A 72,089-nucleotide genomic window follows, 5' to 3' on the forward strand; every position below is an offset into this window, starting at 1 on the left:
CTTCATCCGGACGAGAGCCAATTAATTTGGGCTTTTCTCTCGGCCCCTAATTAACCCCTTCAGGACTGAGATGATGGCTAATGCCACTGATTGAGGCCAAGCCTGAAATTACCCGGAATTACCCGACTGCTGTGAGCAAGAAGGGAGATTACCGCACGCCCATTGTTCACAGGGCTGCCATTCATTAGCTCGCTTACCCATAATTCATTAGGATGGAAAGGAACAAAATGGAGTCGATAACATAGCGAGCGCATTACGTACATTTCTCTTACTTGCTCCTGGCCTCCTTTTCCATCCTCTCTCTTTGTTTGACTCGAAGCTTTGGCAGACACGAGAGCCTGATGTTGTAATCAATATATGTGAGCTGACGTGAGTCTGGACATGCGTGTTAATTAAGCAGCTTGTGGGTGGAAATAATTTGAGTGTGATAATGAGTTTTGAGAGGGGACTCGAACAAGATAACTGTCTTTGGAGTCCAGCCACTGACATGTGGCACTGTCTAACAAACCCCGCCCGCAATTGTCGGCCCACGCTGACAGGCAGGTAGCAATCAACCAATCACGAAGGAGATTCATGTTAACTTGCCTTCAGCTTTTGGGCGGGGATTTAGCTGCGCACCTGTTAGCTAATATAATGTGCATATGATCAAGTCAAATGTCATCTTTGTGAAAATTCACACCTGGAAGGGGCAAGTTTCACATTTGCAGTCCGCATAAGTGTAAAATATTGAGATTATTCATGAATAATTTCATTAAAATATATAATAAATAAACATATAAAATGAAATAATACAGATTTTTGAATACAGTTAACTATGCTATTCTTTTGCAACATGTATTATGATTATGTCATTTTATTAACTAACTGTTTCATCATGCATCCATACATATAAAATAATATACATAAAAATACAACTCAAAGTATTCATGCATATTCATGCATTGTGTTTTGCTCAAGCTACTGGACAAAAGATAATGATGAGAGGGAAAAACAGCCCCGGGCTCATCACAGCCCTGCCATTTCACAAAATAAGACATTCGCTATAGTTTGGTCATGCTGACCTCTTAATTCTGTTATTCTATTAGAGATGGGTGTAAAATTGAATTTGTGTGTGTATGTGTGGGTGTTTGTGTAGCAGAGTGAGGGGTGTTCAGGTTAAATGGTGCTAAGCACTTTCCCTTATCACCCCCCTTTAGAAGATTCACCTCTGACCTTTCTGAGAGGTCTTCTTCAGTCTGAGCCCTAGGGCAACAAACCCTACGACATCAGCAAACCAAACAGACACAATCAGCACACATCACTTCTCTGACTGCCCTCGAGCGACAATCACAGAGGGATCCTTTCCTTTCCTTTCCTTTCCTTTCCTTTCCTTTCCTTTCCTTTCCTTTCCTTTCCTTTCCTTTCCTTTCCTTTCCTTTCCTTTCTGAACCTTTCCTTTCCTTTCCAAACCTAACCTATCCGAACTGAACTGAGCAGCGGTTGTTCATGAAGTCATCTGTAGTCTTTCTTTTCTGAACTGAACTGAACCAAACCAAACTTAAGAACACTGGATATATCTATTTAAAGCTGGATGTAAAGGGGGGAAATCTGAGGATAAATGAACAAATAATATGAAGTGTCAAGTAACTGTTACAGTGAGAAAAAGAAAAAAAAGAAGATAAAAGCAATGCATGGGTGTTGACAGGCTAAGAGGAAACTAATGCTTCTGCACATACATAGTGGCCATCATCCAACAACCATGTGGCACTAATGGAAACTGTATGGTGAATGCAGTGCAGGCAAGGAGATGGTTTGCACATAGCACATTGGTTGTCATACTTTTTGTTCAGCTAGACATGTTAAATGAAGTAAGATAACCCTACTGGGATGCAATGAAAGTGTATATACATGTTAAGTGTAACAAAATAGTGCGTGACACAATATTTCCTAAATGTTGTAAATGTATCACTATTTTTAATTATGTTTAAATTATGTAATTATATCAACCAACCAACAAAAGACAATCTGAAAAAAACAAAAAGCACGTAAAACTATTGTTCACTCTTTATATTACATCAAAAATAGTGTACTTATTATGTTCATACTGTATTGCAAAACATCTTTTTTCTGTTATTGAGGTGGGATAGGAGAAAGGTTACAGACAGGTTTGGTGGTATGTGTACATTTAAGGGTTAATCTATAAAGGATGCGTCAACAGTCTCATTTAAAATTACAGAAATTCATTACATATGTAATTACATAGTTAATTTTAGAAATAAGAGTACAATGTATGTAAACAATAAGCGCATTGTACCAGATAATTAATGTAAATGTAAGTACACCTAATATAAAGTGGGGCCACATTATTTTTATACTAATTCACATCTCTGTTACTTTTTCTATATTTATTCTTTATTTTAGTGAACTATTTTCTGCCCTGGCTTACTGGGGGGGCACAAAATTCAGCTTCTGTAGCCTGCCTTTCACCCCCGTGATCAGGTCAAAGGTCAGAGGTGAGTGACAGGACAAGAGGGCCATGTCAGGGCCATGTTTATTTAACTCTTCAGCCAATGAAAGGGTAAAAAAAAGACCAACACAATAATGACAATGAGACACAAACAGGCGCAAAAACTGGCCATTTGAATAAAGGATAGATAGAAAGACAGACAGACAGATAGATAATTTTGTCTGAGCAAAACTAATTTAATTTCATTCTAATTCTAACAAGTGTATAATCTCATATATATCATTTAAAATCTGTGAAACTTTCTGATTGACACTTTTAACCAACTAACAGCTATGTGGCAGCTACTGTATCGAGCATGCAGACTTTTAACATGCGTAATTTTAGTTTATCTCTAGGGCATAGGTGCAGTGCAAACAGAAGTAATGCTGTTTTGAAGGCAAATTAAAATGAATTAGTATATAAATGAAGTCATGGTGCAGGCATCAGCAACTCCCAACCATCTCAGACAGATTTTATTGTGTTACAAGCACTAAAAGATTCACCCTCAGTGTCTTTTATATGCATTTTATAGTGGCTTTTTTCATTCATCTGTGTTGGTGGGCTTTAATGTCTGCCGTTTGTGATGAATACTGAGGCGTATGTGTGCATCTGTATTGTAGCAACTAACTGCTTTTGCACTGTAGATAATTCTTCCCTCCGGTATGTTTGTCTCATAGACACGCAGGCCCACGTGGGAATGTGAGCGGGTTGGGAGGGAGCGAGTGCGCGCTCACCGAGACCTTATTACCTCTTCCTGCGTGGAGTGTGTTGTGTCTCGAGTGATTGGTGATCACATTTGTAATGGCACACTGCTGCACAACGCCATTATGCCCTTTGTCATCTTACTGAGCCACTGACAGCCAACCGGCTCTCGGAGACAAGAGGTATGAATGACAAACACACACACACACACACAAGACCACGTATGTGTGATGATCTTGAGACTACAGGTGTGCATTTAGAGCTTTTAAGTGAGCTCTAACTCCTAGTTCCCTAAGATGTGTGGCGTATTGATTACTTGTTGTCCAAAGAACCGTTCAAGCCCCATTTAAGATTTCTATCCGGCACGTAGCCGGGAGCACACCAAGGCCCCGTAAATTAGGGAAATCACACATTCATCACACGCATTATTTTAAGATACTTTGGGAACCTGACAGCTTGGAGATCTATTGCAGTGCATTACAAAACGCTACAGCGCCTCCCATTCTATCTCTCCATTCCTCTTTGGGGTAATGTTGGGGTCATTGGGACACGCCCATGATTTAAAGGAGTTTTTTTTTTTTTTTTCTTTTCTGCTTATATCCGTTTTTTTCTCATCCGTGTGTGTGTGTGTGTGTGTAGATTGCCCATGCACGAGCGAGTGATTGAGAGAATTTATAAGGTGCTCTAAATTAGCATTTGTAATGGGAGTGCTTCCAAGGTGAGCCTGCAGATGGTGAGTGAATTACAGTGCATGTAAATTACACAGGTTAAGAGAGACAGCTCGCCTCAAAGGCGTCCGCAGACAAAGTGAAGCCTTGGGTCAGCGCAGCAGTGAATCAATCAGGGCCGATTGTTGAGGAGCGGATGCGCGTCGCCGGCATCATCGTAATTTGCTATGGCGGCGCCCGCTTATTGTAAAGGCCTACTGAAAACGCTCTGCGCGTGTTTGTTTGCGATAGCGCAAACACAGATACATTTCCGTCGCAGGCGTGCGTAATCCGCAATTTCGTTTATCTGGAAAGTCCAGCAATACATAAAGTCCCTCAGTAGCTCAATAGCATTACAACACAGCATTCATTTGTGCTGGAGAGGGCTGCTTCGAGAGTTTCACTGAGCTTTAGACACTCTGGTCTTTTGTAACAGCGCAACGGAGATAAAGCCTCCAATGTGCGCTTCGTTCCCGCACACGTAAACCTCTCATTCTGAGCAGATTATGTGTACAGACCAATTACGCTCCTCACATCCTGGGAAATATACTCATTGTTGGGGTATTTAGACACAAAGCAATTATGTAGGCCTTTTCTACACAAACATACCTTTGGCTGTGCATGTGTGCGTCTGTTTACAATTTGTTTACTCCCCGTCGTGAAGTGGGTCAAATTCTAACGCAACACAGATACGGCACACGCCGTGTCCTGTACACAGCTCGGGTTGCTTTAAAAAGACGCCATTAGCATCGGGGAGGAGTGGGATATTGTTTATTTGCATGTGTGGGAGTGTGTAGGCATTTCTTGATGGTTAAATGTCTCCATGTATAGTTGTTTTCAACCTTAATAACCCCTAGTTTTGTGGCTTACCAGGCTGGGAGAGAGAAGAGAAAATGGCTTTCTTACACTTCAATTTCACGCACATTTTCTTTGCGACTAATGAGCACCTTAAATATGGCGCCAGACTTCAGGGAAGCCTGTGAAGGCTGACATTTTCACACACAGCAGCACCTTGTCACCACACATGATGTCCCCTCTACCTGGCTCCTGACGTCTTTGAGTGTGTGTGTGTGTGTGTGTGCGCGCATGCTGAATGCTCTCTGACAGATCTGACGAGGAACATATTCGGTAACTAAACACAGTAAACCATTTTTGAGAAAGTGTCCCACCATTATGAGATATATCTTATACGTGCCCCTAGCTCCACTGATCTGTTCACAAAGGTTCTCTCTCTCTCTCCTTCTCGCTCACGTACACAAACACCAAGCTGGGAATCAGCATATACAGTATGTCATTTACATTTTCTTTGAGTGCAGTCTATGCCAAAGCAGAATTTTGTAGTCATACTCTAAATGCGATTCTGTTGTCATCCTGGATGAGGCCCAAACAAATTTGTCCCTGCAAAATGGGAACCTGAGCTAATTACAACAGTGAAAATGGTGAAAAAGAGACAGTTAATGCCAGAGCAATTATCTGTTACATTCCTTTGTAGAGAGGGAAAGGCGCATCGCTCTTCGCGCCGCCTGATGCTTCCCTAGTTAAACCATATTAGGAGACGTTGTGAGTCGATGTGTCACCAGGCAGGGAATTAGATGAGAGGAGTGATGGGATAGATCTGCCAAAAATATATGACACCACTAAAGTCTGCCGCATAAGAGATAAACACTTAATATTTGTGAGACCAGTAGCAGAGGCCTATGCTTGTGCGCGCACACACACATTTTAATACGCTCGTACCTGTCAGAGGTCCGGTGGTCTACCCCTACTGCCACATAAACGTCTTTTCACACACTTGTCAGCTGCTATTTAACTGACAGCAGTTCTCTTTAATCTGCTCATTTCTTATCCCCCCGGCGCCCGACAGAATTGTGAGCCACGACACATCAAGTTATTGCAAAAAACCAAAACAATTTCAATTTAATGCTGCAGTAGAAAAAAGGTTATATGAAGTCATATAATGAGTGCTTCATTGTCAACAACAACAAAAAAAGAAACACGGCACAGAATGCATAACAGTGCCTGTGCTGTTAACATGCCAATATTTTACACATAAGATTTCCATTCACTGGCAGCTGTCAGTTACTTCAGTAAATTAACTGCCAAAACGTAGCAGAACTGTCAATTGGAGGTAAGGTAACCATGGTTACCTTTCATATCCCCAAAAATGATGAAGCTGCAGTGTGGTTTTATGGAGGAATAATTAGACAGAACAACAAAATAAAAGATACCAATCAAGAAGGCATTCTACAATATGAAACAACAACCAAGAGTGTTTATAAATAAAAAGGTTACATCGTGGAATTCCTCCTTACATTATAAAGTAGCATCTTTTTATACAACCATTTAAGTGAAATGATGGAACAAGTACTGTCTTGTACAAGAAGTTTTAACCCTTTGAGCACGAGGTGGAAATAAAACTTTAGGGTGATTTTTTTTTTCTTCTCATTTTCATATCTTCTGATTAAATAACATATTTATAAAACTATTGTGCAAAACAATTTCATTAATGTCTTCATATATTGTGCACCAGTAGATAGTCATACTCATCTTAAATTAAAAAATATAAAATGATGCATAATTTAGACAGAAATTAGTTTATGTTTTTATGTACACATTTTTACACTGACCTGAATTCATAAAGGCCCCTGATTTGAGCAAACTAAAAAACTGCTATTTTGGATTCACATATATTTCTGCACTGCAAGCTGTGTAAGAGGTGATCTATCAGAAAAGGTGAGTTTTAGTGGATTTTCAAAATACCCTTGAATTTACCCACTCAAATACATATAAACTCGGTGATTTCCAATCTCTTAATTTCTCTCTTTTTATACATATATTTTTTTTTTGTTTAGTTTTGGGGGGGTTGTAAATATAGAAGTATTTAGGCGTACTCAGAGGGTTAAATTTTTCTGCTGACACCAGCATACTTAGGTCACATTAAAAAAAAAGAAAGAGGGAAAAAAGGAAAAAAAAAATAAGAGAGAATTAAAGCGAGAGATAAAGAAAAGCCCAGATTTAGTTATCAAATATTGAACTAAACCATTTCATTAATGCATGCAGCTTACTGCATCTCAAGGATGCCAAAAAAATTCAATTTACACAACTTTCAAATACATACAACTTCATTTTTAAGTCTTTTTTATTTACCTTCATATTTTACCAGTGACCTCTTCACTCAGCACTGCACAGTTAGAAAATCATTTGTCATCATTTTCTCTGTTTTCCATTGTGAACTAAAAATGCAGAAAATTAATGTCTCTAGGGCCAAATGAGTGTTCCCCAGAGGAAAACTCCAAATGATGTGCCAAAACTAAACAGTAGTTTTCTGGCATCTATGTGCAGTTAGTTCTTCGTTAATTACTTTCAGTTCTTTTATATTTTTTTCCTTAAGAAATGTTAGTCAGAAGGCTTGAAAAAGGACAGGAAATAAAGAGATGAGAGACAGTTTTTGTCCTTGGCCATCGCTAAGGTTTCTCAAGTTCACTAACATACATAAGATGGTCCTCGGGGGATTTACCATGAGTCTTACTCAGATGGAGCTTGACAGCGTGCTTGCTGGCAAAAGTCCGGTTACACAGTTTACACTGATATGAGGTGCCATTTGCCTCCTCATCTGGGGAAGGGGAGGGGGAAAGTGAGTGAGGACTGGGGTTGGGGATTGAATGGGCCAAAGAATGCGCTTGCGTTGAAAGCAGTTTCTCAGAAAGCCCCTTGCTATGGCGTGAGATCTGGCTAACGAGATGCTCTCCAGACAACTTGGCCAGGTCCCTGAGCCGGAAGCCCAGATGTGACTCAAGATGGCTGACATAGGTAGAGGGGGAACGGATCTGTGATGCACAGTCACTGCAGAAGAAGACAGGGTGGCCAGAGTCTAGATTTTTCAAGAACTTTGTGCCACCTGTCCGCCTCAGCTGGTATTTGACGTTGGCCAGCCAGTGGCTGATGGTGGTCATTGAGAGGCCAGTGAAGCGGGAAATATGCATGCGCTCCTGTGGACTCAGGTCCGACATAATGTACTTGCCGTCACCCGTTTGTCGCAAACTGGAGGCAAATTGAGCCTGCAAGATAAGTAGATGCTGAGGATTCCAGTTGGACTGCCGCCCCTTTCGTTTCTGAGCCGGAGAGATCTCCTCTGCTTCCTCTGCCGTCGATCCGTCTATATCTGAGCGCTCTGAAAGACTCGTTGGTGTGGAGGACTTGGATGCATGGCTTTCTGTGAGGTTACGTAGCATATCGGAGATGTCGGACAGGGCATTTTCGCGCAGAGGTGAGTTGGACATGAAGGAAGCCACAGCAGATGAGGCTTTTGCCATGGTGATGGTCGATGATGGTGAAATCGAGGTGGGAGTGGAGGTGGAGGAGGACAGGGCAGCAGATCCTAGGGAGTTGCTCTTATCGCTCTTGCCTTTGGTCAGGTCAATAGGCTGGTCATTGTTGATGTGGTAGAAGTAGCGGTCTAGATGCTCGTTGGTTTTTTTGGTCTGAGATGGAGTGGAGGCAGCTACAGCTGCCTTCTCCGCCAGGCTGTTGCTCATCTTGAAGAGCATGCTCATGGGGTCAAGGGACGGCAGGGCAGGTTTGGCAGCTTTTCCTAGGTGAACATTCATGACAGACTGAAGCGCACTTAAAGGGTTGACAAACGGCTGCTCTGGAGGATGGTCAGTTATAATAGCAGTGCTGCTGCATAAGGTAGACACAGGGGCTTTGACAACATGGTCAGTACCATTCTCCAGAGACTCTTTTGTAAGAGCATCACCATTTGAGTCTTTATGAGTGTTTCCGCCCCCATTAGTCTCAGGGGTTTTGGCTCCTCTTCTTTCCTTGTGGGACTCCCCTCTGGCAGATTCCCCTGCATCGCTACTGCAAGGGGAGGGTGTGGTCCGTCTAAGTGGGGAAGATCTAGCGCCGGGATCCCTCATCTTCTCCTCTACTTTGGCCACTTTTTCTGTGACTTTTTTGACCAGCTCTTCCATGGCATGGAAGTTGTTTTTGGGCAAAGGGGATGTTTGGCAACTAGCTGGAGAAATTAGAGGTTGGCTTTTGGTAGGAGACATGATCTCTTCTCCAGAAAACATGTACTTCAGAGGAGAACTTTTCCCTGAGTTGCGCAGGGAGAGTTTCATGATGTTGGGAAGCTGGTAGGCAGCATGAATACTGGGGTAGCCTCCCCAGCTGGGTGTGCCATTCTGTGCTTTGTTGATGGCAGATGTTACTGTATTCTCGAGAGACTTCAGAATGTCAAACCCCCCCTTAGGGCTTTCTTCAAGATCCTCCTCTGTCAAATATGGATATTTGGATGAGACTTCAAACTTCTCGTCGGTCTCACTGTCTGTTGCCTTTTTGTCTTTGCCATTATTTGTCTCCTTGGTACACTCTACTTCCTTCTCCTCCTTTTTAATCTCCATTGGTGTGATGGCAGGGGAGATACTAGGGGGAGGAGGTGCTGGTGGCGGTGGGGAAAATGCAGTGGCAGCCAGCGGCACTGACTGTACCTTGTCTTCATTAGTAGGTATGGTGTTAGGAGTCGTCGTGGACATCGACTCCATGATAGGTTTGCCTTTCTTGATGGCGGAGTTAGTGACCTTGATGAAGTGTCCTGTGACCATCATATGGGCAGTCAGCTCCTGAAGTGTGTCATGGGAACTTCCACACTCCATGCACTTTAGGATCTGGGATTTCCGTGACTCAAACTGCCATGCATAACTAGCACCATTCTGGTGGCCATACCGATTGTTGGGTGTGATGTAGGGATTAGGGGTCTTTTGAAGAAGGTCGTTGGGGTCAGACAAAGAAGGCTTTGGGGTGCCACCATTGGAATCTGGTGAGCTGGGGAGTTCTAGCTCAATGGGGGCTCTTTTACGAGCTGAGGAGATAATCTTGGCTGCCACAGGAGTTACTGGTTCCTTAAGAGGCACTTTCTGGTAGTGTTTTGTCTTGATCATGTGAACACTAAGGTCCTGCAGTGACTCGAAGGAATGGCCACAGTACATGCACTTAAGAACTTTCTGGGCATCCTCTTTTCCTTCCATCTCCAGTAGTGAACGCTTGCGAGGCTTCGACCAGCGTTTGGCACCTTCACTGTCTGTCTCATGGTTATCATCTCGGTAGTGGCCCGTCTCATTCATGTGCACGGTGAGCTCGACCAAAGTGTCATAGGCAGCACTGCAGTCTTTGCAGCGAAACTTGCTTGCACCAGTGAAGATTGAACCATAGAGCTTGGTGCTCTGCCGATAAAGCTGCACAGTACTGAAGAGGTTTGGCTCGGATGCTGGGTGCAGCAGTCTACTCTGGTTTTGTGAAACATTCTGCAAGGTCTTAGCCACTGCTGTCTGGTGCCAGTCGTAACCGCCACTTCCACAGCTACTGCTGCTGCTACTACTGCTGCTGCTACTACTGTGACTACGTGGGGGTTTTTCTGCTGTTTGCTGAGACATATTCAAGTTCAGCGATGACCAGTAGGAGTTGGTCAGGAAGCTAGTGTAGATAGCTTTCATCTGCTCCAGGCTGTCTGGGCCCAATTGTGTCACCTCCTCACTGCTTGGCGTGGCTGTTGTTGTCATCATCACTGATGAAGTAGAAGAAAGAGATGTGAGGGGCTCCTTAGCTGAAATATCTTCCTCGTTCTTCACTGAGGCACTCTCAAAGTCTGACATGCGGTCACTGGACTCACTCAGGTGTGACTCGCTGTCCATCTCATGGCTGGAGAAATCCGCCGGCGGAGAGTCATGAAAGCCTTGCCTGTCTTTAAGGAGTAAGTCCTTGTCCTGGCACACATACTTCATGGCAGGTTCCTCCTCCACAGCTGAATCCTCTCCTTCAACATCCTCATCCAGTAAGGCAGCCTCCTTTAGCTCCTCTGGCACATATGCTGCAGGTAAAAAGGAGATAAAAGAAACAGAAAGAAAAAAACATGTTATCACATTGTCCAATGATGAAGATTTGACACATTGCATTCCTACAATGCCTTGTACGGTGGATAGACAGCTGATAGAAATGTCAGGCATCAGTGTGTTTTCTCCAGCAGTGAAAAACAAAACAATCAGTCAGACTTTTTTATATTATAAAGTGTTGCAGTAATTCCTTCTCTGCTTTCCAATTGCATTACATTGCCACATGGAATGAAGTTATGTTTCTCTCCTCCTTTGTTCAGAAAAGAGAGTGCGGCAGGGGGTTGGGGGTAAAAGAACGGAAAAAAATGACTCTTCAAACCGAAGTTGCCACCTTATTCTTCTCAAGGGGCAACAGCTTGAAATTAAAACTAAATTTGAAATTAATGAAGCACATTCTGGAGGTGGCATTCGTTTCTGAAGTAATAAATTACTTGTATCAACCTCAGAGACAGCAGTTCCTGTCTGTCAATTAATATGTCTTACGCTTCTTCAGCAGCCCCTAATGCATTCCCAAACAGACACACTCGCCATTTAAATTAAGAAAGCATTCTCACTCATTACCCAGCAAAGGCTTGCCTGCTTGTAAATAAAAATGATTGTATGTACATTTCCGACATAAAAATCCCTGCACCAAACACATTTGTGTCAATTACGAAAGATTAGAAAGTTGAAAGTTATTATTTACAGTTTAGCCTGGAGAACACAAAAGCTCATGAAAAAACATGGTCATGTTTGTGCAAGCCTGAAGAAATAAGCAACCAAAATATATTCTTTTTAACTTCCAGTGGAAGTCGTGCAAAAGGAGAAAGAGAGAAAGAGACAGAGAGAAATGTAATGCATTGAAATAATTCCATGCATTCCTGACTGTGTCAGTTAATCACGCTTTTGACCAGGTATGTAAACGGTGGAGAGAGAGGACACTCCATTGGACACACTGGTTTTCTGTGAACACATTCTATCATGTCTAAATACCACAAATGTCAAACTACTCATGCTACGACTTCAACACACAGCACATACATTTAATTCTAAATACAATATGTCAGTTTGTATATAAGAAACATTCCAGTATTTCCTTAAGAAAGACTACATAGAAATACAATTTTAGATTTAAACTTTTTTTAATATAGAATTTAAGTTCGACAAAGGAACAGTGCTGTGATGCAGATATGATGGCTGTGAAACAACACCAATAATCATAAAGTAAAAAGTATGCCATTAACAAGAGGACAGTCAATTTGTAGCCCTTGACAGAATGATGCCAAGAAACTGGCAAAGGCATGTACAGACCCCTTTTTAGTTGGCAGTTATAATGTTTTTTTATTTTTATTTATTTTTTAAATGACTAAATAATTATCAATTTTGTTTGCATTATCTTTATTTATTAACATAATGAGTATGCACTGATTTACAAACAAAAATCGGTACAACAGAAATGATATCCTTCCCGTTTCAAATTGTAAATTTCTTAGTTTGCTATGAAGTGTGTGTGTTCAGTTTGTTTCAAACTGAAATTAAGGGGACAAAATTAAGCAACTACTGAAGTCTCAGAACAAAGAAAAAAGACCATTCAATAGTGATTTTTTTACAGCATTATTATTAGGATCCATCTTCTCACACACATCACAGCCAGTCTGTGAAATCGAATCGCCCCCTACACAAATCACAACCAACTGTGATCGTGCAGCACACACAAACTCGCATGCACACGCTCACACACAGCCATCTGTTCTGAATCAGCCAAAACGACAGCTGTTTAAGAGAACAATGCCTTCGTTCAGGAAGCAAGAGAAGCCGAGCTTTACATCAAGGCCAAATAGCAATGTAAAAACCTGGTTCCTTCAAATTCATGCACTTTAAACCTATTCACAATGATTACAACACACACACACAAGGTGGAGGTTTAGCATGAAATTTTTAGCTGCTGCTAAATCTCTACATGTAAAATGTAAGGTCAACCTTGAACATAATTACACAAAATGATTAGCTGGTAATTAAAGTTAAAAAGGAGGGTGAGGGTGCCAATGGGCAAAAAAAGCATGAGGGAGGGAGAGAGAGAGAGAGAGAGAGAGAGAGAGAGAGACATTGGCTCATCACTTCAAGTACAAGCAAACCTGTCTCACTGTAACCTTGACCTGAACTTGACTGTATGTAGAGCACAAAGTTTTGTCAGTGAGTAGGCGTACGCCCTACAGCAAATTTGAGGAAGATGTGTGTACATGTTTCTGTGTACGTGTGTGTTTTGTTCAAAATTCATTTTCCGACACCAAACACAGAATTAGCACTGCTTGACAACACAACAATCGGTCATAAGCCCCAAGGTAACCTGAGAGGGGTGGACGAGAAAAAGCAGAGGCAGGGGCTAACGAGAGAGCCGACAATCTGTGACACACACACGCACCGAGTGTTGGTGCATGTCCTGGCTGTATTCCAGGTTCCCAAGCCCCCAGTGTACCTAGAGTCTGTGTGTTCTGGCTGGGAACAATATTGAGATTTCATCCCTGGACCTTCTGAAGCCAGTGCTCCGGTCCAGGCCTGCCCACACCACACAGGTGCTGTTTTAATTAGAAAACAGGATGCTTGGATCCAAGAGTGGTAGGGTGGGGGCAAAATGAGAATGACCTCCCAATGATTTGGCATCAGATTGGAAGAAGAGCTTGATCTAATTTACACTCGGACATCCAGGGAGACGACCAGCAGAGAATGCTGTTTTCTAAGGCAGTGGAAAGCGTAACCTTGCAAACTTAGAGGGCTGTCTGGGTCCGGACTATTAGTCTTCAAACGTATCAGAGTAAATAAAAACCTTAATACATATCACAGGGATGGATCTAATACACAAGCCCTTTCATCAAGGGAACACAATGAATGTTAACTAAGTTATGCAAATACGACTCAAGCATTTATGATTATATTGTTAAAATGATTGCAAGAACTAAGACTGTTTTTTAATTAAAATAAAGCAGCTACTGTCAACCATCTGTCAAATTTATTGAATATTTACACTGCCCTCCAAAAGTTTGGAAACGCCCTAGAAAAGTGGGTTTTTAACAATACCGGCATGAATCCTTTTTAATTCGTGCACTGATAAGGGACGACACAAACTACAAAAACCTATTGTACCACATAAATGATTTACACATAGAAAATACGATTCATCAAAATATCTGTCGGTTTATTCAAACATTGACTTATTGCTATATTACTATATTACTCCAAGCCTCTTGAGGAATTGCCCAAAGGTGATTCACACTGGTTGGACACTTCGTAAAGGACATCGATCCAGCTCCTCCCATATTAGCTCAACTATAGCATGTATATATTGCCATTATTATGAAATCAAAATGAAAATTATTACTGCTGGTCTTCAACGATAATGTCAAGTTACTTTAATGTACAGTATTTGCACCAAAAAAATATAAGGATTTATTCTGATATAATCAAAAACCACACTTATATAATACATAAACATAAATAAATATTTCTATTAACAAAGTTAAAAACAGTTCTGTTTCTTAATATTTCTTGTAGACATTATGACACTTAAGGATTTAGCATATATATATATATATATATATATATATATATATATATATATATATATATATATATATATATATATATATATATATATATATCAGCAGAAAAAATCTCAACCTTCCCTTTTCTTTTTGTTTTGTGTTTCGTCCTATACGTGGACAACGTAGAACTCTATACAGTACATGTGAACCAAGTAAACACCCCCCAAGCTGCTGCCATTTGTTCTTGTTTGCAATCGGCCTCACTTATAGAGACAGCCGTTGAAGTCGGCAGCCCGGTCCAATACTTCTGGGTGTACGGATGAGCTGAAGAGAGCGAAAGAGTAAGTAGTTGGTAATTAAAGCTGCTATATATAGCCCCTAAAGCCCACATTTATAATGGGAGGTATCTCTCTCTAATATGCCACTATCTGCAATGTGATATCATTAGGAGGAAAATGGTTTGTAGCCTTAAGCAGACAGGCTGTCTGTGTGCGGCTGGAGAATATGAGATAGCACCAATCCACTTCTCTTCTCCTCTTTCCTCTCATCCTATGCCCTCACTACTTTCCTCACCTCCCCTCCATCTCTCCTCGGCTATCATGACCCGCGTTAATGAAGTTAATTGAATTTGAGATCAATAATGCTTAATTATTGCAATTTGACATGCACAGACAAATTGGTGGGGAGGCCAGACGTGTATGTACGCATGTGTACGTTAGATGTGTCTGTGTGTGTGTGTGTGTGTGTGTCCAGCACCGGGGTGGGCGAGAGGGCACGGCTGGACAGCAAAGGCATAGGGAGAAGGATGGACGAAGCAGACAGGCGTGCCATCGATTCCAGAGAGACGCCCCATCGACCAGGCCTACTGACTGATGGAGGCCCTGCTCCAAGGCTAGCTGGAGAGAAAGAGAGAGCTCACTGAAACCACTTTCGCCAGCCCGGCCTGCCCTGCCTACAAACGGCACATTGAGATGGATTGGATGGACAGAGGAGCGTAACACAGAGAGAAAACAAGAAAGAAAGCGACAGGCCTCTACCTATGGAATCATTTGTGTTTTGTTTATAGAATGCGTGGCTGTTACTAAGTGATGGTTACCATGGCTATAACTGTAACAAGTTTTGTTTCCCTACATTGTCTCTGCGACCAGATGAAAACCAGAGGTGTTTTATTTATGAAAACATTAAAGAAATATTCTGGGTTATTTACAACTTAAATGTTTATGGACAGCGTCTGATAGCTGCGTATTTTAAATGTTTATTTGTGATGCTTCACACTTATACCGCCGCATTACCATCACGTGTTGTATTCGTCATAATTACTGTTACAGCAGGCCACAGATTTCATTTAAATTATAAATAACGTTCTTAAAATATTCCTATAATATTAACCGAAAGTGAACTGCCATTTGCAACCACTTTTACATCAATATTTCCTGAAAAAAAAAAAAAAAAAAAAAAAGAAGTTGTGACTTCATTTTACACCAAGTGTGCAATAACATTCCCAATAAGACCAGGGATATTAAGAAATTAAATTCACTTTAAAAAATAATCGCACCTATTGTGCGATAAAAACCTTGAGGGGGAAAAAAAAACCTGTTAAAAAGAATCAGGTATTTAAAATCTTAAAAAATGCTCTCATCTTTTGTTATAATAATGTGAAAATGTGAGCTGGTGGAAGAGTGTGAGAGAGAGAGAGAGAGAGAGAGAGAGAGAGAGAGAGAGAGAGAGAGAAAGAGCAAGCTGGTGTGGATTAAAGAAAAGAAACAGGGCTGGAGGTGCATCGGCGCTGGCAGAACTGAGAGAGAGAGCTGGTAAACACAGACGCTAGCACGGCTAATCGCCCGCTCATGCCACTCAGCGGGAGAGCCCCTGACAGTGTGTGTATGTGTGTGTATGTTTACACACCCCCGCTCTCCCCCCCCTGCATGTGCACAGCAACCGGTAACCACGCTGGAGAACAGAACTTCCCCCTGCTGCCATAGCACCTCCACTGGAGTTAACACTCCTACACGGCATCAAGATTCGACAGCCTCGAACACACACGTGAGCGCTCAGTCATACAAATGATCCTGTGTGCAACACAATAACGTACAAACAAAAAGTTGATTTATATTCAAAAGCGGGCTCGGTGCTGATGCAGGCATTTAGGAAGCCCTTGCTAGGGAAACGTGGAGGGGGTCTTTAACCTCTGATGAGAGCATTTTAGCGCGGATTATTAACAGTAACCGCTCAACTGAAATAGCGTTTACTCATCGACTTCGGAGATGTATCGCTCAATGGCCGAATACAGTTCTGTTGACAAAATCGTTCTGGAGCCGCATCCTCACGAGACGCCTCCAATAAAAACCTTACATGTGCTTTTTGGATCTACTCCTTCAGATGTTTGAACTGAGAGGTTAAAACAGCACAGCATGGACGTTCTCAGGAGTAAAAACACGCTCCACCTCTTCCAAAATGCTATTAGTCACTAATGAGTGCCAGCGTCTGCCCTGAATGTCCCCAACGATTCTGGTCAACACTTCTTCTGAAAGTCTGCCCCACTGTCTGCCCCAAGAAAGGTCGCATCACCAGGCCATCTGTCCAATCAGACGAGCATTTCACATACTCCAAAAGAAAAAATAATCAAGTTATAGTTATAGTTTTTCATTTAAATAAATAAATAGTAAAAATTCACCCTTCATTTTGGACATTGGCACCGATCGTTAAATAATCATATTTTAATACTTCTAAGCACAATATGCTGCAACAAATTGCAGTGAGTACCACGCTCTATTAAAAAGGACGGTCTCTTTATTAAAGCAATACTTAGATAAGATTTTAATGCTAATATTTTAATACCTCAGCTTTTTCATATGAGACTATCCGTAGAGCTAAAAGGGTGTGGATTGAAAGCACCATCATTCCTACGTATTACAGTGTGTTTTGTGATATTTTTAGGTCTTAAATCTTTTTATGTTTAGTGCACTAAAGCATCACTGTTCTACCACCGAGGTGAAGAAACAGTCTGTGACTTTTACAAAAAAAAATACCAGATGAATTTTGGGCAAAATTTATATAATTCTGTCAAATTCATTTGAATTAATTTATAAAAATCGTATTTAATTCTTCGATTCTTCCGTTTATATAAGGTAGTCCTTTTCGTTCAGTCATATTAAATTACTTTTTATATATACTTTTTAAATGTTAATTTTAATGTTAATGCATGAAGGACATTTTTAAGTGACTTGGTAGCTGAAAGAATAAACAAAATAATTAAAATATTTCATAAGGTAAGCAAAGGAAATGGAATACAATGCCATTTAAGTTTGGGGTAATTTTTTCCCGATTTTGTAAATATTTTCAAAAGACGTCTGCAACACTCACCGACACTGCGTTTAATTTTCTAAAACCCAATAAAAACAATCATATTCTGAAATATTTTTTTTTACAACTTAAAATGTCCATTTTAATATGTCTGTTATCTGTTTTATTAATATACTTTAAAGTGTTATTTATTCCTGTGTTAGTAAATATTTATTTTCAGCAGCTTTTACAAAAACAAAACCAAATAATATAACCAAGCCAAACTGGAAATCAGCGAGTGACTGAGGCTGTTGTCTGAACGATGAGCAAATGTTCTCAAGGACAGACAGAAATCTGTGACTGCAGCAGGTGTTTCCTGTACTGAACAGACGCTGAATGAACTTACAGCTCACCTGTGCAGATACAATCAGACAGCAATGAGGAAAAAAATCTAGATTTGTACATATCCTGTGTGTACAAATACAAATATTCCTTAATGATTAATTAATTTATTACATTTTTTTCACTTTTGACTTCTGAATAGTCAAATGTATTCTAAAAATGGGCCCAGATAAAACCTCTAGTGTGTGTGTGTGTGTGTGTGTGTGTGTGTGTGTGTGGTTCTGTTGTCTGAAGCAGCTCTCAAACAGACACCACAAACAATTATAAAGCAGGAGGAAGATGATCTCCAGCAAATGATCCACCCGCCTGCCTTTGTTATTCAGATGTGCTCCACTTGAAGAAGTCACATTCCTAAAGCACGGGGCAACCGGAGGTCAGACACATCTACACAAACACTGGGAACTCCCAAGAGGCCGAAAGAGAGCGGGAGAGAGGGAGGGGCGATTGTCTTTGAATGAGTTTACATGTGTGTCTTACTGAGAATCTCTCGGTTTTGCTCAGTGACTCGCGCTGTTCCTCTTCCTCTTTTAGTAATCCCTCCCATAACGTGTCATTCCCTCCCTCTCTCTCTTCCCTCTGTCCCACTCAGAATCACAGGAGTGTGTCAGTCTCCCATTAGAGAGGGTTGCTGGGTAATGGGAGAGAACAGATCTGCCTTGCTGTGATCCCCAGGGCCTCACTCGGCTCGGCTACCACACGCACACACACAAAACACATATTAACACCACAATATAAACACGCTTATGTTTGTGCACAAGAAGAAAAATATATGTATAGAAAGAAGATGAATTTGAAAAAACAATGCATTTTCAAAAGGCTATGACTAGTTGGCTAATCAGTCTGAAAAGGATAGCTCAGTTAATACATACTAAAATGTATTTGAAATACATTTATTTTTTGTGCTATATATATATATATATATATATATATATATATATATATATATATATATATATATATATATATATATATATATCAGTAAGTCTGTAAACGTCAGTAAACATGTTAATAGATTTTAAATACCTTACTTTTTTTTACTAGAGTCTTCATGTTCAACAAAAGAGCAAAAGTCTCAGGCTTGGAACAACATGAGAGTGAGCAATTAAAACATTTTCATTTTTGATTGAACTGTCCCTTTAAGGAGCATGTTTTCAGAGGGCGTTTACATAATACATGTTCTTGCATTTTTAATAGTTTGACTACTTTTAATTTGACATGCCATGACGGGACGCTCAGCGCAAGTCGTGACGCAACGGCCAAAGACCATTCCATCTGAATGCGTAACCGCAGCGGCGCTGCTTTAATGTGTCCGCTAAAACGTGTTCCTGGCACGCTAATTAAAGCGCCGCGTTTAAAACATCAAAATAATAATAAATAATAAAAATAAAAAAATATCTCGACCACGGACAAGTCGTCCGCCAAGCGCCGAACGTGACCCATCCCTCCCACAAACGCACAAAGACAGAAAATAGACAAGATCTCTGATTTGAAACGAAAAAAGTGGCTGTGTCTCTCCCACGTACACAAGCCCTGAACTTGGCAGATACGTTAGGCAGCAAAATAATAGGCATTTTCCAACCCATAATGCAGAGTGTTAGCCGGTGGCAGTCCACTGATTTAGGTACTACGTCGAGACGTCAATCTGAAGGCCTTGGAAGAGAGAGAAAGAGAGAGAGAGAGAGAGAGGAAGAAGGAGGGGGTGATAGACACAGAGAGAGTGGGCCTGCAAAGCAAAGACAAGCCAGATAGAGAGAGCGAGATGCTCCTAATGGGAGACATGCAGTCATCTAGTTGCTGGCTCTCTCCATTCAGCGTGTCACTGGGTATCCATTACCTGCCACTCTCCTCTGATCTCTTTGGACAGCTCTGATCAAAAGATGTCATTTGACCTACTCGCCTGCTCATGCCGGCCCGCCGGGGTACGTGGTCCGTGAGCGCGGGCCGGGGAAGGGGGCTGCCTCGCCCGTAAATAAAACGACATCATCGCTTCAGCGTCCCGTCATGTTCTCGGGCCGATTATGATAATAGTGGATCTGTCAGCACGTAAACGGACAGGGCAGCCGCGGCGCTAATGCGCAGGATATAGCCTCTCTGCCTTCGCCGCCTTAGTTCCTGCTCGGCTCTTTATTGGGTCGACTTTTCCCCCTCTCTCTCATTGGATGGCACCTGAGAAGCAAGCCCCGCTTGTTGAGGATGTCAGGGTTAATCTGTTAGCATCGAGCCGGGCCGCGGAGGCAAACAGAAAGAGATTTGCCTTATTCTGATTTGGAGGCAGACAGGGCAGAGGGTGTAGATGAGCTGGGAGGGGACTGATTGGCTATGATATCGTTCGAGAGTCCGCCGACGGGCTGCGGGGCAGACGTGAAAACAGACACATAATCTAAACAAAACCAGACGTAGAAACAACACGCCGGCGCACGGACACATCATAAAAGATGAAGAAAATTACACACAACGCCGCACGAGGAGAGACGCGAGCACACACACACACACACACAAACGCACATGCCTAGCCTTGGTGGAGGCAGTACGGCAAAAGGCAGGCAAACGTGCAGGGTTTTAGAGCCGAGAAAAACGGCGCACAATAAAGCGAGAAAACAACACTGCTCCGAGGCAATTTAGACTGCAAAACACAAACCATTAAGTTTGTGCATTATCTTTTAATTTAATCTGGAATGATTTATAATCCATCACGCAAGGCTTCAACCATATCCAATTATTCTCTGTGCCTTGATTGACAACAAAGGTGATTTATTAAGCTAATAAAAAGTGATGTGCACCCAGCCCCCTCCTCCCCTTGACACCCCCACCCCTGTGAAAATAGCCAGTGAGAAAGACACTCTGCTTACAGCCGTGTAACCGTTCGCCGCCCTTGGCCGCGGGGGCCGGGGTCAGGTTTATCGTTCTGGAGGTGTAGTTAGAAAACGGCTCTGAGATCAGACGCGGCAAAACAGACCAGCGTTTTCTGAATGACTTCATTTTATCTCCACGCAAAGAAACACGCAAGCGTAGCACCGCTATCCAACTACCGAGACATGACAGGAAATTAGCAGTTGCCTGATTCTTGTGAAGTTAACACACTATTTGTTTATCCCCGTTGACCAGAAAATTACAGAAATGCATATTCAGAGGGAGGAAAAAGATGCTCTCTGGGTTTTGGCAGAGAAAAATGACATTATGTCTTGGATTCGTTCATTTTGAGTATGCATGTGTCATCTTGTCGCAGCTGCTATGGGCTAATGCTCTGCTCTGGATATTATTTGTGATTATTAATGAAAAGCCGAGGACAGGAATGATGCTTTTCTTCAGGAGCCTCGTAAATAATATTAAAACTGTGCCAACAACAGGCCCGGGCCACATAATGAGCCTTTAACCCTACGCCTCGTGTTCATTTTAGGCCCGTAGCTCTGTTTGTGGAAGTGGAGCGATGAAACCCACACAACGCAGTCCACCGCTTTTTACCGAAAATAAAAAACTGGGGCTTTAGGGTACGGGATAGTTCGTTCGTAGATTCTTTCGACGGTACTGTATATCGTCACGTGAGCTGTCGATTGCACATATGTGTGTGTGTGTGTGTGTGTGTGTGTGTGTGTGTGTGTGTGTGGGTGCACGTGTTCTGAATGGCTCATAAACCACAGGAGGACACATTAATGTCCACAATGTTCAGCCTGCCCTGGTAAACACACAACCCCCTCAACTAATGATGCAATAAGAAAACAAGCCATCACAGCCCCTCCGCAGAGAGACGCACACATACACACACCCGCTGTAGCCGACAACAGATTTAAGATCTTAATATCACATACTTAATAAGGGTGGGGAAATATGTTGGTGGTCTACCAGAGAAGTATTTACTTTTTTTTTTCCCCTCTCTCTCTACGAAATTCTCAGAAATCCCAGGGAACAGCCAGAGAGCAACAACTGAAACACAGAGATATAATACTGAAAGAGGTAAAGAGTCACTGAATGGACAACTTATAATGTTGTAAATAGCGCATTTAGCTCGGCGTGTGTGTGTGAAAGTGAGGCTCGAAACTGGCTTCTTTTTGTCCCGATAAGCAGACACACGGCTCTGGCAGTACATTCTCTCAGCTCATAAAACTGAGGCCCAGGGCAGAGGACCCTGTTCGCTCTCTTTACAGGCTTCCACTGTTAACGAGAGAACGGCTCTCGTTATAGTTGTCCCGGCACTGCCGCGGACCTTTGCTTTGAGACGTTTAAAAATGTCGCCCGGCTACGCCAGGTCACAGTGATGCTACAGAGCCATTATTTCACCGTCTTTATCTCCTGCCCGTCTCTCTCTTATGTTTGTGGCAATTCTATTTATGTACGGATCTACAAAAAATCTATATTATACTCGTGTGGATGAAAGTGCAGGGTGGAGGAAACTCGCTTGTGTGCTACGTGCCGAAATGAAACACAATAGGATGTAAACAGGATGTGCAATTAAGACACTACCAATCCAGACGGTCGGGCTGCTGCATAATACACACACACAGACAGATAAACACGCACAATGAAATACAGAATGTTATTCTATATAGTGCTAACTAAATCATCAAACTAAATAAGAAGGTTTTTATCATTTTCCTCCTGTTCTAGAGGAAGTATAATTATGTGTGTTTTCCTCAAAGCAGAAAGTCGTCTCATGCTTTTAAAGGGTAATAAAATAATTTCTTATAATAAAGTCGTTGCACTACGATTGCATTTAAATCAGCTGATTATTGCTTTTCATTAATAAATAATCATGGCATTCCTCTCTCTGGATTTTACTTTTAAATCAATGAGGGGATAAATACTGTATATCTATATTTAATAATAAAATATCTGAATTTTCAAATAAGTGATTGAAAATTATTTAATTCATTTATATGCATTACATATTTATTATAATAAAGTAAAATATAATAATTGTTCTTACTTAAAAAAGGTTTTAAAATTGCAACAAATTCTGGGTTTTATTTAAATGACGAGAAACCAAGGTGCTGCATATCAATCAATTTTCAGAACTCTTCGACGAGGTTTGTTTCCCTCAGTGTCATATTACATCCTGCAAATTTTCTGCTTAATTTGATATTTCAAAACCTGAGCTCTTATTTGGAATAAAACTTTGATTATTCTGTTTGTCTTTCTATGATTTATTGCACAGCTGAAATTAAAATGCAACTCTAGAACTTTTAAAATGGCATTCGTTCTAAAAGGGCATTCGTTTTCTTTGATATTGCATTACAGACAAGTTATTCCTAAAATCACAGTGAATGATGGATAGCTAGTGCTCCATAGCCATCAACACCTCTTAGTGGGGGCCGTGCTCTGATTGGTCGAATGCCGCAGGGCCCTCTCTTCCCCTCCCCGTTGAGTCCTAAGGGCCGCAGGGCCACTGATCTGGGCTGGGAACTGATAGAGTATCCATTTCAAAGGCCTGGCCTGTTCCGTGCCTCCAAAAGTGGGGGGAATGAAATATAGCAGGAAGAGGGACGCCACATTTAATTATCTCATTATCACACAACGACAAACTAACATAAATGAAACAGGCCAAAGAGTGATCCCTGAAACTCGGAGCGTTAAAACCACCCTCTTTGTGTGTGTGTGTGTGTGTGTGTGTTTGAGAAAGTGTGTCAAAGCTCAAAGAACTAAAGGCTTGTATTTAGATGTTTAGATGTACAAGCTCTTTTAAACTGCCATTTAAACACACACACACACACACACACACACCCTCAGGGCTTATGCTTGGGAAGATCATTAACCTCTCCATACCCAATTAAAGTGAGTCTGTGCGAGTGTGTGTGTGTGTGTACATATAAGAGTAAATGTTTGCTTCCATATGTGTGTGTGAAATATTGCATCTTTTCCTCTGTGTGCTCTTGATGTGAATGTTTTGTAAATTAATCACACTGTGGATAAAAATGCGCGCACACACACACACATACACACGCACACAAAAGCTAATCAGCGTGTCTGTTGTGAATGCAGTAAGGATGAGGAAGAGTTACCACCTAGCATTGTGTTTGCAGGATGGAACTCCACAGGGGAGCTCGGAGAACCGCGCCATGGCCATGAACCTTACAATAACTCCACAATACAATCAATACCACACACACAAAAAAAAACCACACACACGCACTCTGCACACAACTCACGGCTACTAACAAAAACCACGGTTCCTGCAATAACCTGCAGCACGCTACAAAAGTACCACAGTGTCGCCTTATAAAAAACAATCAGAAATTCTGCGAATGCGGCACATGTACGGTCGAGCTATTCTCAAGAATCTAAAGCACACGCCGCTTTCCTCGCTTACAGATGTTCTGAAACACCTGCTTTGGAAGCCGAACTTAGTCCAAACAGGCTTAAGGCCAGTTTTAACAATTAAGAGGTTTTAAGTCATTTTTATTAATTTTAATTTTGCTGCTTTATTACGTATATGTGACTGCAGAGGGAGGACAGGAAGTGCCGGATATGAAACACGCCGGAATTGAACCGGGGTCGCCTGTACATAAACGCCACAGCTTGATATTCTTTGATGTTTGGATTAACTGTGTTAATTTAAATTTCACATTTTATCCTAGTAATTCCAGTGGTCAGCATCGCATATCATTATCGCGGTAACTTTCAAAACACGTCACCACCCTTCGCTCCGTTGCAATGAAAAACCTGCGAGACAAAGACAGACAGCATGAACACTCCCTTCTTCCTGAACAAATCTTTGTGTGAGTATGTGTGTGTATCAGGGAAGATAAAAAAAAAAAGACTCTAAAGTTTGCCAATTTTTACTTGATACCATCTTCTCCCTAGTCTCATGTTTTTTTTTCCACTACCACTTCTACACTCTCTCTTTTCTTGCAGCACCTCCAAACAATAAATAAAGCATGTGTGTGTGTGTGTGTGTGTGTGTGTGTGTGAGCGCGGGCTCTGTTGATAATCCTCCAGAGCTGAAGCTTATCTGCATTGTAGAGAGGTGCGAGGCAGACAGTCCCTATCGCAGGTATTAATGTAGCGCAGTTCCCTGTGTCACGATGGAGAGATAAGCAAACACACAGCCACAGCAGTCCCCAACACTCCAAACACACACACACATAAACACAAAACATAGCCAGAGGTATAACAGATTGTTTTCCCCCTCAGCCTACAATAAAAAAAATGAGAGCAGCTTTTATACTGAATCCAAATGTGTTCTCTATAAAACATAATAATATTAGTGCACACACAGCATTCTATATATATATATATATATATATATATATATATATATATATATATATATATATATAATACAGGAATAAAGCAGTGTATGTGTTATTATGGTGAAAGAGTGATTTGTAATGGTTGCCGGGAATGGGACAGCTGTACGTCCAGATCTCTGACCCAACTGCTACACTCATGTGCAGCACGCATGCAATTCAATTACATAGCCAAAAATTAATTTGAGTCATTCAAAGCCTTCGTTTCGCCTCCACTCGCACACACACAGTCGAATACCTCCTGCTCAGACATGCATATGTGTACTTAACGTGCTACGGTAAAGATAAGCGGGCAGGATCGTCAGCGTCATAACATTTGTGGTTTTATACGCACAGCTGGGAGCACAGAGACGTACTCTGGCACACAAACTTTTCCCCCACTGAATTCCAGGGTTGGGTGACTGGATCGAGCCAGAGGAATTCATAAACAGTGGGGGCCTTATCAGCCGGGAGAGGGACATCCTCTCAAGCGCACAGCAGACGTGATGTGGACCGTGTCATCAAAAAGCGCCACAGACAGCCGCGGGAGAGGGGAGGAGTGAACGATTGCACTCGTTAGTTTCTTCGTTTTTTTTCTTAAATGAAAATACGAGAAACAGGTTAAGGAACAGCAAGAATGAAAATGTCTCAAAAAGCGAAAATAAATTCAATTGGAAACAGCTACATGAAATGCGCATTAATGCGTGCAACAAAGTAGCTTAATAATGAAACGAATTTTACTGCTTTCTATAATTGTAAAACGCTTTTTTTAAAAACCGTTTAAAAACAAGTATTGCGTTTTAGTGTTGCTTAAGTGTTTTCTTTCCATCTGTAGATCGCAGATGTGATGGCAAGGGAATCTAAATGTATGCAAGTCAATAAGACTAAAAGAGTCACGGCAGCCATTTTTTTTTTAAGGAAACGCTATATTAACAATCCAGATGTACACGGCTTACCGCACTGGGGCCATTTTAACCATTTGGTTCCAGAAGCTTTTTTTTTTTTTTTTATATTTATGGGCCTCTGTCAAATTAGATTCTCTGTATTGGAGCGGACAAAATTTGCATCGGCAATCAGTCGCGAGAGTTAGTGTAATGTTTGACTTCAATGCGTAACTAGCAGCTATAGGGACTGACCCAGGACCAGGTCAATATATAACCTCACAGCGACTCAATAAATCACTTAAACCCATGTTTGACACAAGTGCAACTGCGAAGAGAGATTACGCTGATAAGCCATTTAGCTACACATTTACTGAGAGCCAGTGACTGAACTTACGATTGATTATGTACCGAGAGCAGAGCAGGGAGGCTAGGAAAACATTTTAAACATTCTGAAGTGCCCTAACATAAACTAGCATTTCATCAAATTACGTTCTGCGGACAAAAAACACAAAAAAAATTACACGTATTACAAATATCAGCTTTTTTTAACATTGAATGAGTAGTTTTATATCACAATGTTATATAACACAATATGGTTTTTATTTATTTTAGTCAGGTAATGGCTGTTTTGGATAATGCGTTGTATCCAATAATTTACTGAAAGGTGCTTAAAATAATCTTTTAAGATGAATCGAAACGTAATATATCCAACGGACGACATCTACAAATACCTGGTATATACAATTCTGTACCATTTCAAAAAAAAAAAAAACACGTTTTGTGCCGCTTAAATCTGTATTAATTAAACATTTTTGGGACGTATCCACCTCTATTTTTGTGTCGCTTTTTACGTAAATACTGTGAATCGCCACCTAAAACATACTTCAGTATAAACCATACGACAAAATATCTAGCGGTTGGCACATTTTCATAATACCAAAAGCAAGGCTCATCATATTAGTCTGCAGACTAATAGTTTCATGTCAAACATATCAAACGCTAATCGGATATAGCCTGAACAACACCTTTTTTAGCAACCATCTTGTGAATAAAAAAAACAACTCTAACACTCTCACAGACACTGAGTTAAGAGCCTTGACATTTCCATCTCTATAATTTTATCAGAAAGGTATGTTGAGGAGGTGTGAGAGTAGTCGTGTCTATCTGAGGCATATTTGTGGTACGGGCCGGCGCAGCAAAGCTATTTTTTCTCCATTTACACAAAGGGCAAACCGTGTCAGTGTGACGTCTATGAGAGCGTTTTACAGTGTTTTGACTGGACTTTCAGTCTGCACCTGTGTGAGAAAATAAGAGAGACTCTTTTATCTGATAATGACTAACCAAACACTGCTTACTTACAACATACAGCACAGACGCTCCCTCGTGTTTCACCTAGCATGCGGGAAGAGATGTCGCATTGATGTTTTAAAAATCTTTATTACCATTCTGAGCCAAAACACTGCAGTGGCATGCGCGCCGATTGCTGTGTGAATTCTGAAATTTACAATAAACTTTGATGTGAACGTAACATTTGGGAGAACGCTTTGGTTTAGGAGGTGAGCGCATTGTTCTGGGTCTTATCTATGTACGTGGAGTGAAATGATGGAGAAAGCAAGCGAGGGAGAGACAGACAGAGACAAAAAGACAGGCCCATGGGAGAGCTGCTGCTAGAGGCAACATGACCTCACATTACCTCAGAGACATGTAGGTGCAGGAGACACTGCTGTCTAACCAAGTGAACAGAGACACAGGCACAAACACTCCACACGCCGTGTTACTGCAAATTATTACATGGCCCTCCCGAATGCTTGATTCGGATCGGTCAATGCAGGCATTCTGTGGTCAGAGGTTTTTTGGGATAATGACAGCTAAACTGTGTAATTGTCCGTCTGACTTTACGTTATGCCGGCTTACACCACACAAACAGACATTTACGCACAATGCTGTGCCAGTAATAAAATCGAAAATAGATGAATTACTAAACTTAACAACTACCTTACTAATTATTGATTAATTGATGAGTTTATTGAGGCCAAATTCATAGTTAATGGTTTGTTGATAGATAGATAGATAGATAGATAGATAGATAGATAGATAGATAGATAGATAGATAGATAAAACATAGCATCATGTCACTGACCCGAACTTCCTGCTTTATACAAGTGACTGACCCTGCATAGGTGTCAATAAAGCAGTCCTGAGCTATCCAACACGCGGCCACTCATTATTCTGAACTGCAGGCCTGTCTGTCTCTCACTGTATCTGAATAACATTAGCTGCCTATAAGTGTGTGTGTGTGTGTGTGTGTGTGCACGCGCATTTCAACAGAGACATCTTAAGCTAGAGTTAAAGAAGGCACACCGTGTAGGCCTGAGGCTTTGTGGGAAAGTCGCAGCGCGTACACACACACAGACACACACTCAGAGGCACACAGGAGAGCGAGCGACATGGATTTGAAGAGGAACACTTTTAAGTACGCGTTTGTAGCATTTGCTCGTATCAGAGCGAGGTACTCAACCCTTTCATGTGGTTCCCCTCTCTCTCTCTCTCTCTCACTCTCTCTCTCCCCTCACTCACTCTCATCTCCTCCGCCAGCCCTTTTATTATTTCTCTCCCCTCTCTCTTTCTCCTCCGATCTCTTTTTAATTAATTACAACCTGGTCTAGTGACGGAGAGAGTAAGCTTTATCTTCCTCTGCTCCACTCCCTTACTGTGTCGAGCGAGTGAGACTGAGTTAGAGGGAGAGAGGGAGAGAGAGAGAGAGAGAGAGAGAGAGGACATGCCACACGCCAGTGCTTTCCTCCTGCTCCACTCTCTTCCTCTCTTTCCCTCGTTTTTCCCCTCTTCACTCTCTTCTCAGGCAACCCTGAGCAAGTGCTAGCAAGGGTCATATCTTTTTAATTATCTTTCTTGCCTTTGATTAATTATTCCGTCTGACAATAGCGTGTTTCTAATGCTTTTCACCTGCCTGTCTTGATTGACAGTGCCTCTGTCTGAGTCAAAGCAAACAGCTGCTGCCATGATTGCCTAGCAACCAGGAGGTGATGGATGAGACCCAGAGATGGATGGCCACAATAAATCATGTCTCCTGCTATAAAACTGGAAAAAAGAGAGAGAGGGAGAGCGAGGGAGGGAGAGAGGGGTACTAGGAAGGGGAAGAAATAGAGCATACAAAAACAAAACAACCTATTCTCTCCATCCTGTTCTTGCTTTTCCTCACGCCCCTATGTTTTTTTTTCGTGTGCGCTCTCTCTCTTTCGCTGGAATGGGTTTGAAGCTCTCTTAACAGTTTGACCCAAGCTTTCAACCTCTCTCGGAAGGGTGCAGCTCAAAAGTGGGGTTTGCAGGGGAATATGAAGCCCATAGGGCTTTTTAGATGCAGACCGCTAAAACCAAAACGCTGGAGGAGTTCGTCATAGGGTGGGGCCTGTCATGAGTTGGGACACGTTCTAGGTGCTGGAAAATTCAAGAACAATGCATCCAAGTACACCCACCACGTCCAGCAACGAGCCTGCAAAGCAAAATAATTCATCAAAAGCATTTCAATGCGGCCAAGAGCGCGACGCATCTCACGTCAATGGTCGCGCAGTCCCCTACCGCAACAATGGACAAATATATCAAGCATTGTTGAGCACTCAACTGCCACTGCCAGAGACGACAGGAATCTGACCAGCCCGTGAACTGCAGGCACACAGCGAGAGCGCGCCGTTAACCGAATTATCAGATGCTTATAGATACTGTGAAAATATGATTCGGACAGATCTCATCTTACGGTCACAAAAGGGACGGAGCAAAACATGACAGAAATGTTTTCATTAACGCGGGAGGATCATGTGCGATACGAGCGCTCCGATATGCGTTTCTTTTTCTGCTTTCGTTAAAGGTCGGCTTCATTTCCTGCTAATGAAGCCCAGCTGTTCCCGCTCTTTTCGCGTCCGTGACGACAATGGTCACCTCGTTCCTGAGGGGCTGTCGACAAAACTTTACGACCTCGATGAAAAACGTGTCAGAGCGGGGGGGAGGAAAACAAAAACGTAAAAAAAAAAAAAGGACTCAGGGTTACCCAGGTTACAGGGCCGCGGTGATGACAAACAAAAACACTTTGGATTTTGTTTTCAAGCGCCGCCACCCCTCGTTTTATTTTTGCCCTTTCAGGCGAGAAAAAAACGGGTAGCGAGTGGGTGAATGAGTGAGCAAAAGAGTGCGGCTCCTCTGGTATCTGGTAACGAACAGTGCAAGAGCTCGGCCCATCCATCAGAGGAAGCCCACGTCCTGCTCCGAGCTCTCTCTTGTTCCCTCTCTCTCTCTCTGAGCCCTGCTCAGGTTACAGCTTTACACGGCCAGTCTAAATAATATTCAAAATGATGAATGACATGGCCAGCCTCGTATCCATCATCAATTTCTTTTTTTAAGGAGCATCCATCTTCAGTAATGCTCCTTTGAATCATGGGAAAGCGAAAGAGCTCTGATTCACTCGTGCAGGCCCCTGGAGAGGCAGAAGGAGGGACAGGAGGAGGGAAGAGGGAGGGCAGGGGACGGCGGATTTGGGTTCTGACTGATACCTGACAGCCAGACGTGCGCACGGACGCGGCCTTCGCGCACGTAGGCTAACTTATAAAAGCTACGGCTTTCCCGTGACCTCAAAAAAAGTACGAACTTCTAGAAGTACCGCATAAAATCAAAAGAAAAGGAAAGGCGCGAGCATAAAAACAGAGGGAAAGATTTGAGTGGCATTGTTAGCGGACCTACTGGAGCCGTGTCTCCCCCTCGTTCGTCGTCCCCTCCCCTGGCTGCGCAGACCCCTCGGTGGCGTGGAGGCAGTGGCAATTCTCCGAGGGGGGGACAGCCCCTAACACTGGGCTCCTTGGCAAGGGCCCGTTTGATAAATGACACATGTCATTCTGTCAGGAGAGAAGGGTGGGTCCGTGATGTATGACCATGCTGAGGAGCTGGGGAAATCGACTGTTTGGCATGGAGCGCCTCTCTCTCCCTCTCTAGCTCTCTTTCACTCTCTCTGGTCCTGCTATCCGGGTTCAGGACGGCATCAAAAAAAGGCTGAAGTGTTGTATCTGTGCGTGTGGGAGTCAGAGCCCAGGCTGGCTTTTTCTTTTTTTCTCGTCTGTTGCTCCATCTCGCTTTCTTTCTTTACACTGTTCTTTAAAAAAAAAAAAAAAAAAGAAGAAGAAGAGGAAACAGGCCAAAGAAGAAAAGAAAGGGGGAAAAAACTATGTATGAGAAAGAAACAGACAAGTCCTAAAAAAAAACCTGGCTCCGAGTAGTGCGAGAGGGCAAGGGTATCAATCAAAGTCAAGTTCGGCAACAACGCGACTACTATTTCAAATAAAAACTACATACGGCAGACAAACGACCTCGGCGCAGAAACGAAACCCGAAACGGCTCGCCGACCGACCGACCGAAACTCTCTACTCATCCCTTCCCGTGTCTCCTCAAAGGCAGGCTTCAACTCACCCCTCCTTTACTGTAAAATCGTCTTCTCTTTTTCCTTCCTCTATCTCATGCTCTTTTCTTTTTTAACACACTGGCAGTGGGGGCCTGACATCTGCAGAGTGCATTTAAAGAAAAAAATGTGTCAAGGAAGCGTGATCCCCCTCCTCCTCTCTCTCTCTCTCTCTCTCTCTCTCTCTCTCTTTCATTAGCTCACTGGCAGGGTGGCACTTCTCAAGCTCATTACAGCCAGAGGATTTATGGTGCCGAACCCAATGGCGGAGAAAAGGCATCTGTCAATAATTGCAGGGAGCAGCGCACACACATCTCGAGAAGCTTTGAAATCTCATTAGGTATGCAGTTATCAGGCATAAAGATCAAAAACATTACTCAACTCAGACAGAATCCTACCAAGAAACATTAATTAGCAACAGGCCCGCAGTATAAAATAAAACAGACTTCCTCTCTCTCTCTCTCTCTCTCTCTCTCATGCCTCCCTCACTCTGCCCCTCACACCTGCCTGCCTCTGCCAAGAACCGAAGCGACTAACCCGAGCAGGCGATGCGTACGAATGCATTCAAACGAGGGAACGCACAGGAAGGAAATGCCGGCACACAGGAAAATGCACATCATCGTACGTAAACACTCATATACGTCCGTCGAGGTCGGCCCAGACGCGGGCGAACACACACGCACCGGGGGACTCAGGCGGAGTTAACGACATCTCCAACCCCTGTGTGGCGCGTTTCCCTCGTCTTCCTCTGCCCTCATTAAATAAAACACAACGCGGAGGGAGGAGGGATAATTCCCAGCATCTGAGACTGATCAGGACATGAGAGAGCAGGAGTTTGTGAGCGTTTGAGGGCCGCCCCCTCTCTCTTTCCTCTAGTCGGGGTAGTGAGGAGAGAAGGAGGAAGAGGCCTGTCAGGCCGGAGAAGGATGTCAGAGCTCAGGCTGGCCCTGATTACTAGGGCCCCTCTCTAGCTCTCATTCTCTGCTGCTCTGCCTTTCATCACCGGCACCGCCATCAAAAAGCAGCCTGCATGTCACACACACACACACACACACACTGTGATAAAAAAGCGGCGCAAGACTGATGGCTGTCAGTTTTCAGGCTCGGAGTGAAAGAGGAGGAGGGTGCCGAGACGAGTGGGACAAGACCCTTGCCATTTCTGTGGAGGAATTGCACACACACACACACACACACACACACACACACACACACACAGGGACTCAAGTGACAATCCGAACCAAACCAACAACCAGCCCCCTGCCAAAATCTTTACTGTCTACTCCCTGCCCCCAAACTAACTCTCCCTCTGTGTCATTTTCTCGGCCTCCCTCGGCACGTCCCCATCGCTCTTCGGCATGACAGGGATTACTTGCACTCGCCCATATTTCACTGGACTACACTGGGACTCTCACAGTTGCGTGTAGCAAACACACAAAGAACTACAGTATCGCTCAGAGTGGGACAGAGCAGGAAGGCGGGACGACTCGAGCAGACGGAAAGAGCGCGGGCCGGATGATTCATTAGTACTGTGATACTCAGTGCCACCTCTGTGCAAGGCTAAGCTAATATCCCACACAGTACCGGGCAGGGTAAAAATAACCATCTACCACAGCCAGACGCACAGATCCCAGAAACCCTCTTCATTTCCTGTCTCCTCCCAGATCCCCCCACCGGAAGAGGTGTGGGCCACGGTAGCAGCAAATCATGCAGCGCTCCTGAGAATCTTGACCAATCGCCAGGGTGAAACAACAAGTAGACCGGGAGGTGTATTCTGGGTATCACAGCGTAATCGTCAGGATCCAGTGTTCATTGTTGATCGGTAAAACAAACAAGAATGAGCTAGATGAGCATGAGGATCTGATCAACACTTCTGCGGTACGTTCTCTTCGTGGGAACTGCTTTTGTAAGACATGCTCAACCATTACGGCGCATGTACTTCCAATTCTCTCGACGACAGGGGAAATCGTCAACAAAGTACACCGCACAACCGTCTGAACTAAAACTATTTCAACTTTTCATCAAATCGAAACACGCAGAAACTTTCAAGGGGGACGTAAACATTTAGACATGTTTATTTGTCTTGTACTTTTTGACGTGTAAATGGCAGATAAGCTACTCAAAATGTTTAGTTTAAATGTCACTAACAACGCTTAATTTATTTTCAATTTGTGTGGCTTTCTCAACTGCGAGAGAAAAAAAGAAAAGAAAAGAAATCAGACTAGTCAAAACTGGAATGATGCACTTTTTTTCATTTTACTCTTCAAAACATAAACAGATTCATGTTTAAGCGGACTAAAATGACAACGCATCATAAAGCCATAAGCCAGGGAGTAAATTTAAACAATGTGTGAAATTTAACAAACGCTAAAGTCATGATAGACGCTAATCTATTTATATTTTATTGTCCAGAGAATTCCGCACAGCGGGTTATTTCAAATCACATATCTTAACAGTGTTTAGAAGTTTGCGTTACTGTGTAAAAATGAATCCATTGCATTAAGATAAAAAAAAACGTGTTTTAGCATAGGGCTGAAATAGCACAATTATACTAAATTAAATGTATAATAAAAAATTGTTAGTAAAATAGGGATTCGCATTTGTGCACAGAAAATCTCCATCAACAAACGTTACTTTAAATTAGTGAAAAACACATCTAAAAAAATAAACAGATAATGCAATGTAATGTATAACAATGTACTTATAATACAAGCATTTTATATTTTGCAAAACAGTATAGACTAGCAGCAGGCTAGCGATTACTGTCAGCACTTAACTTCAAACTTAAAATGCACACATGTGCCTGCATTTAGGTCAATCACACTTAAGCAAAAAAGAAAGGGAGTGAAAGTCTGTTGATCAAAACAATATTTACTTTTAAACCGTGCAAGGCCTTAAGTGTTACATTTTTCACTCCTACTGATTTACTAAATATAACAAATGTCCCTTGCATCACTTAATTACAGAAAAAGAACATTACTGTTTAGATTACGGTCAATATGGTCAGAAAAGTAATTGTGTACGTATGCAAAAAAAGAAAAAAAAATGGATTTCAACTGCCCCGCTGCTTTCAAACTCTAAAATCACTGTATGTTGCAATCTTTATATTACAGGCATTTTTGCAAACAGCCTGTAGCATAACTGCTGGATGAGAGCAGTGGCCAAGATGCAGAATCCCTGACCAACCGGTGATTCAAATACATAACTAAATAAAAAAACCATCTATAAATAAATCAATTGTCAATATAGTTGGTAGCTGTAGTGTGTGTAAAAAGCGAGTCGCGAATCGCCCTGCACTCTCATTAACCCTGCTGCAGTCACCGTTCATCGTCATATCTCCACCAAACAATCTCTGGAAAACAAGGGATGAAAGAAAGGAAGAGTGAAAGAGAAACAGAGAAGGGGAGAGAGAGAAAGGGAGATAGTAAGGGGGTAGAAAGGGGGAAAAATGAGGGAAGGATGCAGCCTTGTGAGCCAATTTAAGAAATAAGTGCTGATGCATCAGCTATTGACTGTGTGAACGCTCCTGATAACGCTCAAGGCGAAACTGTGAGGGAAATGACAGCATCAACCGCCTGCAATAAACTGCAGCCCGCGAGACCAAGGGAGCCCTAATTGACAGCTGTCAAGCTAATGGGAGCCATGACGGAAGATTCGGGAAAAAAATTCTGTTTATCAACCATCAACCCTGGTGTGGATCCACAGGGAGGAGAACTTGCCCTCCCCCTCTCTCTCTCTCTCTCTCTCTATCTCTCTCGCTCTGTTTGGCTGTTAGGTTATTCAGCTTTTTCCCTTAACCCCCATCCTTCTTTCCTTCGTTCTTTCTCTCTCTTTCTCCTCATTCCTGTGCTTTTTCCCCGCCTCTTCTGCTCTTAACCCTTCTCATTGTTGCTCACTTCTTGCGGTGAAAAAGGCGGAGGACAGCCATAACTAATCATAGTGTCAGTTGGCTGCCTGGGAGCGCAGGGTTTGGGCCAGAGCAATGTGAGGAGGACGAAGACTCAGGCCCCATAATCCACACACACACACACACACACACACACACACTGCTGAAGGGACACCTACACAGGGCCAAATGCTGTCCTCTGTCCAGCCACTGTATAAATAAACGCGAGGAAAAATCTGCGACTACAACAACTCATAATTTCAGTGTAATGATATATCAAACCGGCAAAGTAAAAAGCTGCTCCCTCTCCTACTAAAATGACCATCTAGCTAAAACCAAATGTTGCATCCATACCGCTGTCAGATAAGGAAAACCGATACAGAAATACTCAAATCCCTATAAAAGAGCTGCGGATAATATTTAATTAGATCTGTTAGATTTGAAGATTTTACTCTCGCGATTATTACACGCATAACATTTAGATTAAAATTCTATCCGTCTGGATGTGCATTAGTATGCACACTTTTGATTAATAATTTTGTGAATTAAATAATTGTATATATTAAACAAAAAAAAAAGAACCCATCCATTTGAGCAGCAAAATGTAATTCTGGACAGTGGTGTACATGACATAATTTTCTTTTTTCTTAATAATGCATATGATTATCATGACTAGGTTTTAATAAGGATAATTAACATAATCAAGTCACCATGATGTTTCATTATAATTTGAGTAATTAAATTGCAGCAGGGGAAGGAAAAAAAAATTAAAAAATCTTCAACCAAAGTGGATAACTCTTAATTTGCAAAGAACTCAAAAGACGTTGCACGTACAGAGAAAATAAAACTTGAAAACTTCAACGCCGCCAACCATTATAACATTCTTTCGGAGATTTTCGTCTACGCTAATCATAATTAACCCTACGTGTTCCATATGAGCATAAGTGTGGGTGATGATTACGTGCATGTGACCGTATTTATGAGCCCACCGGTGTTCCCCGTATGATCTCACGTATCCGACGCTCCACACCCTCGCCGGAACAGGCTTTGAGTTTGATTAATCATTGCTCCCCGTCCGCAATCAATCAAACGCACACGAAATCACAGAAATCAGCTCCTTTCCCCAACTGCAATCCATCTCGGCGCAGCCTCCGTTACATTCGTCACAACCCAAATATTTTTATAAATCATATTTAGCCGCTCTAAACACAATGCTGAGAGTTAGCATTCATCCCAACGCAGACGAGATAAACTAACTTTAAACAGGCTATGAGCGCTATCGTAATGACCGATATCAACGTCATCTGTCTTCATGCATCAAATCCGCGCGGTTCAAACGCGCGTACCGAGATTACGTTTCGCCAAGCTAAGAGCAGGGGCCGACACGTCTACACGGGGACCGCGAGTTTCGACGCTCAGGTATCGAGGGCACGTGGACGTTTCCGTCGACGCTGTGCTTTAGTAGCTAACTTTGATATTTAAAAAAACGAGACGGACAAAGAGATGGCTGGGGGAAAAAAAAAAAAAGTTTGATGTTCTCTTCGACTCCCCAAAACAATTGATATGTTTGGTCTGGCAAAAGCTTTGAAGCCTGTGAACAAAAACACGGTGTGTACGCTGCATTGCCTGCGTCTGAATGGGTGGTTTTTTTTTTTTTTTGGCGGGGGGTGAATCACCCTCGCTAGACAGAGAGTGCTGTGTCTGTCTGTTAAAAAAGAAAGATAAAGTAGACTGAACAAATGGATAGCAGGCAGTTTTCCCCACTATAAAAATAAATAAATAAAAAAATCACAACAAAGGTGCGCACGAGTCCGTGACGCACTTCCACCCCGTTCCTTTCACAACATGATTTTTCAGCCCCTTTTGATTCTGTTTTGTCACCTTGCCACTATTATTGCTCTTAGTCTCTTGACCATTAAAAGCGCTCTATTCCAGCCAACATGATTACCCAGGTACCCCGGCCCATTTGTCACCTGCAGCAGCAAATTGAGTTAGTGCACCAACTAAAGGCATGGAGGACTGTGTAATATCAACTTGATTACATCAAACTAGCTGCAAACCTAATTGGGCTGGATGACAGTGTGCGGAGCTTGTCATCTCCAATCATTAGGCCTGTCAGGAATCCATCAGCTTTACAGCTAATTAGGTGAACACTAATGAAGCTGGCAAAACAACTTTTCTTTTTCTACGGCTGAGCGGGCCTTCCAGACTCGGTGGGAGGAGGGAGGTGTAGGGAGAGACAGAACGAGGGAGCGAGAAAGAGAGAGACAGAAAATGTGAGGGAGGGCGAAATTTTCTCATGCAAAGCTCAAGGTTGCAGGGGACTGGATTTCCCAAAGTTCCTAATCAAGGCCCATCATCTGCCATCTTTCCTTTGCTCTTTCCATCACGACGGCGCAATCAATTTGTCATCACTCTTTGTATGCCACAGTGCAGTCGTCAACCTTATAACTTGCAGCTGTGAGGGCTGCTGGGAGGGAGGGAGGGATGGAGTGAGAAGAAGAGAGAGAGAGAGAGAGAGACGGAGAGGAGGGGCATTGGTTTGAAGAAAGGAGAGAGGGAGTTAAAAAAAAAAAAAAAAATATCACAGGAAGTTGCCTCGTCTAAAGAGAGAAAAAAAAGGCTCTCAGCCTGCTCTTGTATTTGTCTTCATCCGCTCATCAAAGGCATAAATGCCTGATTTTTTCTCTCTCTCACTCGTCTGAAATGAGAAGCCTCTCAGTCACCCTTGTTCCCCTCCTCCCTCCTTCCCTCTACCTCTGCGTGTCCATTAGGCAAAAGCATTTTGATAAAGTAAAGCACAAGCCTATCGTATTGGGAGAGGAGAGGAGAGGAGGGGGGACAAAATGAGAGCACTCACTCTGCCAACTTCTGATTGACCATTAGAGCTATTGATGAATGTGGCTGTCAAAGGAGAGACAATTAAATCAAATATGAAACAAAGTTGCTTTGACGGGTCAGACTGATGGAGCAAACCATTCTTCCGTCTCCAGATTAGGTTATTAGTTTTGTGTATGTGTGTGCGTGCGTGTTTTTCTAGGACTCTAGGTGTGCCCTCTATTGGACCGTTCATGAGCGTATGGTACTCCAGTGATATTTGTATGCGTGCAAAAGACTCAGCGCCGATCAAACGGCACGGATCCGTCCCGTACGACTATAACCGTATGCAACTGTTGAATCCGATTGCCAATGGTCTGCCTGTTTTTATTTAGACAGGATCTTCACCTGAAAAAGTTTAGGCGGTAAATATTTAGCCGTCTATCGTACACTAACAGTCTGCAATTCCTCCATGAATAAACAAAGACTTCTAGTGTCTCCGAGCAAAGTTTAGACAAGGATTCGAAAATCACAAGATGTACGTATTCTAGTTTTTATCACAACAGCGACCGCTTTAAAAAGGCAACGTAGGCCTGAAAAGACATTAGCACGGTTAAGCTTCTATTTTTTGCTTCTTTACATCATTTTCCCCTGTTACAAATTTGTCAACTAACAATCAAAATGTCATAAGGTATTCCATAACGGGTTATTTTTAGACAGTCCGTTAAAAATGAAGCAAAGGAGTTTTTTTTTTTAGATGTCGCCCATCGCTATTCCGGCGGTCTGTGTTTTTCGTGTTCCTCGTGTTAGTGGTCTTTGAGCAGCGGAAGTAAATGTGGCCTTGTGCCCGGCCTGTGTGAAAAAAAAAAAAGTGGAAAAGCGGCAATTAAAGATGTTTTTAATGGGCGGTTGTCAGAGCAGACGTGACGTCACGGGGTTGTGGCGTTGCCATGGCGAGTGATTTATTGATGTTTATCAGGAATGAATAGATCAAAGAGCAGCCGGATGACAGGCGATCAATCAGCCGTCAAATCAAAGATGGCAATTGTCCATTAAAGGCTCTTCTCAGACCCCTCGTGCGTCGGCTACAAAATAACCTTTGAGTCTTTTCCAGAAACGGAGGAGGGATGAAAATTTAATAAAAGAATAAAGTTGGCTTTTTTGTGATCAAATGTTTTCGCGCAAAAAGCCCAAAAACAACGAAGGCGAGCATCAAAGGGAGTCATGACAGTCAGCTGACACCCAAGCCCTTTTTTCCTGCGCTTCTTTATAGATCTCTAATTCATGGAGTCAATATCTACGCCCTACGAGGAAAGAGAGCGGTGTAAAAAAAAAAGAAAAAGAGAGAGAACAATCAAAAGACTTACAGTCGACTCAGCTCCGGCTGCACGAGGACCGGCCAAAGTACGAAAACTGCGCGAGTAAAATAGCGTGTATTCACGGGGATAAAGTTAAACATTGCTATTCTTACACAGCCAGCCGACTGCTGCGCTTAAACGAATTGTGGCCTTAAACGATCTCCTGATCGTACGTGACAAACTTAATAAAAAGACAACCTTTATGAAAAAATAAATAAAAAAAAAAAAACTTTTTCGTATACACCGGTATCATTTCGCTAAGTAAAGGAGCAGTGGATAATTCCAGATCGTTTCGCACACGCGCGCACACACACAGACACACACACACACACACACGTTCGGCGTTGCTATGAAAATAGCGCAAAAATAAAAACTAAAAATACAGAGGTGAAGAAGAGCAATGAAGAAGAAGAGCCGTACCTGCCGAGCGCCGGGGCGCTTGCTGTTTCCTCCGCGGCATGTTTCTCTTTCAGGGTTTTTTTTTTTTTTTTTTTTTTCAGGAGCCCCTGAGATCCCGAGAGCTGCTCCGCTTCTGCTCTGATACACGGCACCTGGGGCGCTTTCACACGCCTGACATGTATCGGCAGTTTTCAAACCCAAAAATCAGACGGCAAGATCTGAGGAGGATGAAGACGAAGCGGGATTTTCCCCCTCTTTCCTCTTTCTCTTTCCCCCCGCGCGTCTTTTTGGATGTGACGGAGAGTCGAGCCGTTACGGTGGGGAGGAAAACCGCTCGTGCCTCAGTGCGATTCTCACTCACTCCGCGCTGGAAGCTGCAACAGGCAAGCTTAAAGGAAAACGAAATGATCGCGTCACTCAAAGTCGGCAAACAGAGGCAAACATCAAGCACTGTCATATTAACTCCTTCCATCTCGAATGGGTTAGCTAGCTCATGTCATGTGGGTAGGCATATGTCTCTCTCTCTCTCTCTCTCTCTCTCTCTCTCTCTCTCTCTCTCTCTCTCCCTACCGCAGCCAACCCCGATGCACTCTAATAGTAAAAGTAGCAGCTCACAAACACAACACTATAGAAATGCAACGATTGACACTTACATAGGTGTGCATCAGATCGACAGGCTGAGTTAACGTTTTTGTTCAAGCGTAAAAACGCGTGCAAAGGCAAGCAAGCGGTCGCCTTTATTAATGGTTCGCGAGGGAAAAGAGCAAAGCTTTACTTACTCGGTCGCTTGAATAAACGTGTTATCCATGAGGAATCCGCGCCGAGTAATCGCACACAATTGGAAAAGCCAAAAAAAAAAAAAAAAAAAGAAAAAAATCGCGTAGCTGTCGCCGATAGCTTTCTGTGAAAATCCCAAAGACTCCAAGTGCCCGCCGCCTTTCAAACGTCCATCTCTTTTATGATAAACAAACCGGGGTAGAGACAAAAAGCTCGAAGGAGGAGATGGACGGACTTGTCGCCCGCGCGCTGCCTCGTTTGCTTATTTTGTCCGCGCGCGTCGGGAATCCGCCGAGAGAATCGATGCGATAGGTGTTTGATTGGGTATTCCTGCTCGTAATAACGCACATCAGAAGGAGGGGATGGACTCGGGCTGCGCCTCAGCTGCTGCTGCTGCGAGAGCATGGATCACCGAGCTACTGCCAAACACTTTCTTGGCCGCTAATAGCACTTTTTTCAGCCTTCTTTGTGGGGCTCGTAGCAGGTATTTAAAAAACAGCGACGGGCGAAGCAGACGCGTCTTCCTCTCGCGCTCTCCAGTAATGTCACTTTCGAAAATCCGCTATCAAACGCTTTCTTCACAGAATGGACTTTTTAAGACGGTAAGATCAACATTTTCCAGATATGTCCATCATCACGGAACCTACTACTAGACACACACATATATATATATACATAAAAAAAGTGTTACGAAGAGAGAGGTTTTTCTTTTTCGTTTTTGCAAACGCAAAGTGTGAACTCGCACTGGAGAAAAGGGCGAAGTTGTCCGGATTGGATGAGAGGGGGGAGATAGGAACTGTGTCCTCTCTGTTTACTAGCTGAGGGTGAGTTGTCAAGACACTGCCTCTTCCGCTGAAGTCCGCGTCTTCGCCTCGCGACCGTGCCGTCTCCTCTCACGCCTGACCGCGAAGGGGAACCGCGTCGAGCCCTCGGAAAGGGGGGGGGGCGACCGGGAGCCGCGGCGTTCAATAAAACCAGAATGTCCGGGATCGCTTCGGTGTCCGCGCGCCGAGCTCACATGGGCAGATTGAAAGGGAAGAGCGGTCTTTCGCTGATCCGGGATGTTTTTGCCCGATCTCACTCACTCGTGTGTGCATGCCGTTAGATCCGCCCAAGCATCTGTCCGTCTAACCATTGGCGCATCCATCAGTGTCACACACACACACACATGCTCGCGCGCGCGCACGTACACACACAGACACACACACGCCGCGCGGAGTCGCTTTAACTACGGGCAGCTTCTCCTCTTCTTTAAACGACCGATAAAGCAAGATTAGAGTGTTTAGTGGGGGGACGTTATATCCTTAAAGAAATATAATAACGCATTATCAAATCGCTGGAGCCGAATGGCGCGTCGGGAAGCTGCATCGAGTACGTGCCTGACGATTTATTTTCAAACTTTAGTGGATTAATGCTTCTCTCTTGTTACTCGCAAGTTAGCCTACATTATTGCCGATACTAATATTAATAACTTACTGGCGAGCGACGGCGGCGCGTAATCGTTTAAAAATGTAAAATCAATTCTGAAGGGTTTTCTTAAAGTAACTCGAACAAGTTGGTTTTTGCTCTTTACTTTGTTATCATTAACGCCGTTAATTCATTTTATAATATTTCGGACTTTTTGAAGGTTGTGAAGTCTGAGCGAGGCGAATGCATTTCGCTTTGCATTGACGTGAATTATGTGCTTTATACTACTGCTTGGAAAAAAAAAATATCCTGTTTATTTTGTACGGCCATATTTCACCGATTGCCTCAGTGCACAAGCATGGGACCGCTAGAGAGGCTGCTTTGATTATATCATTAAAGTTTCTTGAGAACCGCGAATTTAATTTGACTCGGTCTACTGAAAGTTGCGTTGTCCGTAAAAGTAAAATAAGCACAGAGTAATAAACTGGAGAAATGAGGATACGGCTGTCTCTCAGACTTTTGAAACAGGTAAAAACTCCCCCTCAGATGTTTAGAGTGTAGGTAAATGCAGATATCTGAATTGAAAAATATATAAATACAATTAGCGGAGAAGGGGAAATTGCATCTGTGTAATAATAACTAAAGTCATTTACTGAATGTGAGCGCGCGTGGAACAGCTGCGTGAGTGTATGATCGTGAGCGCGCAGCTCATTGTATCCGCCCCCTTTTTATGTGCTTATCCTAAAATCCCAAAAATGTACTATTTTTAATTGCATCGACTTAGGAAGTTTCACAGTGTTATTTCTGTCAAAAATGACAGCACTGACCGTGACTGTGCTCAGTTATCCAAAGAGAAGAAAAGGTACGTCATTGTCTGTTTCACTTTATTTTCTGTGGCTTTTTTCCATGTGTGTATCCTTCATGCGTTTAATAGTATCTTTTGTCTGTATCCTCTGTCTGTTAAAACTCTTAAAATATCAAATAACCAGTTTTTAACGTCAAAATTAGAGACGTCTGTTTAACTTGAAACAGGCCTAACAAACCTTTGCAGCTTTAAAAGTCTGTTTTTACTTAGACGTTATTATAAATATTGGTGTTATTAATTTTAGCATTAGTATTAAAATATTAGCCTTCCATATTTTTGAAATAATCAGGCTGGTGATTTATTGTTGAGTGCCATTATCAGAGTTTCTAAGACTGTAAATGAACTTAGACATCGTTCTTAAAAAAACTTGAGATAAACTTTATACTTTAACGAGTCCCACACTATTAAATTACGCTTATCTTCATTTCTGTGAACGTTTGTTTCATTTTGTTTTATAATTACAGCAGGCATTTCTGCCACTATTTATAGAGATAGAGAGAGAAAGAATATTTGTATCATAAACAATGAGTTATTTAGCACCACTTGGAGGCTCGTTTTAATTGCCACGTTCGCTGAAGACAACAGGAACGCTAATATGTTTTATTTGCCGCAACAGCGTGGCTTATGGTGGTTTTGTTAAACATTCCTGGTTAATAAACCGCTTTTAGTTAACTTTAAAGAAGGAACTTTTCATTGCATTAAATCTCCAGTCGAGTGTGAAGAAATAAATGCAAGTGCAACCTGAGCAAGAACACACGCTGTGAAAATATCGTCTAATATATATATATATATATATATATATATATATATATATATATATATATATATATATATATATATATATATATATATATATGAAGTAGGTAAACTTTGAAATTCAGAAAAAAAGAAAATAGCACCACGTCATAGTACGGGGGATTTAAAAAAAAAAAAAAAAAGTATAAAATGTGCATTTTTTCTTTTCCTCCGCGTATTAGAGCAGCTCTCACGAGCCGCAGAGATTTCGAGAGTTCGTTCTTACCTTTAAACTGAGAGCAAAGTCTGAAACAGCCCCAGTGGATACGAGCCATTAAAGCTGGAGCAGCATTACCCCAACACGACTTTAATCTTAAACCTATATTTATCCTATACGTTTTATAGTCTAAACTGATACTTTATTGGAAAGTTTAGCCTATTTTAATTACACAGATGTCTAAATACGGGAGATTAATGAATTTAATTTCTCCATGCTAATCCAGATTTCAGCCTCAGCCCTAACGTTTCTCTCAGCCCGGTTTCCAAAAGTGTCCGACTCGAGCACGAAATTAGAGAAAGAGCAAGTGAACGTGGGGAGGACAAAGTGCTGTGTTTATTGCGTCCTGTTTTACAGGCATTTTTTTTTCTTTTTCTACATTCTATCTGGAGTTAGCAAAAAAAAAAGGAGAGAAAGAAAAAGTGGCAAAAGAGAAACGCACTGAATTTAATCTAAAGCAATCACTGCCATACACGTAAAGCCGAGCAGTGAAGACTCACGCAGTGTTTCATTTCAGGGTTTTTACGCAAAAAGAAAAAATAAAAATAGCGAGAGGAAATAAAAACGTCAGCGGCGTGTAACGGCTTCAATCGTTTCAGCCCTAAAGTTGCGGGAATAATTATTAAAACCGCATCGGCTGATTCGACGTTGATCGCCTCGTTGTAGCACGCAAGCAAAAAGTTCTACATAATTCCAGACGCTTTCCAGTTTAACACCTGTTTTCCATTTTTGTGATTTCTCTCTGTACACAAACCGACACGACGCGGATCTACAGGAGGGATCGCAGTTCAACCAGTATCTCAGGACGATCACAGAAAGCAGTGCCAAGTAACTAACCTGACAGACCATAGAGGACCGTGATGTTACGTACAATCCAGACTGAGTCCTTGTAGTTATTTTGACTGACTAACTAGTAATTTAAATGAACATTTAGTTATCCCTTAAGCGACATCATTAAGTTTAAGGCGTTTTACGTGAAGGCAGAATAGCCGGATTTTGTTGTTTCGGGTGTCCAGGTTTAACCTACTTTAAAATTCCATTAATTCATTCTATTTTTTTTAAAGCTACGGTTTAATTATCACGTGCGATTTTTATTCATTTATGTTTTATTTATTAACGCGTCGCGTACTAGAAATGAATCGTCGGAGAAGGATTCTGTGGCCTGTGCTACTGATCATTTATCCCGTCATCATACTGACTAGAGCAGGTTTATATGGAGCGCATGCGATCCTCATATGAGTGGAGAGCTTTAGATATCAGTCAGAGGATGAGGGGTGAAGTCAAAGTTGAAGTTGAGGCTTATCGGCCAAGTAAGACCCCTCTAACCTGAGCTGCTCTCAACATTAAACACAACGCAATGCGATATACGAAATAATTAAAATACGCCATTATAATATATCACAGCACAACACACACAGGTTAGGCCCGGGGGAGCAGCAGGCACTCATTGTTTCAAGGAACATATCTTATGAATAAAGGTTAATATCCGCTGACACCACCCATGAGACTAAGAGACCCAGCTGTGCTATAGGCCGGGGTCTGTCTGATCCGTTGTCTGATCGGCCACGACCCACATAGAACAAGCTCAGCTTGGTACCCGGCTCATTTTTTTTGTGGAGTGAAGAGGGCAAGTGTCTTTACCGTCACGTCCTCAGTCTCTAAAAAAACAATAGCTAGGACTAGATCCTGGCAAGCTATAAAAAGCATGTGTCGTAATTAGAACTAGAGAAGATTTCCCGCTTCTGGAGCTCACGCTCTCCTGCACCGAGCATCTTCACGGCACACTTGTTCCTAGTAGTGTGTGTAAAGAGGCTAGGCATCAGAGAAATCTCCTCAAGAGAGGCAAAACATTTACTCAGTAACAGCCAGCAAATGCCTGTATTATATATAGCAGATTCTATATCAGACACAATACTTAGCTTTTCATACCGTTTGCTTTCTGTATTGCAACACTCTTATTGAAAACGAATCGGGATGATTAATTGTGTGTGTGTGTGTGTTGGTTCATGTGGTTTATGGGGACACACATTTGTTTAATGACATGTATATGACAGAGGTATCAAAGTTTGAGGTTAGTTTATGAGGACACTGCTGATGTTCCCATAATTCAAAAGGCTTAAAAACATACTAAATGGTGATTTTTTTCGAAAATTAAAAATTGTAAAGTTTACTGTAAGGGAAAGGTGTAGGGCAATAGCTCGTACGGTTTTTACTGTAAAAACTATTAGTCCTATGAAGAGTCCTCATAAACCACAAAAAACAACGTGTGTGTGTGTGTGTGTGTGTGTGTGTGTGTGAAAAATAAGAATTAAAGACACATCAAAACTAGAATAATCACTATGTAACAGTGCAATAAAAAATACTCTTTCTCTGTCTCTCCAAAAAAAAAAAAAAAAAAAAAAAAAAAATATATATATATATATATATATATATATATATATATTTTATTTTTTTTTTTTTCTTATTTTATTTTGCTTACTAATGCAGTCTATATGTAGATATGTATAGGATAATGCACCGTAAAAAATAAACATGTGCCTCCTTAGATTTTGAACGCAAAAGAAAGCATGGTGTTTTACAGTATTCTGCAGTATTATTGTAGGTAAAAAAAAAAAACAAAACGTTTGTCTAAATTTGAAGAATCGGCATCATGCACGCTGTGTTTGTGTGCGCATATCGTAACAACGGCACATTTCAGACTGGTTCACCATGCATCTAGTTTGGCTCACGATTGTTGTTGAGCCCAGAAAGTTAAAGTGCTCTCAGAGGAAGAAAAGGACTGCTGGCCTCTTCAGAGAGCCACAATATTTCCTCTGCCTCTTACCGCTGATGTGTGTCTCATACTCTGGTATGTCCTTCTTCCTCAGAAGAGGAACCTTAAGTGTTGGGGGCTGCTCTTTTGTCTCTCTCTCTTTCTCTGACTCCTTCTCTCTCTCTGGGTGTGCTAGCTTGCAGGGTTGAGAGGGCAAGTGCTGACCAGCCCTCTTTCTCTGCCTGTTACTAGGTCATGGAGCGCCCCCCTTCCCGCACTCATACCTCTTTCTCCGGCACCTTCCCATCCTCTGCCACCAGGGAGAGGGTAATTTAAGCCCTGCTTGATATATCCAATTCATCACTGTCCCACAGACCCGCTTCAAAATTAAAGTCTGATCTACAAAGTTAAAGCAGGTTGAGATAAAAATTGGCATAGGTCAGAGAAGGAGGGAGCAGTCAAAACACGTGGTGCTTTTTCATCTCTTTTGATTTATGCTTTCAAGGAGAGCAGCAGAAAAATTAAAACATTACCCACTTCTATCAGCCGTGTGGCTCATGTTGTGGTCATCAAAGCCAAAAGTGTAGCATTAGGTGCAGGTTAGAGGAATCTTTTGTAGAAATGTTACTTCAGAGGTTTAATGTTAAGGTCCACAATAAAGGAAAGATATATTTGCAAAAAAATTAGTTTAGAATTATTTTTCACCCAAAATTTCAATTGTAATTTGTTTACCCTCGTTTCTGTCTTTCTTCTTTAAAATTTTTTAGTAATATCTACTTTTTATGTCCACGCAGCGAAACCTTCTTCAAACTATCTTTTGTGTTTAGCCATGCAGGTACGAATCAATGTGAGTAAATGAGGACAAAATCGATATTTTTTAGCTAAAAAAAAGAATTCTGGTTTATATTTGCTTTTCAAAAAGTAATGCCATTTTCAAGAAGAGGTTTCATTTCATTCTAAAAAATGACCTGTGGTGGAATCAAGTAAAAATTGTTCCCCCCGAAGAAAGTTGTTAAATTTATGTTTTAGTCTAAAAGTATTTTCTTTTTTAATTTTATTATTATGATTAGAATTTTTTAAAAATGCATTGTTTTTAATTTTACATGAAATTATGAATTATTAATTCGCAATTAGGCTGTAATTACATTTTGGGTCACATGCACGCAAGTCACTCCTTTACACAATTTCTTTTTAATGCAGAAATGAAAACTTTCTCAACACAAAACTGTATTAAACGCACTGTACGTATGAATATTCAAATAAAAAGGCAGAACATGATTAACAAGTAGACCATTACAGTCTATTCTTCTTTTTTTTAAAAAATCCACAACAATCAGGCTACATATCAAAGAACTCAGTTTAAATGACATGTTTAAGCTCAATAGTTTCCTCAGTATTGACCGTATGCAGTGTTTTGATCTTGAAAGCTCTTTCTGCAGATTATCGTTGTCGAAACAGGCAGCGATTGAAGCTTCTGAGTGAGATAAAGATTTGCGATGTGCGTTTGTGCTGAAGATCTATGATGGGTGACCGTGATTACACAACGAACGAGCAGATGTGGGTGAAGAGCTTGATTGTGACTGAATGTTTGACTTTGATGTAGTGGTGAAAGAATGACCAAGTAAAAGAAAACAACTTTCAGTTTAATGGGCTCGTGGAACTCTGTCTGATTGGACAGAATGACGTAAAGCAGGCATGAGTCAGCCGTGATTGAAGGAACATGTGAGGGTGTGCGTGAGGGACACGGAGCGGTTGGGGTGGAGGTACTAGTATCGGCTCACGAGAAAGACTGATTGTTGGTGTGTGAGAGTGTAGATGATGAGCGCGTGAAAGGAAGCGAGCGCGTCCGTGTGTGTATTTGAGCGTGACCGCACACATAAGAACTCGTGTGCGCTCAAAACGGCACGTTTTCGTTCATTTCATGAGCGTGCGTAAGCCTGCATGTGATTGCCTTGCATCTCTGTGTGCGGGACCTGATCCACGGCGCTGTATGGTAAACAGGAACGTTTTCCCTGGAAGGAGGAATTTCCCCCAGCAGCCCCCTATAGCAGTAATGGTGGTGGTAATGAGCTGCAGCTGTCAGAGCTCTTTCCGCCTCTCGTCCCTGATTCATGTTCCTGCCGCACAACATCTACAACTGGAACAAATGTTTACCCCAATGAAAACCAGACAAACACGGCCGGCCCGACTCACAGCTCCTAACGGAATAACTAATAGCCCCGGCTCTGTTTTGGCGCTAATAATGATGCAAGCGGGCTCTGAAATGCAGACCTACAAGGTCAAGAGAACTGACCATCAAACAAGGCCATCGTTATTTGAGACTCAGGCATCGCTGAGGTTTAATTGACCAAAACGGTTGTGTGTGTTTTTGTTTTTTTTTTACGTATAATTTACCATATGTTTTGGTGCAACGGAAGGTGTTTTGGGCACTGGGAGACTTTAAAGAAACGCAGGATACGATGCAACTGTATATCGTTAGTGAAATCCAGCCATTCCAATCAAGGCATATGTGTGTTTTTATAGAGCAGATGGAGCTTGACTCATTCTGGCTTCCTGACTGGGTTTCCTCCCAGTGTTCTGCTCCCATGAGGTTGATATTACTAGAGAGCACAATCTATATCCATTGGAATGAGTGTCATGATTCAGGGATCGGGGTGAGTCACTGATTGTGACTGAGTTGGAGCGGGATAATCCGAAATGTGTTTTCATAACTTTTTATAACTCGCTGTCATTATACTGCTGTTTAAATATAGCTGCTGTCTTTTTGCATTCCGCTTGGCCGTTTTTCTCCTTTGTGTATGACATTCTTACATCCTTTTTTATTGTGGCTGTTTTCCCTTCTTCTATTCATAATAAAGAATCGAATGCATTAAGTGATGTAGAGAGATAAAGCGCCTCTGAGTGTGTTTGTGTGTTTACCCCATGCGGCCATTAATGCTACGGCTGTGTGCCAGCGATGACATTAATCCATTAATCACACTTTTTTTTTTTTTTTTTTTGGTATTTGTGCAGGCCTGCTTTATTAATTAGGTGTGATGTAACGCTGATACAACCTCTCTCTGTCAGACTTCCTTCCTCATTATGCACACAAACTCCCATCAGCCACCTGTCATAAGACCCCACCCTGGAAATCAGACTCTGGAAACTGTAATAAAAGACACGGCGACTGTGACACGAGGAGGAGGGGGAGATTAGAAGTTCTGGAACAAAATAATAAGGGTTTACAAACTAGTAAAGAGTGCTGGAGAGAGAGAGAGAGAGAGAGAGAGAGAGAGAGAGAGAGAGAGAGAGAGAGAGGAAAAAAAAAATCAAAGCTCAGCCGCATCAGAGCCACATCTGGCCTAAAAGATCAACCTCTCTTCCTCTTTTCCTCTCTCTTTCTGCTGTCTTGTCAAGCGTGTGAGAGCCACTTCACTATGCTGGTGTTTATCTTACGCTGACATTCTCTGCTCCATCTATTTTTCAGCCCTCCTAAGCAGAAGCCTCACCTCGAAACACTCTAGGAGAGTTTAATAGCAGAGAGAGAGAGAGAAAGAAAGTGAATGGAGGTATAAGAATAAATACACTTACAGTGGGCACTGCTGTAACGTCACTGAGCAAACAAAGACAAGCAACCATATATGTGATAAGCAACTTATATAATGTAATACATGCATACACCGGTGGCCAAAATCTATGCTAAAATTTTATTATTTAGGATTTCTGAAAAATGTCTTATGCTCACAGTGGCTGCGTTTATTAAAAAAAAGCTCCAAAACGAAACAGTTGAACAGTATTATTGCAATTTAAAATAATAGTTTAACATGTGATTTATTAACTGAATTTTCAGCATCATTATTCTGGTCTTCGGTGTCGCATGATCTTTCAGAAATCATTATCTGTATAGGTGAATCAAGAAAATATCTTTTGTTGAAAATGTTGCATAGTATTTTTATGAAAAGCATAATATATACCGAGATATTAAAAAAAATATGAACGTGTGCATTAAATTGTTCAATATATATATTACAATGTTCCAAAAAAAAAAAAAAAAAAAATAAATGCTGTTCAGTCATTACAATACATGTATATTTATTCAAAAATCTTCAAGAGCAAAAACGGGTAGTCCTCTAGTCAACACATTAGAATACACTCTGAACAATTAAATGGCACTGAAGACTGAAGCATTAGCTTTAAAGCTGGCTAAAGCATATTTTTCATGTGCATGTGGAAAATGTTATGTATTTTCAAATAATAAAAAAACAAGATGCCACTCAGTAGAACTATAATCACATTACAGCTGAACCAATGTGACACATTGCATTTGAATATAAATCTGATCAGAGGACAGATTCAAATACCCACATCATTACACACACACACACACACACACACACACACACTATCAGATGTCATCACGTTGACCCCTGGCTGACTTGGTTTACAGCGAGAGACTCAAAGTGCACCCAGAGGCTCGCCTTTACAGCCCGATGATTAGCATTCCCGTGGCTAAACCCAGACGCTAGAAGATGTGACACTTGAGAGCTGGCTACTGTATGTTTCCTGCCAGTGTAAATCAGCACTTCCACATATTCTCCTTACGTCCCTCTGAGAGTTATCCAGGGCATGTTTAAAATACACAGGCGCAGAATGAATCAGAGCGGAGTTTGATTAAACATGCAAATGTTATAAAAGCATGATGTGATTCCAGCACTTTGTATTTAATTAAACTCAAATATGCTCAAAATGAAACATTTTCATTCGCAGGAGCTATTTCCTCCGGTACTGACGGTGAAAGAGTCAAAGAGTCAAACTGCAAACGTGTGTAAGGTCTCTTTTGAAATGGATATGAAATTGTCCTCTCTGTCGCAGGAAGTGATGCGTCTGTCACCTGAGGAGAGTTGACCGCTTTGCAATAGCCACTGTAGATTAAAAAAAACGGATCAGTTTGTCTTAGAAAGCAAAGCAGGTGCAGGAGGAAGGGCGTACGAACGTTCACACGCCAAAGGTCAAAGGTCAGCGAGGCTAAGTAAATTTTAAAAATGAATGGCAAATGTGGCATATTTTCTTCAGTTCTACTGTAGGAGATGGTGTGTGTCTGGGATTGCGTGTGTGTGTGTGTGTGTGTGCAAAGGAAGGTGACTAATTAAATGAGTACATTAATTACACGTTACACACAAGACACGGTGCATGATCTCTACGCGCGCACATACGCTTCCTCCAATTCAAAACCAGGAATACAATAGCAATAATACAAAATAGGCTCACACTGCGCGTGTAATGACTAAATGAAATGAAGCCTGCTGGTTTTCCTGGGCTCATTGTGGCCTGTGTTCAGCTGTATTTTAGTGCTGTGTTTCCCAGCCAAATGTCATGCAAAGTGTCTGCAAAATGGTTTGATCTGAGCAAATTAATGTTGGACATAAAAGTCTAGCTTTCTCTTGGGCAGAGGCCAGGCTTTTGAGAGAGAAAGGGGAAAAGCACTTAGTTGTAAAAGCGAGTTGCGCTTTACATTTTGATTAGGTCATTTTTCATGACTGAGAAAAAAATAAAAAATAGAAAAGCTTGCGATTTCAGGGGTTAACCGGGGGGTCTAGTCTTTGTAGCGGCCATAGGTTTCTTAAAAGGGAATTATTAGTTTCAAAAAGTGTACATTATCTGTTCGTTCATCGCTGACGTCTAAAGGGAACAACACAGAAATCATTTTGCGACTCGGTAACGTGCCGAATTTGAAAACCGACGTTTTCGTGCGTTTTAACACGCGTATACTAACTGTGTAATCATTCAAACATACGTCTATAAAAACAGGCAGAAAAACAAACTAGCCCTCGAACGGTTCGTGATACTCATATCCATAATTACAACGCTTCAGTCTGTGAGTAAAAATAAAGGCTTCCATCATAATGTCAGTCTCAGATGCTCAGACTTGGATCATGATCCACGAGCGGTCGGCTCCATGGTAACCAGTATTAAGTGGACACTATAATCATATCATTAATTCAGCTTTGTGACCTCTTTGTCTCTATTTTTAAAAGCAGGTGAGAAGGCAACAGAGCTCCACGCTTTTCTGCAAAACAGCTTTCTCCGCTTTAACACAGCAGAGCAATTTTACACTACCGCACATCATTGGAGAAGCAGTGGGAGGTCACTTAATGCTTTTACTGAGAAAACAGAGAGAGAGATTATTTTTGTTTCTTATGATATGATTAGTAGGTATGCAGCCTGCTGTGACTTGACATTTCATATTGTAATAGGGACTTTTATTTGCCTCCATCGCTTTGTTTCTTTAATTTGGTTCTTTATTCTATTCATTACTGGTCAAAAGTTTATATAAGGAATATGACAAAATGTAATTTTTTCCACAGCTACATTTTTAACACTCATTAATCACGTGATCCTTCAGAAATCATTATCATATACTGATTCGGTGCTCAAGAAATATTTCTTATTACTATCGATACGTTGAAAACAGTTAATAGGTTTGTGGAACCTGTAATACTTACCATTCAAAAGTATGGGAAAATATTATTATTCTTTTATTATCATTCAGAAAGGACATATGATCAAAAGCGACTGTAAGGACACTAATAATGTTACAAAACATAATGTATATTTTAAAAACAATATTTTTTAAAAACAATAAATAAATCTTACTCGTTCTAAAATGTTTAATTTCAGTTTATATTTTTGCCTTGATAACACTGAATCAAAGTTACTTTTAATTATTCTCTGCTTCTTCTTCTTTTTTTTCTCAGAAAAGCGGGCATCCGCAATGAAATGGATAAGACTTGTGATGTCTTGAATTCAGGTCAGTGCTAAATCACATCACTTCTGCTGTTCACGTTCACGCATTCATCCACCTGTGCCTTGCGCGAAGACAAGAACCAGCCTAGTCAGACGTTCACTCACTAACTTTTACATAAATAAGCTCATCAGCGACGTTATGAGAAATTGCACGTGAAAAGCACCATATGCACGAAAACACAGAGCTGAATACGAAAGCACCGCACACATGCATGTGCCACTGATACACACAGAAAGGTGTCTGTCGCTGTTAATATCATCCTGTCTTCTAACGTCTCAGTCACCTCTCATTTCTTCCTCCTCATCTGCATCCTTCTCACTCTCTTTTTTTTACTCTTTCACACACAAGTAGACACGTCGTCTTCATCATCACCGTCGCCGGACACGCACACTCACGCATATCCAGAAACGGAGAGACGCTCTTTCTGAGTGAAAGAGGGAGAGATGACAAGTAAGAGGGGAGAACACAGGAAGCACATTAGTTATCGGTCTCTCCCTTTCACATCCCATTAGAGTTACACTCTTCCATCTGCTCCCTCACTCTTCTTCACCTCTAACAGTCTGCCCTGCTGCACTTTACTACAGCGGCCTACCTGACTAAATGACACTTCACACACCACACACACAGATGACCAGCTGAAATATTTACAGAGCTGCAGGATGAGGAATAGAAGCAAAGATTGATGGAATAAAACGGAGAGAGAGAAATATATATATATATATATATATATATATATATATATATATATATATATATATATATATATATATATATATATAGTTTCAAATAAAGCTTGTACTATATTTAGTGTGTACTATTATATTTAGATTTAAAAAAATCACATTAACTTCATTGTGTTACTTGCCTTTTTGTTGCTTATGAAATTTAAACTTTCTACACAAAATTTCCAAGTAAAAAACCTCAAAATTCAATAAAATTTACATAAACATAGTAAACTTTTTGTATTTGTATTTTTTTACATTATTAATTAAAATCAATTTATATATTTAATAATATTATGTTAAATGTAATATATGGTATTGATATTCAATAATAGTATTATTATTATATATATATATATATATATATATATATATATATATATATATATATATATATATATATATATATATATATATGTGTGTGTGTAATCACATAAAAAAGTTTTTGTTTATATAATACATTTTGTTACATAATAAATATACATAGTACACATACATATACATACAATATAAATTGTGAAAGCATTTACAAGTGTGTCTATCTATCTATCTATCTATATTTGTATATTTTAAATTGTGTATAAATATATTGAATATATAATATTATATATAAGCATAACATGACAGATTTTTCTTAAATATATACAAGTATGCATATATGCTCTTTTTCCAACTTCCTGTTGATTATTTTACTTCCTGTGTCCATATTCCCAAATACACTCTAGATTTCTTCCCTTTAGGCAAACGCAAAGCTGTAAAACGCAATTATCATGAGGTTGTCGCATATTTAGCTCATTTACAAAACTCTTTCTTCCATCGTCGCCAAAAGTAAACGTCGCAGAAGGAGAAAGGGAGAAAGTGCATTGTTGAAAAGCCACAGTTGTGTTTGTCCCTCTAGACTCTCCATACACACAGACCTTGAGGGGGGCTCGCACAGAAGCTCTTCAGGGGGTTGTTAGCTGTGAGCTTAGCCACCACAAGGGCTCCAGCTCACGCACTAATTATTTTCATAGTCAGCCGGGTGTGCAGAGCTGGCCCGCGAGTTGTGCAAATGCTTATTTAAGCTGTGTAACTGACATCCATATGGTTTTTATCACCGTGAAGAAACGTTTGAACTGGTTATGTTTTCATGCGGCCAAGGCTCTGACCTGTCTGTCAGAAACACTCATATGTGTTGCGTCTCTGGGAAACTCTATTCCATAATGTTCTGGATCAGCATGTTTTTCCTTCACTGAGTCACTGTTGTACTTTAAACGTGTTAATAAAAACTAAACCACATTTGGCGGTTTTCGTGCTGTGTCGTTTTTTCCTTTTTGGGAGTGATTGAACGTTTTTTACGAATTCGTGTTTTTTATAACCCGATACCGCGGTACTCGTTCTAATTGCGCGAGCGAGGTTTTGTCACCGGGATGCCGCATTTTGGATCAAATGTCTGTTAGTGAAAAGCTGAAAGTAAGAGCCGCTGCATTTGATCAGAAATATCTGGAAGTCTGTTAGAAGAGATGCTTTATAAAGTCGGTCTCGTTCAACAAATTAAATAGATACAAACAAGCGGAAAAGTCACACACCGAAGTGGTGAGTGAAAAAAACGCTCCCGTATCTTCCGAGTTGAATGATGAATCAGAGCGTTTCTCTGGGAGCCCGTGATGCATCCCGTCTCTAATACACTTGCTGCGGAACGGCCAAACTCCAGCCCAATTACAATTCTGTTCATGCAAAACATTAAAGCCACAACTCCACAATGTAGCATAACCACAGGCATTGTCAGAGACAATTGTTTAGGAAATGTAATTCTGTGTAAAAAAAAAAAAAAAAAAACGTCCAAATGTCTCTCTGTACAGTAGTTGTACGGGCAGTATTACTTTAAATAAACATTGCAATTCCAGCATGGGTTTGTGAATAAATAGAACAAAAGGCAAAGGAGCGGATTTCCTCTGCTGATTGCAGCCAGATGTTAGCCGGGGTCTGTTGCCGCTTAACTGGCTATTAAGAGGGAAATTCGGAGTAATTCAATAAATAAAGCCGCCATAGGAACTATAGTCTAATGTGTTATAATGCAGTCCGAGTGCTTCCACGCTCTTCTTTTTCACACAAACACTTCAAAATAAACAGATAAAAGTACACACAAACAGAGAGAAAGAGAGAAAGAAAGAACTTAATAATATAGAACCACAAGTTTTGTTTGTTAACATTAATGCACTTTGAACTAACAATGAACAACTATATTTCCATTAGCTAACATTAAGGAAGATTAATAAATAGTGTAATAAATGTAGTTCATGTTAATTAGTACAATAACTAAAATATACCCTAACTCTGTAGTAAACGCATGCTGATACTAAACGTTAGACGACGCTTGTGTAATAACACTGTAACAAGGACACACCGTAAAAGAAAAACGTAACCAAGTTTTGCGCTCATTTAGCATCTGAAAGCCATTTTGTGTCAAGTCTTATAAATGTAGCTATTAGAGTGAAAAGTTGAATTGAACAGATTAATATGAATTTTCCTTCTGCGCGAACCCCACAGCTTTGAGTAAAAACCTGACGATCGCGTTCTCCAGCGTGCTTTGACCAAAAAATATATAAAATAAATCAAAATAAAACAATAAAATTATAATTTTTTTTATACACGCTTAAATTAGTTTATAAACTTAAATTAGTATTGCATCGCGCTCCGTCTTTCTCCTCTCTCTGTGTCTTTCGCACGAATGTACACAAACACTGGATACAAAGAAGATGTTATAGTGTCCCCAGTGGATTTATTATGGATCTGTTTGCTTTGGTGAGTACATGTCAAGTGCTTTCAGCGTCCGAGTCTTCTTCCCCTCTCTCATTCAGACCCTAGTGTAATTAAGTAAACAATGCTCGTGTTAGAATTGCAAGATTTAAATCAATAAAAATAACGAATAGGACCCCGTACAGTATCAGTGGAAGAAACGGCGATTGAGAGAGAGAGAGAGAGAGAGAGGGAATCTAAATAATCAAACATATCCCGCAGACAGTAAAACACTTCTCTCCCATGCACCCTCTTATTCTCACTCCTCCTCATTCTTTCTAACCCATATCCGTGCGTGTGTGACACAGATGATCATATCGTCATACAGATAACTCCGGCACGAAGGGAGAGAGAGAGGCAGAAAGGTCAGAGACACTGAGTGAAACGGATAAAGGCTAATGATTATCTCAACCTTTATCTAATCAATAATCATTTATCCAACAATATTACCGCCAGCTACTGGCCGTTCTCTATTATCCCGGCGCAGACGCCAGTAGCTGTATTGTCTCAGTCTGTCAGCTTTATGGGCAGGGTGAATGGTAGGTGAACATCAGGGCTGTGATGCTCTCCGTGTCGGATGGCTTTAGCGCACGCGTAGCTTCTACGCTGGAATATTTCCATTACAGCTTCTTTACAATGTATATAAACCTGCCATTCAGAATCTGATTTAAACCCAGAAACATCAATCGTTGATTTCATTAAAGGAAATGGCTTTCATTTTTTCCCGTATTTAAGTCATTTTTTGTATTTTGTATTCATGCTTAATGTATAATGCAGCCTATTAAAATATTATAAATAAGTATCACAAAATATTGTAATAAATGGCAAACCATTTTCTGGGTGGTTTTGAGATATATACGTTTTTACATTCCATATACTTTATAGATAAAACCTTTTTATTTTCTAAAATTTGCATATTTCACATACACACACACACACACACACACACACACACACACGCACACACACACACACACACACACACACACAAAGAAACATGTAATGTAAATAACTTGTAATATTACATGTCACAGAATAAGAATATGTGAAAAAACTCAAGTTTAACAAAAAATCTCATATAGAACCTTCCAAGGTGATTCAATTTATCACACACACACACACACACACACACACACACTCACACACACCTATCTGTCGATAAGCTCATTTGAAATCATGACAAGCATAAAAATATAATACATTTTGATAATAAATGTGTGTGTGTATCAGAATATTGCGACTCGGTTAGCGCCATCTGTTTATTCTAGTACTTCAGATATTTGCTGAAAATATACATGATCGGAAAGATCATTTGAATTAATGACACACCATTAACAAATAATAATACATTTTGATCTAATAAAATAAATACAAATACGAATAAAATACATTTTAATATAGCACTGGTTGAACAGTTTGCAAATTGTTCTCATTTTTATTCAAATTAGCAAAAATAAATAAATAAATAAAAGAGCCCCCTCCAGTTTCCCCATCTCTCTGTCTGCCACTGATGCCATCATAACCTCCCTCTTTATTGCTTTTAATGACTCTCTCTTTCCTTTCATTAATTCTTTATCGATTTCTCCGGACGGCCGTTGAATTAATTTCCAATTACTAAGGATTAGAAGAATAGACAAATGTGCATGTTTGCATCTGGTTTGCGAGAGCGCATTCCGTCGCGTAAGCACATATGTTTGGGAAGAGCGGGAAACATGTTGACAAACATGTTTTTTCCAGATCAAATGCGTTTTTCCCACTCGCGGTGTTTTAATGTGGTTGAGGATTTTCTTTTTCATAGGCTGGAGAATTCAAATAAAATAAAAATCTCACATGCAATCACGGAAAACACGAGCACGCTCACACACACACGCGGACTACACAGGAGAGTGTTGTGAATCTGACAGAAGGAAATTGCAGGAAAGGTCAGTGTGAGCTAATGGCTAGGGTACCTTACATGTAATAAGTCCAGAGCCTTTTGACAGCTCCCTCAGTGTCACAGTACAGCCTTTAACTACCACTACTGACGTGATCGGAAAACCAGCTTATGCTTTCAGTGTGTGTTTGAGTGCGCGTGTGTGTCTGTGTATTTGTCGGTGTAAGAGATACGGAGTGTTGTCAAGCGCCGACCTGGATGGCCGTCTCATTTACACGCGCTTCAACATCCAAAACATTTAGCTGCAAGCCCGCAAAACAAGTACCGTCCAGACGATTCGCAGCACTCAAGACTAGACTATCAATATGAAATTGCCAATGGGTATTAATTAAGGCAATTATTCACTTTGAAATCTGTGACGGGTATCGATTGTCATTTTCAAAAGAGCTTTGAGAAAGTTATCTTAAAGAATATGGACAAATCTATAGAATTAAACAGGCTAAACCATTGCAAGATGAAGGCAATTGACCAGACAGGGATCCAGAGCCAAGTCTAGTATCGATATGTTCTGCGGCTCACAGATAGCTCAGATATAGCTAACCTTTAGCGCGTAACTTTGAAAAGAAAGCAAGTCTTTGTTGTTGCTGTTGGTGTGTTTGAGCGTAGAGAGAGTGTAATGTACCCACCTTCTTTCTGTAGGTCCCTTGGTAAACACTATATTTTAGTGTATGTGTGTGTTTCCGTATGTACTCTTAGTTATTGTGTATGTGTGTGTGTTTGTGTTGACCCGGGTCTCGCTCAGCTCATCCCCATGTGTGTGTCTGTGTGTGAAATACTGCACACTAATAGGCAGCACCGACCTCATACATTCTGTGCCTCACGGAGGGCCACTGCGCGCTGTCACTTTAACAACCGGGAATTATCACCAACATCCAGATTTGGGGTTAAGAGTGTCTCAAACAGTATATAGATACATTTTCCATCAATAAATTCCCCCTGAATCCAGCCTCCTCAGCCCAAAGCATCCTGCCGCCTGATTGACGTTTTTACCACAAAATTATACCATGTCTGTCGGCGGAGGAGAAGAAACATGTCGCCATTCCAAAATTAGCTGGCCATCAACATAAAACAGGATAAGTCCACTGTGGTGTCATCTCACAAGAGTATTGATTCGGGCAGACGTTCGGGATAGAGAGCGGATTTCCCATAAAGCCAGTAGCCGGCGTGTCTTCTTGGGGAGACAGCGAAGGAGAACGCATAAATGATACAATATACAGGTCTGGAGATTTAAAATCCTTGACACAGCTTGTTCATACTAATTTAACATTTCATTTCATTTTTGGAAACGCACACTGGTTTTATATTTCATCACTTGCTAAATTATATATAGGTTTATACAGCTCATACAGCTGTGTAAGTTGTATTTTTTTTAGTTTTCAACTACGGTGAATATTTCTGGGGAGAGAGTTTTTGCAATAATATTTGTGAGCCTGGACCACAAAACCAGTGATAAGGGTCTTTTTTTGATATTTGAAATATGGTAGGACGTTTACAAAATATCTTCTTGGAACATGATCTTTACTAACATCCTAATGATTTCTGGTATATATAAAAAACGGGTCATTTTTGAACCATTTAGTCATTTTATTGAATAAAAATGACAACATTTTTGACCCACGTTGGCTATTGCTACAAATATTGCCTGTACCTGTTCTACTCATGACTGGTTTTGGGGTCCAGGATCCCATGTGAAAAAACATACCATGTATTGTTTCATTGTCACAATGAAACCTGCCATTTATGTAACTGACATTATATATACACACCGTTTTTTGGCAAACTAAATTGGAATGATTAAAACAACTCTTACAAAACAAAAATGTGACATTTTTGCCTGACATTCATAAAAATTCACCCAATTTAAACTTTGGATAAATAGCCATCTTTCGTTCTGGATGTATGCCAGTGTGGGTTCATTTATTTATTTTTTTACTCAACAGATATGACAAAATATGGTGACACTGGAATTTTAATTGTGACAATAACGTTCAGAAATCTGATTTCAGTTTAAGACAATTTGTGATACATATGCTTCTGACCAAACCAACATAACCCACCGCTAGAGAAAGCACTCATTTGTCTAAACTGGACTTCCTCAAAACCTGAAAATGTCAACTAGCCTCTGCTATATGCAATACATAAAAACTCTGGGAACCACTTATAGGATTTTAGCTCATGACAACAATATGTTTCATTATAAGTGACAGACAGACCATCCGACTGGCATCATGCCAAAATATTTCCGCAAGCCAATCAGATTACATCTAAGTGCTCTGACAGTGGTGAATAAAAACATTGTTTGAGCAGCCAATCAGATGGCACGTAACAGCTCTGGCGTGCCTGCGAAGCAAAACCCTGCTTAACCAGTCACAGTCACAGCGCTGTAATGAAATCCAGACCGAGACAGCGTTTGGATTGATTTCCAACATCTTGATTTAATATCCTGAATTAATTATTTTAACTTGAATAATATATAAAGGAAAATAAATGTAGAACACTCAAGGGAACAAGAGAGGGCTTCTTTCTTGCAGAGTTATCTCATGGTCAATCTCACCCTGAGACTACTTTCAGCTGTGTGCGTGCCTGCCTGCGAGCATGTGTGTGACCGAGCCAGCGTGTGTGTGTGTGTGTGTGTGTGTGTGTGCGTTTGTGGGTGTGCGTATGTCTGCACTGAACGATTTCCTGTAAATTACTTTGTGGGTATGGGCTCTTGTGTGTGTGTGTGTTCACAATATCACAGGGAGAGAATGCATGTTTGATTGAAGTTTATTTATGTATCCTTACCAAAAGGCTTTGCTTTCAATTGCACCGATATACTCAGGTCGCCCTACATGAAGAACAGATGGTCTTTCTGCAGGTGGGAGAGAGAACTCAAGCATGACTCCAAATTTCTGCAAGGATGTACACATCTAGACTGAGACATACTGTGATGCATTTCAGTCTGAATTCCAACAGAATGGACTGGCACGGACACGCCAAGTGCAAACTGGGGAAGAAAAGAAAAACAGTAGGATACAAAAATATGCAATGATCAGTTTTTCCTTATTACTGAACATTAACGAAGCAACACAATTCGTGTAAGATGAAAGGTTTAAAGATGTTTGCTTTGATTAAAAATCATGCATATACGAGGGCAGCTAGAGCCTGGGGCAAAAGGCCCTTAAGGGAACTAAAGTGATGCAGTGTAAAATAGAAACTAAAATGATAGGGATAAATTTGTCAACATATGTAATTAGTTTTAATATAGCTATGAATAAATATAAGGGTAAAATATATATACATAAATACTGCAAATGGTGCATCTTTATTATTTATTTAATCACTTTTTATCCAAATTGTTTGTTTTCACTTGAAAACCATAAAAAATAATATATTAATTTAAAATGTAAAGTAATAAATTTAGCATTTCAGCATATTAAATATAATTATGTATTCATTCATTCATTGTAAGATATAAAGTAACATTTCCGACATTGTAGCTGCAAATGCATCAATATCAATATAATTTTTTTAAAAGAATGAATGCATTAATGAATGAATAAAATGTATTTTTGTAAATTTGTATCATTCTCACCGATCAGGACTTTTTTCAGACAGGCGTTCAGACAGGACAATTCATTCATAAATACAAAGTAATCATTTCAAAGATTCTAATTAGGAATACATAAATTTGAAATTAAGAAATTCAAAACAAAATATATCAATATTAATGAAAGAATAAATTAATATGCGTCATATTCTCGCTGATCAAAAATGCTATGTGTGTTTGTATTTGTTGTATTTTTAAACATTGTTTTAGTTATATATATATATATATATATATATATATATATATATATATATATATATATATATATATATATATATATATATATATATATATATAAACTAAATCAAAAAACCTTTTAGACCAAGTACAGTAACACAGTAACATTTATCCCCAGTGCAGCTGATATTATTGTACTAAAATGCAATGCAGTAATGCAAATGTAATAATCTAAACAAAAAACTGAGCGATGAAATGTCACGTTTGTTAGATAAAATTTTAAGCAGGAAGACATTTCCTCCCCATATTCTTTGTTTGGTTGCATCGTCACCTGCACCCAACTCGTGTAAGATGTTCTCTTATCTCTAACGAAGAAAAAAAAGTATCTGGAAAAAAAAGTCTAATATTAAACACCCCTGTGATGTCTAGGCAGCAGCTATTGGCACACCACCATCCCATTCGATTAGGGTTATTGATAAGTTAGTCTGCTTTTTCCTCTCTGAATATCTGAAACAATCATCGGCTCATAAGCCTTTTTTCTCGTCTCATTCTGAACTGAAATGAGAAGGCACATAAAAAACTCATATTGAGGCAGGTGCTGCTGTGTCAGAGTGTCTCAGCTCGATTGGTAGCTAGCTGAGGTGCTTCTCTCCTCGTCATCGTCTCCATAACCTGCGCACTTCTGACACGCGGATTATAATAAAAGAAGACTACTGTCAGAGCGGGGTTGATTTAAAGACGGCCCTAGTCAATCAATCACAAAGTTCAGATTAAAAGTACAAGTATCGTTCTCCCTCTCTCTGTCTCTCTTGCTCTCGTTCTCTTTTGCCTCCTCGCACTTTTTTTTTCATTTTAATCTGAGCGAAAATAAAGAAAGGCCTTTAAATTTCATCGCTTCCACGAAACTCTGGCAAGTATTCATTGTGTTCTACTTTTGCCTTTCAACCTCTCCGCAGGAGGCTGCATTCATGACATCTTTATATACGATGTGCTCCTTTCAAAATGCCATCGATGGCTCAGATGAGCTGTGCACTGTGATCTTGCAACACAAAAACACCGGCGTCAGATTCTTCTTATTGACACACGTTCGCTGGAGTAGCCCGCCTGAGCGAGCCAAAGGGCGCCGTTCCTCGCTTTTAAAACACCGCTTTACGTTTCCCCCCGCAGAAAAGCAGCTAATTATAATGAGGGTGTTTTTAGATGATGAAACGATATCGAATCCGATTGTATTCCCTTCTTTTTTTTTCTCCCGCCAACCTATTTTATGGCGAAGTTCAACAGTGTCACCGGGACGGAGATAGCACTTAATCACCCAGACAAAAACGCCATTACCTCGCGAACGCAGAGTTGAATTAAATATGGTAAACTATCTCATTACACGAACGCATGCATAAAATCTCCGTCTCGGAGCGATCAAAGGTCAGAGAAGCGAATATCTAAAAATCCTTCTTTGAATTCATTTAGCGTTAAAAGCTAGCGCTCTCCAGAGACTGCGTTCACCTGCTGCTATAGCCGGACTCAGGTAATGACTATCATCTTAAAGGCCTGTCTGCCGTCACGACGTGTGCTGGAATACATCGGAGCGGTCGTTCTGAACGCTTCCAGGAGGAGATCACAAAGTCATTAACTATTTTCTGTCTTTCTCAGCAGTTAGTGTTGATGCAGCCTGCTTGCAATAATGTATTGTGTTGCAAACAAGAAGGATGGCCACTTCCCTGCCTCCTGGTGCAGAGGGGGCCCGCAGTGACACGGAGGCTCAGGTATATGGATGGCCTGAGGAGGTCTCCATCATTCATAAAACATGCTGCTGCCGCACGCCACCGAATTGATCTTGCAAAAGAAGCAGGGTGGCATGCCGACCACTTCATTAGTCTTCCACAGCCACAAATCACAGTCGTCGTAGCCTCACAGGGACCCGCTTTTACCGCCGACATCACCGCAACGCACACCGCTCCGACAGCGTGCCCAAAATGCTCCGACGACTGGCTACGTTGTTTATGTTGAAATGGCTGGGGTCTGGCTAAAATGTGTGTGAAGAGAATGACAACAACCACCCCCCACCCCCCACCCAAAATAAGAAACGCACAATTTTTTTGGAGCTCTGTAATTGATTGCTCGTGGTCATTTCGGGCGTCATGGGATGAAATCAAGTGGCTTCTCCATAAAACAATGTCAAATATTGATGATATTTCTCTTCCCTGGCCTCTGAATGAATTGCCCCACTCACTGAGGCTTTTTGATGAATGCTTTTTATTGCCTTTTCTGTTGTTGCTAGAGCAGCTGGAAAGAACTCGGCCTGGTCCTCTCACAGTCAGCTAACCAAATTGCCGTTAGAGGACCGCCACATTGCAGTTCACAAATCAGAGATGTGCATTTTATTATGCTTCTGTTCTTTTGACAGCTTAATGACATTATTCACTTTGCAGCGTTTGATGATTATTTCTGTTGTGAAACAATCCCATGATAAAGCATGATAAAATTATTACCAAGCTGCCTTCCTCTCCTCTTATGACTGATGTTATATAAGAGGTCCACAGGAAACACCTGCTATTTCTGTAGAACAAACAGATAAGAATAAAAAAAAAAAAAAAGTCTGAAATAATTGTTGTGTAACACTGTAACCTCGGGCAACCTATCGGTATTGGTGGTCAGTTGTCCTACATTGGTTTACGATTCATTTATTATTCATTCAACCAATCATATTCAAAACGTTGGGAAAATGCTCTTGCTTTGGCGTACCTTTACTGGTGATGAAACAGAAACACAGCAGCCACTCGGTGGAAAATCCAAAGCTTGTTGAGTATTCAGGCATCTAACATATGTTTTCAGGGGAGTCAATCAATCACTTTTATTTTTATAGCGCTTTTAGCAATACAGATTGTGTCAAAGCACTGAACGGTATCAAATAGGAGAATAGAGATATAGTGGCAACACTTATAATGACAGTCTGTGTAATCAAATAGATGATAATTGCTACAAAAATTTAGTCTTCCCAAGTCCAGAATGTTGTGTAAAAGTAAAGGTAAAAGTGTTCCTGAAAAGGACATTCCTAGACTGAAAACCACACAGTTGCGTTAAGAGAACATTCTGTGTTTGCTGGGCTTATGCTTAATATTCACTTACATTTGATTACACTTGGGATTTAACTACATAACTGATTTAATTCATCCCACTGAAATTGATCTTCTAAAATTAGCATAATATGTCGTTGCACTTTCTCAAAACGCAAAGAGCATGAACAAAAGGTTGTAATGGAAAGATACAGATCGCAGATGGAGAACGTCAAAGTGGCCTCATAGCTTGGCTTGTAAATGTGAAAAGAAAATGGAATGTCTTTCTCGCTTTCTTTTCTTTTGTCTGTCTGTTTCTCTGTGTCTCTCAGAAAACAAACTGTTCTTACAATGTGTTGTCTCTTTAAAGTTGCATGGTTACCCCTCAACCCCCCTCATTCCTGCACAGTCTATTCCCTCAACTGTCATGCTGCCAGGCCTAAAAGCCTGTCTTGTGAAATGTTCAACATCACAAATGGTTTGTGTGCATGTCAGTTTGGCCTACCAAAACTCCTAACAGTTAAGCCAAAGGCAACCATAGGCACGTTGTCTTGTGAAGCTTTGTTTTTTTGTTTAAAAGACCTTTGGTTAAAGCTAAGACGCTATCGCTGTCCGAGGATTATTTATGATCGCGTTGTAATATTGAAATGTTATCAGGTCAGAGATGCACTTTTGGCACATGCATTGTGATCTAGTATATTTTGAGGCTTCTGAAGCTCATCGTCGACATCTCTTCCCGTTATAACACTCAAGCAAGTACTTACTTAAGAAAAAAAAAAAAATCTGTTTAGTCTCTTTACATTTCCATAAACATACATCCCTCGCTCTCTCTCTCCGCCTGCCTCTCTCACAAAACTCCCCATTTGACTTGTGAAACATGATGAACACATTTGAAGATCAGCATGAATAATTCAGTCCGCTCGGGCTGAAGCGGGTGAGCATGTAAGCATGTGAGTGGGGGCTGAGGGCTGGAGAGCAAGACAGCAAACAAGTCCCTCCTGGTTAGGCTTTTTTGAAGGACGGCCCAAAGTGCGTAGCAGCAGCGTTACAAGTGCTGGAGGTCCGAGGGGAATTGGGAGCATCTCCATTACCAGTCTGGAGCGATTTGTTTGGAATTATGCCATGCTGCAAATATCTGGACCTTTGGGGACACTGATACATCTGATCCCACAGCAAAGCAATCTCTACAAGTTTACTTCTTTCCTCTTCTCATGCCACAGACCCGTCTACCCTCGGGGGTGTTTAAGACGAATCCATCTTTTATAGACATATTTTTAGTGTTAATCTCGTCTTCAAAATTGCAGACAAATTAATTATATATATTTCTTTCAACAGTAACATAAGTTAGATAAAATATGCGTTATGATAATAATCATGAAAATATTGTAACACATTAACAATGCATGTTCACATAGAATAAATACATATTTCAAATAATCAAAGTCATTATTTATTATATATATATATATATATATATATATATATATATATATATATATGGTAAACGTTATCCTATTCACATTTGTGTTTCATTGAGCACTAAAAAATGGACAATAAATTTAAAATAAAAAAACTGTATTACAATAGCGTACTTCATATAAAGTTTTTTTGGTTGCTATTTAAATACAGTATATAACATTTAATAAAAAAACAAAAACAAAAACCCAACAAAAAGCACTTTTAGTCAACTAAATGAACATAACACATTCATAAATATGCATTAGTTCACCTAAATGTAAACAAAAAAAAAAAATCAAAGGTAAATGTTATTCTCCACAGAATTTCATGTCTAATAATTTGACATAATTCAGCACAACATGAATCAGTGATGTGGCGCAGACACGACTGGCTTGTGTTTAAACTGAAAGTCAAAGCTGAGCTATTAAGAAATTCTATTACACTCTGAGGCAAGTTGCATTGGAGAGTAATATATGAAAATGAAGAGTGTAAATACCATTCATCTTCAATTCATACTCGTGCGGAAAAGGCCAAGATATACTAAGACGTGTTGCTAGGACACAAGCACAAAGAAAGAGCACCGGTGATCTATTTACACACAACTCTCTCTTTTTCTATTAGATGAAGTGCTGTGACAGCAGAAATGTTTGTGTGACAAGAATTTGGGGGCTTTAGTCCATCGACAGCCTCTTTTGAGTCTCCTTGGTGGGTTATTGGACCAGTGAGTCAAAACCTTGCAGAACTTGCCTTCCATTTCTGTCACGTGAGACTGGAAGGGGAAGTGAAGACACAAAGAAAGAGAGACACAGAGAGAGAAGCTGCCATGTTTTCACCGTCATTTAAACAAATGTAATGTGACAAATTGAAAAAGGGTGCGTGGAAGTGCATGTGTGTTTACGTGTACGCATGCATGTCTGATGAGGACTGGATGCACCGATCAGCTTTAGTGTCATCAGATGAACAGGCATACGTCCATAATTAATGTCCAGTGACTAGATGCACTCCTCACGAGGCACCCAGGAAAGCTGGCTCTAGCTGTCAGTCAAAATGACACATGGCCGTAAAACACACAGCCAGCATCAAACACAGGTGTGATCGTACACATATCTCCCACAGCAAAATATACCACACAACTTGTGCTTGCCGTTCAAAACTTTCATTTTACTGTATAAAAAAAAATGCGAAATAAATAAAAATCCAACCCGACGCTGAAATCTGTTTTGTACATTTAACGTACTGACAACCACCATAACAACTGAAAAAAAATAAGTTCATTACAAGTTGCCTAAAGTAAAAAGCATATAAATATAAAACACCATTATGGTAACACGCGACACTAAATTAATAATATTAACTACACAGCTGAAGTTGTGTAAAGTTGAGTAACACACAACACCGCAATCACAATCATGTCAATAAAATGTATTTTAGGACCCACGATTGCATAATTTTGTATAGTGAACTATATAAAAGCCCATGTTATCTGCGTGACCATGGCCTACTGTACATCTCAAATCCCACCCACAACAATTAACAACTACCTTATAACTATTAATAAAATAAGAAGTTTAATAAGGCCAAAGTGGTAGTTAATAATTCATTAATAGCAAAAATTCCTTTTTTTTGCATGTCGTTTCCTAAACTGAGGTCAAATCTGATCAGCATTATGCAGCATGGCGTTGTCACACAACATGGATGTGTTTAGACTGTTTGTCACTGAATGTCATGGATGTACAGTTCTTGCTATTTCTGGTTTCTGTCACTATACGTAAAGTAAAGAGTGACAAACTAAGCATAAGCTAAAGTGCATGGCAGGACAGGGTTCGATCCTTCAATCTTTGTCAGTTTGAGTTTGAGGCTGTTACTGGACGCAGCTGTCTCTCCTGAGGTCCGGCCCCTCATGGAAAAGGCCATGTCTGGTGCTGGCTATTTCTGCGTGATGTGGCCAAGCATCTTGTCCTAATAAAGAGCAGCGGATGTTGATGGAAAATGCCGTACCATTTTCATTACACTCACCATGCTAATCTGATTTCATGTTCTCTTGTTTTAGGTAATCACATGCCACCATACAGCATGTTCCAGCAGAGGAGCTATGGCAGATGTATTAAATGTTACGGCTCGCATGTTTTCACTTTTTATGTTTTATATTTTAAGAGATTCATCATTTTAGCCAAAAGGCAAAGATATCTGTATTTGTCCTGCCTGATAATATAGGTGTAAATTTATTTTGAGTTATTCTGTTTTCTATAAAACATAAATCAGGAATTGAATGGCATCTGCAATTTGCGTGTGCATTCATATTGAGCTTTATTTTAATTTATTTCATTTTTAGTTTTTAGCTTTTTTTTTATTTGCACACACACACACACACAAACTGTGTAGTTCTTAAATCATTCATATTTTAAGTAAAAGCAAAAAAAACTATACGAATGTGAAAAATTGTGTCATCGTTTTGAAGTACACTAGCATTTAATACTCACACATCATAAATGAATAAATTCTGCCATTATTCTCTCTCTCTTATTTGTTTCAAACCTGCAATCACCCAAATCCATACAGTATGTATCACTTCAGATTAATTAGAATATAATGTTATTTGTATGATATTTAGACACTTTTTTAAAGCTCGAAAATCACATGTTAACTAAATGGCATTTTTAAATTACTTTTTAACAACTCTAGGGCTGGTTATCCCATGAAACACCAGAGAACAGAGCATATTATGTGCATAGGATATGCAAAGTACATACAATCCCTGCTATGTTTCTATGTTTCTTTCTTTCTTTTTTATATCAGTCCCACGTTTATTTTCCACCTTTGTCCTTATCAGTCTGCTCGCTCACCCTCTCTCATTCCTTCTCCCTCCCTCTCTCTCTCTATCTCTCTGCTTGGCTGGGCTAATTGAGTGTCTAAACAAACTAATTAATCACTGGCATTGGTGGAAGACGGACAGGTCTGGAGAGGTGATGTTCATCAAACTCTCCCCAATTTGTTTTTTTTTTTAATCCCTGTAGTCGTTTATTTGCTGAATATGCACATTTTTTTTTTCTTTCCTGAGATCTCTTTGCCACGGCCAAGGTTAACTGTACACACGCTCATTCACTATTTATGATTTTGCATAGAGGAGAAGTTTTTTTTCTGCTCTTATATTCACAGTATCCAGGCGCATTAATCAAAAATAATGAATAAAATGATCCGTCTGACAATGCTCATACCCTCCCAGGTTTCAAGAGAATATCCAACCAACTTTATTAATCAACATCCAGATTAATTGTAACAAAGTGTCATCCATAAATTTCCCTTTCATTTTAATAGTACTTTGCCCAACACTAACAATATCCCTTGTGACTTCAGATTTATTGAGGGTTGTGGCTATCACAGAGAGGATGAGAGGGTGACACGGTACTAAGGGAACGGCACGGATACACTGTTCCTGATGAAACCGACCAAAACATCTCCTCTCTGGACCAATTGAAGGCATTTAAAGATCCCCTCGGATCGAATGCTTCCCCTTCTTTAGCAAACGCTTTGGCGGTGCTGTAATGGCCATTTGTTGCCCTTCGACGGTTCTCCTCTACCCCCACCTCCTTTTTGGCCCTGTTCAGCTCTCTGTAGGAGAAGGTGAGGCGCTGGAGTAAACCATTAAGGGTGACAGTTTCACTTTTCTCCCCCTAATTACTTGTTCCTGCCTATGTGGCATTTCTTAGAAAAATTTGTTGAATAATGACCGGCATTAAAATGGAGACTCTTAAGAATTTATACGCGCCGCTTAATTTATCATGTACTTTCTTTATCTCCTCAGTGGATTTATGTCCAAAGTGTCGCAGGCCCCCTCTGCCTGCTGACAGCGCCGTCATTTTCTTAAGGGCACAGCATGTATATCAGTGACAAATTTCCCTGACGCCACACACTCCGTCCCAGAAAACTGCACGCAAGCACACCAGATTCACGCTTGTTTGTTTGTGCGTCAAACACGCCAGTTACACCATTTCTGACGGCTGTCTCAGAAGAAAAATATTTTTATACGAACGGCAGATTTTTCGATAAAAACCGAACTGCATAAAAAGGAAAACTTTATTGTCTGTTAGGTATTTGCTTAATTGTTTAACTGAAGAATTGTTCATTGCAGTTGGCCAGAGACTAAGATGGTGATAAATATATTCGCAGACGTCTGTCAATTAAGAAGTTACAATTAAGTTCATTCTGTGAATCAACTCTAAATATTTGATTTATTGTGCTAATTGCCATTGTTCTGAAATTATTTGTGAAATTTACTAGCAATTTCTGATTGACAATTATATCAAATTATTTATATATACTATATATAATTTTTTTTTTTTTTTAATGGCCACCCCGTATATGCGACAGATTTGCCATCTCCCTCTCCCTCATTAAAATATGCACCCTTTTTGGTCCTGCATTAGAATGATTTATGAAACAGATCAGGCTTGTGGTTCTAAGAGCCACCTATTGCCTTCATTTTATTACTGTTGTTTTTTTTTTCACTATTTTTCCTCACGGTAATATACCGCGATCTCCCAGGAGCACGTGCCCTGATGGTGGCTTTTTTTTCAAGGGCATTCAAGTGGGTACTAGCTCACAGCGGTTTAATATCTTTGCATGGGCGTCCAACTGTTTCCGCTAACACCATTACGTGCCACGTTCTTGAATGCTATGCTAGACAGCGGTCTAACCCGGGATGCTAACTAATATCACAGTAATATAACAGTGCTAACTAATGTACAAGAATGGATCACCCCTACAGCTGAACGGCATGTAA

The 72,089-nt window shown here is 40.8% G+C and overlaps 1 protein-coding gene across 1 annotated transcript; it reads right to left on the reverse strand.

The window, feature by feature from the left end:
- Window positions 1-5,782: 5,782 nt before the first annotated feature.
- On the reverse strand, window positions 5,783-42,752 carry tshz3b (teashirt zinc finger homeobox 3b). The gene is made up of 3 exons (XM_043244595.1): window positions 40,785-42,752; window positions 40,027-40,393; window positions 5,783-10,762 (listed from the first exon to the last, which is right to left on the reverse strand). Exons 2-3 carry the CDS (start codon window positions 40,064-40,066, stop codon window positions 7,359-7,361), a joined length of 3,444 nt encoding a protein of 1,147 aa, XP_043100530.1. The 5' UTR covers window positions 40,067-40,393; window positions 40,785-42,752; the 3' UTR covers window positions 5,783-7,358.
- Between the last annotated feature and the right edge of the window lie 29,337 nt (window positions 42,753-72,089).

This window comes from Puntigrus tetrazona, chromosome 7, assembly GCF_018831695.1.
Source record: "Puntigrus tetrazona isolate hp1 chromosome 7, ASM1883169v1, whole genome shotgun sequence".
In the NCBI taxonomy this organism is placed as follows: domain Eukaryota; kingdom Metazoa; phylum Chordata; class Actinopteri; order Cypriniformes; family Cyprinidae; genus Puntigrus; species Puntigrus tetrazona.

Excerpts from the sequence above, each read along its gene's own strand:
- tshz3b (XM_043244595.1), bottom strand. The coding sequence starts at position 40,066 with ATGCCGCGGAGGAAACAGCAAGCGCCCCGGCGCTCGGCAG. Across the intron at positions 10,763-40,026 it reads AGCGCCCCGGCGCTCGGCAG|CATATGTGCCAGAGGAGCTA; the intron begins GTACGGCTCTTC and ends TTTTACCTGCAG.